Genomic DNA, 72,089 nt, shown 5'->3' with positions numbered 1-72,089 from the left:
CCCTTCCCAGAAAGGCTTACCCATATCACTCATCTAGCCCTTGATGCAACGCACCCAGGACTGATGTTCCAAACTAACAAACCAGCATGAGAAAGAGGGTTATACCTGAAGGCACGTTACTGCCTTTCCTCTCTCTCGACATTGGCTGCCAATCTCTCTTAAATGTGATAAAAGGTCAAGCTACACTGATAAAAGTACTCAAATTTTTTACAAGAAAAAAGATAACAAATTCGAAACATAGTAAGGGAAATAGGCAGAGGAAATAGGGTGGCCTCTAGCTTTCATCCTTTTGAAACCATGTGTTAGGAAGACATCTGCTCAGGCAGATGATAAACAAACAAATCAAAAAGATATATACTGGTGGATACCTTTTTTTAAAAGTGTCTGGCACATAGTAGGTATTATTTGTTGAATAAATAAAATGAATGATTCCTTGGTAACCTTTTCTATTATGGGTTAGTGGCCAGTTTTAGATGCTCTAAGAACACTCTGTGCTTAGCCTTACATGGTACACTTTATACAAGTATCAAAGGTTCCCATTTATTTGTCTCTCTCCATGGAGATTCACCTTTGATTTTTCTCAATACAGAGTAGGATGACTAGAACACAATAATAACTAAATAAATAGTTTTCAACTAAATAATGAGGATTGGCCCCTGGGTCCAATGTTTTGTGGATCTTTGTTCCTCCAGCACTTCATCTGTGCCAGGTACTCTTCAGGACACTGGAGTTAAACAGACAAATAAATATCCCTGACCTTTTCCACTTCCCATTCTAGCCAAAAGAGAGGATATATGTGGAGGTAAGCAGTGCACTGGAAACTTTTAAAATGAAAAATCAAATCAAAGATCAGTGGTAGCTGAGATGGGGAGGCAGAAACAGCTGTAGAACTACGATGAGTATAAAAGGCTTCATTAGAAAGATGACATCTGACCAACAACTTAAAGCTAATGTAAAGGTTATCCAGGGCTATTCCAAGCAGAAGAAATAGCCACCAGTAAAGTCACAACTAAAGGGGATGTCCTGGTTAAGGTGAAAATGGGCATGCCAAGTTCAGCCAGGAGGCCAGTGTGGCTAGAGATAACTGAGAATTACAGATGCTGACACAAGACACATCAGAGATAAATCTTGTCATGCCAGGCTCCACTTACCATATGAGCATTATGGTTTATGCTTTAGGCAAGATGGAGAGGCTATCCAATGTGTTTTTCATTGTCTGCTAGCACAATGAAAATACAAAGAAATTATGCATTGGGAACTGGTTTGAAGAAGCCTGTATTGTTTGGAGTGTTGAATTTACATTCAAACATACTAACAACTCAAAAACATACCTCTTTTGATTTTGAAAATAATTTTGTTTTTCCACTAAACTCTACTTCCTATGGGATAGAGAACAATTTTGATTGCCCTTTATATATGACCCTACAACAGCCAATCCTCATTCTTACCTGCTAACATCACATAAAATGTTCATTTAAAGGAAATACACTTTGCTTGTAAACTACCTAAAGAATTTTCCATTTATTAGTAAATGGAGATATTGAGCCTTTAGTCACCCTAAACTTCCAAATATTAACTGATACATTTTGTTTTATCTTTTCATTTCACAGAGGAAAGCTATGAATAACAATTACATTTTCATAATTAAATCAAGAAGCCAGACTCTATGTGTCAAGAGGTCAATGGAGTGAACAGAGCAGAAAGAGGAAGGAAAGGAAGGAAGAGGGCTACAAGAAGCTCAGGAGTAACACTGCAAGACTTTCAGCAGAAAATACATTTTTAAAGGTAAAAGAAAGAAACTGAGTGATGTTTCCTATTTTGAAATTGTCTCCCCGACCCCACACCACCGATTACATCTCAACTGCCAGCAACAGTTAGGAGAGCTGGCCCTAATGACAGAATGGGAGAGGTGGCCCAGCTCCTCACTGCCCTCCACATAGCCTGGGCAGGACAGTAGAGCTGCCCCCTGATGGCCAAGATGCAGGTGAGCTAGCAGGGGCCCTGAGAGCAGAAGAGCTGAACCTGCCACTTGCCAGATTCACCATTTGGTGAGCTTCCTAGTGCAGTGCTACTGAGCTTGCTCTGGTTGTGCCAGCTCAGGTGAGCTAGCATGAAGATCAACTCGTCTACCTCCTAAGGCCAGACCCAGGGCTTGAAGTTGGGCCATACCCTATCTATGATCTGCTGGAGTTCGTGAAAGAGCTGGTCCTACAAATTCAAAGCTTCAAAATCTCCATGACTCAGGGCAGCAACAGGATATCCAAGAGAACTCTCAGTGAGGATCCAGTGTTGAGAGTGCAAAAGAAGCCAGGGGCCTCTAAACAGAGCAATGATACACATCAACTAACTGCGATTTCTTACATAAAAGCAGAAAGTCACTTCAAATGACAGTTGATAGTTGCTAAGGAAAAAAAGTCACTTTCCTTTGGGAATGAAGCCACGGGGGGGGTTATCATACCATAGTGGATGGCTACTCACCCATGTGTATGTGGGAAGTGCTACTTATACTCAGGGGATTGTTAATAACAAAAAAACAGAGAGGTCATAAAGTTGGGAGGGACATAGAGTAGGGTAACTCAAGAAGAGTTGAAAGTGGGAGGTATGATCAGTAAACATTGTAAAATAGAAGAAATTTTCTATGTACAAAATATTACTTAAATGTTTGTATATATCACATCATCTATATCCTATTTAATAGCCTTTGTGATTTAATTATAAAACTCTTATAGATTAAAGTTGAACGGGTCTTATCGTTTATGATACAGCCTCCATTCTGTGAGGGCTTTCCATTTTCTTAGGAATCCCTTGGAGCTCCATAGTGAGCACTGAAATCTGTGCAAATGTCCTTCATAGAGACTGTGGATGTTCTCAGCATCACAGTTGCTGTCAGTCCTCTTGCTTTCCTGTGTCCAACCTTCCCTTGTAATTTGGTACAAGCATATCTAACCTCCTTACTCTGTGCTATACGGAAGAGAGTATGACTCAATCTTACTGAAGAGAGTGTGAGATAAGAAGCCAGAGGTTGGGCTGAAGAGATGGCTCAGTGGTTGAAGCTCTTCCAGAGGTCCTGAGTTCAATTCCCAGCAACAACATGGTGGCTCACAACCATCTATAATGGGATCTGATACCTTTTTTTTGGTATGTCTGAAGATAGCTATGGTGTACTCATATAAATAATATAAATAAATAAATCTTTAAAAAAAGAAGCCAGAGGTTAATAGAGTAACAAATTCTCACATAAGCCCTTCTTCTTTTGATATTTCTATACACTGCTTCTGATAAAATAAAATGTTACTGTTTCAGCCAAGAACCCTGTCAAAGCAAAACCAACAATGAGGAAAGACACAACACCACACACACACACACACACACACACACACACACATATGTGTGTGTGTGTATATATATATAAATATATATACACATATGTATATATATACATATGTGTGTGTATAAATATATATATATATATATATCCTGAAATAAACTTGCAATCTTATAAAATGAGAAAGGAAAATATTCTCAAATTAACATCACCAGATTTTCAAAAACTAAAAATCAATTTCTAACAGCTTAGGAATTTACATCTCTTGATCTTTCATAACATCTGAGGAAAATTATAAAACAAGGTTGAGGATTTTTTTTTCTTAGTCCACTCTGAATTCTCATTAAATGTATTCTACCATCCAATAATCATAAGACAAGACTCAGCACAGAGGAAAATAGGGAGAAAACACAATTATTTACACTTGAGTAGTTCCTGCCTTTGGAGATGTGATATATAAACTTTACAAGCTGCTGAGATCTGTTTTCTGAATTTATCTCAGGTTCTGGACTGAGCACATTCATAATTTACAAGGATTCTGAGAACTCTTAAGCTGTGACTAAGCTGACTTTGACAGATCACTTTATTCAGCATTCTGTTGATTCTTCAAAATACTTGTAGGCTTCGGGACTTTGCATTATTTACTACCTGGTGCTTATAACAACAAAACTCCTCTACAGGCAACTCAGCAGTGCTCCACAACTGAAACTTTTCACCCCTCCTAATTAAACTGAAGTCATTTACATTATTTTTTGTTTTAAAGACTTTCTTGCAATTATCAGTGTACAACCCCAAGGTTTTTCTTGTTTGTTTTTGTTTTGTTTTGTTTTGCTTTTTTAAGATGGCTCAGAGATACATATCGACTATATACCAATCCATGCAGTCATTTCTCACCTTCCACGCTATGCCCTTTCCTCCTTGGCAATCAGTTATATTCTCTCTCTCTCTCTCTCTCTCTCTCTCTCTCTCTCTCTCTCTCTCTCTCTGTGTGTGTGTGTGTGTGTGTTTCTCTGTTACTGGCAGCATTAAAAACCCCTCCCCAAGCACTAAGGCCTAGTAGCTACCATACTTTACTCTTGTTATGAGGGCCGGATTGCTCAAGCCTCTTATAGTTAGATGTCAGTGTCTATATACTGAAAACATGGTTATCTATCTCAGTCTTTGCAGCATGGCTTTTCCTGTGGCTATCCCTGTACAGCAAGAATGTCTAGACACTTGATATGTCAGCATCCACTGCAGCCCTTGCAGAGCTCAATGGCATTCCCACTTCTCTGACAGTGAGCTCTTAGCATTCACACTTTGCTTCCTGTGAGATGCATCCCACTGTTAATTTTTTTCCTCTATTTCTCTCTCATAGAAAATATTTCTTTTTCCTATGATATATTCTGATTACAGTCTCCCCTCCTTCAATTGCTCCAAGATCTTCCTTATTTCCCATTCTATCCGAATCCACACTCTTCCCGCCTCTCATTAGAAAACAAGCATCTAAAAAAATAATAATAAAATAGAATAAAATAAGATAAAACAAACAAAAAAAAACAGAATATGGTAAACAAAATGAGCCAATGAAGACACCATTGAATTGGTTCTGTGTTGGTGAACTACTGCTTGATCATGAGGTTTGCCCTAAGAGTTGTCTGTATCCCCAGTGACTCTGTTGAAGAGAACGAATTTCCCATTTACAAGTGGGTATCAACTGGAGATAGCTCTGGGTATGTGATGGGGGCCATGTGTCTACTTTTTTCAGTGTTGGGACCCCATCTGGCACAGTCCTATGCAGGCCCTATGTATTCTGCCTCAGTCTCTGTGAGTTCATAGGTGCATGGATCATGCTGGGTTTAGAAGGCCTTGTTTCCTTGGTATTCTCCATCTCCTCTTTCTCTTATGATCTTTTTGCTTCCCCTTCCACAGCTTTCCTTGTGCCTTTAGCAAAGAATTTATTGGAGACATCCCATTTAGGACTGGATGTTCCATGATCTCTTACTCTCTGCATATTATCTAGCTGTCAGATTCTGTATTTGTTCCCATCTACTACAGAAGGAAGCTTCTCTGATAATGGCTGAGAAGGACACTAATGTCATTTGGAGGTCATTTTATGACTATATTCCTTTAGAAGAACAATAGTGTTTAGTTTTCCCCTATGCCCCTGGCCTATTTGCTATCAGGATTTTGGCTAGCAGAGTAGCATCAGGCATCTCATGCAGTGGGATTTAAATCCAATCAGATATTGGTTGTATATTCCCACAGGTTTACGCTGTTAATGCAGTAGTGAATCTTGCAAGCAGTTAATCACTGTAGACTGAAGAGTTTACAGCTGGATTGGTGTTTTCCAATTCTCCTTTTGTAGCATGCAGAATGCCTCCCTGTACAATGAACTTTAGTCCGTAAGGGTAAATGCTCTAACAGGAACCAGCTCTATACAAGTAGCATAAAGTAAGTGTTACAACACACAAGTGCAAAAACATTATGAAGGATACAAAGGACAAGCAGTTACTGTGTTTGCAAGCACTAAGTGGCATGGTTGTGGAACAACTGGAACAATCAAGCCTCTTAATAGATTTTTTTTTTCTAAGAAATCAGATCCTATAATCATGGTATGGGAAACAGAGCAATAAGTTGTGGATATCATTGCTTCAATGTATAATAGCAGCAAACCACTAGACTTCTGCATTAGAACCTTTAAAGCTTTACAGGGTCACTGACTTCCTGCTATTTAAAATTGGCTTCTCTTTTCTAAAGAGAAACTGTAGAACACTGGAGCTGAGGATGGGGAGGAGGGGAGGAAAACTGGGAGGAATAGAGGGAAAGAAGGCTGAGGTCCAGATGTAGTGTATGAGAAAAGAACATTTTTTAATTTTTTTTTTTTACCTTATATCCTGCTTACTTCCCGCCCCCCAGTCACTCTATCCCACAATCCTTCCCCCTCTGCTTCCCCTTCCCTTCTTGGCAGTTGGGGCACCCCTTGAGTATCCCCCACCCCACCCTGGCACTTCAAGTCTCTGCAAGGCAAGGTGCTTCCTCTCCTACTGCAGCCAGACAAAACAGCCAGGTTTTAAAACATATCCCACATACAGGCAACAGCTTTTGGGATAGCCCCCGTTCCAATTGTTCAGGACCCTCATGAAGGCTAAACTGCCCATCTGCTACATATGTGTAGGTAATCCTAGGTCCAGCTCATATATTTTCTTTGGTTGGTAGTTCAAATGCTGAGAGGCCCACGGGTCCAGCTTTGAAGACTATTGGTCTTTTCATGGAGTTCCTATCCCCTTCAGGGCCCTCAATTCTTCTTCCTATTCTTTCATAAGAGTCCCCAAACACCATCCACTGTTTGGCTGTAGGTGTCTGTATCTGTCTGAGTCAGCTGCTGTGTGGAGCCTCTCAGAGAACAACATGCTCCTGTCTGCAAGCATAACAGAGTATCATTAATATTGTTAGGGACTGGTGCCTGCCCATGGTATAGGTCTCAAGTTGCACGAGCTCTTGATTGTCCATTCCCTCAGTCTTTTCTCCCTACCCCACCCCCCAGTACCTGCATTACTTATAGACAGAATAAATTTTAGGTTGAAAGTTTCTGGGTGGATTGGTGTCTCTATCACTCCACTGAGGCTCCGGTCTGGATACAGAAGGTATCCTCTTCAGGATACCCCCAATGTAGTGAGCCATAGATAAGATCACCCCCATTGATTCTTGGGCACCTCCCTTGTCCCAGGCCATGCCTCCTCCTGGAGATGCCTCCCACCTCCTCCCCCTGGTCAGCTGCAGATTTCCATTCATTTTCATGACCATCAAGCCATCTCTCCTGTCCTTCCTCATGCCTGATCTTGAACCCCTCATTCTCTGACCCCTTCCCTCCCTTCCTTCCTCCCTCCAAGTTTCCTCTTTCCATCTGCCTCTTATGACTATTTCACTACCCCTTCTAAGTGAGATTCAAGCTTCCTCTCCTATGCCTTCCTTCTTGTTTAGCTTCTTTAGGTCTGTGAAGTATAACAGAGTACCTGTATTTTACGGCTCATATCTACTTATAAGTGAGTACATGCCAAGCATGTCCTTTAGGGACTGGATTACCTCACTTAGGATGATATTCTCAAGTTTCATCCATTTGCCTGCAAAATTCACGATGTCTTGGTTTTTAATAGCTGCATAGTATTCCAATGTGTAAATGTACCACACTTTCTTTATTCATTCTTCAGTTGAGGTTGTTTACAGTATCTGGCTATTATGAATACTTTTTTTTAAAAAAGAAGAAAAATAAAAAACACTGCCTTTCAAATTGCTTCTGTGTGCTGACCTGTGAATTCCTCTGCTTTTCTACTCGTGTCATGTGCTGGGAAACATGATATCTCATCAAAACTCCAAATAATTGCTAGTGTTTTCCTAGCAAAATTTTCTATTCACTAAGACTATAGTGATACTATGCTGGCTTCATGACTACCTGAATTTTATTTGCCAAACACATTTAGATTGATTCAAATATTACTCTCCAGTGTTGAAAAGCTCACAAAAATAAGGGGAAAATAAAATTAATCCAGGGTGAGGAAAGCATGTCAGAAATGATATTAGCCAAAGATTGATTTGGTGTTTTAGAGAGCGACTTGGAAAATAGTGTTAGTGCAAAAGGCTTGGTAGGTAAGAAGTGTTCAGATAAGACAAGTAAGGGTTTATAGAATCATGTGAGTCTGAGAACCTAACAGTCTCATGATCTGTTTTCCAATAAAGTGGCAGGTTATAGAAACAAGAAATTCAGTCTTGACTAGAAGTTAATCAGAGCAGAGTAAGAAAACGAAACTAGATTCTTATCTTGCTCAGTTGCAGTTTACTGAGCTCAGTCAAGTTCACCATCTTGCAGACATCTGAGTTTGAAAAATAAGAAATCTACCAGCAGAGTTCCTCATTTAGAAGATAATTTTTTTAAAAAAAAGCAAGTCTAAATGTTCAGTCTTTTCATTCATAAATGATACAAAATGGACAGGAATATCCTTGCCAGCTTGCCCACAATAAATTATTGCAGTTTTGTTAACACTGTTGCAAATAAACTCTTCGAAATATTATTGGTAGCACTGAAGATGCTGGAGGATTCTTCTGATGTCCAGGACCCAGACAATGAGTGGAAATAGTTAGTCAGGTCAAAAGGAGCCATAAAAGACGATCATTTTAACCGAGTGACTATTCTAAACAAAAAGTATATGTCAGGGTTCATTTAACTTCCTGTGTTTACATCCAGGATCCATTCTTTCACAATCATGATATGTGTAATAGGTATCTACTTACTGAAGGCTGTCTCTGTCTAGGACTATCTTCTGTACTTTCCTATGAGTGACAAACACAGCAAAAGAGGCAAAGAGTGAATGTGGGGTTTGTAGCCAGTGCAATCCTGTGCGGCTTTATTCCCCATGCTTTCAAAGCCAATCATTCCTATGTGGGTTCGTTTTGTGCAATCCTTTCTGATGTTGCTTCCCAAGGTGATCACTTGCTTAAATATCAGTCTCCTCTACTACACACACTTTAAATACTTGGGGACAGAGATGGTCTTGCTTTTTGTTTGTAGTACCTTGCATGCATTCCATTGTAAAAATGCAATTAAATGGGTTGTTTAAAATGATCAAAATTTCTGTGTCCAACTCTTCCAGTACAGATTTTATTTTTAATACAACCTCATACTCAATATTGTCCTTTGTCCCATTAATTCCTAATTCCTACAAGATTTGTACTAGAATACAAAGATGTAGCACCAGTATATTCCATGTCATGATTGCCAGTATCATTCAACAAAGTTCCTGCTAATATTATAGAGTTAGTTGGAATTCCTTGAACAAAACTATAAAATCGGTTAAGGAAAGATGAAAATTTTCCTCACTTTTTTCGTCGAGAATTATAGCCATTCTTAAACTTCTGACAGTGTGCTGGAAGAGCAGCTCATTTGTATTTTTTTTTTTTTGAATGCTTGCCTTGCTTGCCAAAAGCCCTGTGTTCTCTGGAACATCAGCACTACCTAAAACTCCATGTGGATCCAGGCTTCCAGGATTATGGTACCAGGGGCAGGAGTATCAGAAGTTCAAAATTATCCTCAGATACACAGCAAACTCAAAGTCAACCTTGTCTGCTGCTAAATAGAAATGTTCATAAACTTAGTATTTGGAGAGAAAAGAAGCCATGACAGCAAATGTACAGCACCATATACGCTAAAGCCCATAATATCTGCTGCATCCACAGTGAGCACTACTGTCAACTATGTACTCTGAGTGACAATAAATAACATGTCAATGCAGGTCTATTGCTTATTTAAGGACAATTTCCCAGAGAAAACGGTTACCATAAGATAGCTTCAGAGAGCTAAGGCTCTTTGATTTGACGGAAATCTCTATGTCAAACTCACTGATTGATTCAGTGAAGTTATGTGGAGGTTTTCTATTTTGGATGAATTTTAGAAAGAAAGGCCTGACGGTGACAGAGAACCTCCAGGCCCTGTCTGCATGCTTCAGCCATTTCTGATACACCTGAACCAAGTCTGCCTGGCTTTGACAGGGATAGATGTTATATAGGCTGTTTAGGGGCCTTTAAAAGAGTGGTTTCACCTAAGCAGTTTTGACTCAGGAGCCTGAAAACACCAGCCCCCTCCCCTTTTAGGAACTTTTTTTTTTTTTGTATCTGAGCTTAAGAAAGCCAATATAATTATAAATAATTCTACTGTAGTAACAATATGCTTAAAGTGTTATAGCAGTGCCTTAATACATAAGAGATAAATATTTTTTTCTTGGAACACAGCATCTTCATCACCCGGTGTTAAGAGGGCACTTTTTATAAAAAAAAACTATTTTGCACAACTTCCTGTGCCATGAAAAAAAAATGTGAATTAAAATTACTTTGAGATTCATCTTACCACAATCAGTGTAGCTATTATCAAGAAACAGTATGATAAAAAAATTACTAGAGAGGATGTGGGGGAAAGACAACTTCTTATTGTTGATGGGAGAATAAATGGGCGCACTCATTATTGGAATAAATGGGCACACTCATTATTTATTAAAATAAATAAAATAAAATAAACCTACCATAAGGCAGATCTGTCTCATTCCTAGCCATATACCTAAAGGATTTTAAGTCAGCACACAACAGAAAGACTTGCATATACATTTATTGACACACTATTCAAAATAGCTAAGAAATGGAAGCAATTGAGGTGACGAAAAATAGGTGAATGAAACATTACACACACACACACACACACACACACACACACACACACACACACATGGAACTTTAATGAGACATAAAGAAAACAAAACATGGAGTGTGAAAGAAAAATGGCCAGAAAAACATAGGTAAATAAAAATGTATCAACTCAGGAAGACAAAGAATGGATGTTTTCTTTCACATGCTGAGGTGGAGCAGGGCTGGGTGGGGGCAGGGTTGGGGGAGGAAGGGTCAGGAAGGTAGAAAAAAAAGCCTAAATGAGATCTCAATGTGGAGGGAGAAAAAGCAATAGAATGCACTTGATGTAAGAGAAGAAGCAAGGTTCTTGGGAGAAAGCATGTGATGCAAGAAAGGAAGGAGAAACAGTGGGAACAATGTATGTGTGCAATGACATAATGAGATCTGTTAATTTTATATTATTTTAGTAAAAATTAACCAAATAAAAACCCATGTTTCTTATCTAAAAAAAGGCTATGGTTCTGCAAAATACTAAAAATCTCACATATCCCAAACATATCTGGTGCTATATCGTCTGCTGCTTCTACTGACTCTTCTGATGCTTGTAACATCCAAAGGAATAGTTCTTGCACAGTCTTTGGAAATTGCCAGGGTGTATTGATAACAGGTAACCATGGTTCATTAAAATGACCTTTAAATTGTGTTTCTCAAGCACTTAACTTACACATATTATCCACAGGAGTGGAAGTTTATCAATAAACAAACATGAGAAACGGTGAAAGATTTTAACAGGAAAGTAAGTCTGGGCTGGACCACAGGAAGTAAACAAACACTCATCTTTACGTCAACTGTCACAGCCCATTGGTTTTGTTTGGGTCACTTTCAAAGTGGCCAGCTCATCTCACTACTTCTCTTTCTTAAATGAATCATGTTATCTGGTAAACATCAGATGATAGCAATGTATGAAACAGTCATTCATAACCATAGTGAATGTTGTAATACTACAAATATTTACTGCAGACTTTATGTATCATACTGATTTTTTTAAAAAAGGACGAAGAAAAATTAATATGCCTCTCTTTTTTTTTTTTAAATCAACTTTACCTAATTCCACCAAAAGTCTCTCTGATAAAGGCTACCATCTACTGAGAGGCAAAATTCAATCTGCCCAAAGTAAAGTTGGCCATCCTATAAAGTGCCATAGTATACATCTTGTATCAACTCTATAAGATGTTATATTGCATTAATATCTCTGCTCTGATACATGATTTTTATCAATGAGTAATGATTTTTGTAATGTAATCATCTCAATTAAAGCTAGATTTTTTTTTCCTCTCTGGAGATATTTCCAAAAAATTCAATTATTATATCCTAACTAGTACAAATGATTGACTTATTCAAACAAATTCTGAGTTTACTTTGAATTTTCCCTCAGATACTGTATTTTTAAAGATTGGTATCTTTATCATTATGTAAGGTCTGTATGTTAGGTACACTTTTATTCATAGGTTTTCTTTAATTTTACCATGCCATCTTAATTATTGAACACAATTACAGTGTGACACATCATTTATAGTCTAATTATAAAAGTAACATTAAAAACAGAATGCTCTTTAAGGTCATCTTATGTGTCACTGGTAGAATATTTTGTACACACCTTGGAAAATTCTAACAAGAATGTTCCTTGTGATGGAAATGATGGGCAAGATTCCAGACACCACAGTGGTGTAGACAACTTCCCATAGGTCTCCATCTTACCAGATAGATACAGAGTAGTCAGTATAAAAAAAACATTAATCTTATACTGCTTCATATGGGTGGCAGTGGTGAAGAACTCTTAAAATATTGTGAAGAAACCAGAAGGAACTAAAGGAGGGGAACTGTAATCAGAGTATACTGTATGTCAAGGAAATCTATTTTTAATTTTTAAGAAATGAGAAAGAAACATTGTGATCAGATGATTTTATACTCCAGAACTACCCCCAAGCATCAAGGTGAAGGGAGGGATAGGACTCTACTGTTGAATTTCTGTGTGATACAGAAAATGTAGCAAATGTAACATTGATCAGAACATATAGTTTTCAAGGAAAAAAAAACAAGCATTAACTCAAACTAAAGGCTGATACTGCCTTTGCTCCAGAGATGAGTATGGCCCCCCTCTCTCTATCTGTGTGTGTGTGTGTGTGTGTGTGTGTGTGTGTGTGTGTGTGTATGTTCGTGCATGTGTGTGCATAATTTTGTTCCTGCCTTCCTAATCAAATGACCTGCTCTCATTCAGTTGAGTTTCAACCACAAGACATCACTGTACACTTTTTTTTCTTCAAGATACACGTCACGACACACCAAGAAAGGAGGAACTTCCGTGCCTGTGGTAACATCACTTGATAAACAGACTCCCTGAACAGCAAGTGCCTGTCTGCCTTACGCTATATAAAGCAGCAGTCGTAGACTAACAGACACTCACTCGTTTTGAGAAGACCATGAGAGCGGCAGCCATCTCCATGCCAAGGTTGGACAAAATGCCAGGAATGTTCTTCTCTGCTAGCCCAAAGGATTCGAAAGAACACAGCCATTCTCTTCTAGATGACAAAAAGCAGAAAAAAAGGCCAAAGACTTTGTAAGTTCCTTCAGTGTGTCTCTTTGATTATCTTTTACGGCCAAAGGAATAGGAGTAAGTGGACGTGAGTGCTGGCATTTGGTTTATGGAGAGCGGAGCAATTACCTCCTGTGACTTATAACTGAGAGTCAGTTTTATTGGAAAATAAATCATGTTTTGGGAAAGTCTGGGGAAATCTTTCTAGACTTTGTTCATAAAAATGAGTTCTATTTTAACATAATAAGATATTGTGTTAGCTAGTCTTATTATTACCTTCCTCCTCAGATATGTTTGCTTCATGTTCTTTTCATAGATAAGGGGAACTCTTCCTGAGAATTATGAATTTTTGGTGTCTTTTGTAGTGGAATGGACATGAAAACATACCTGAGATCGATGATCCCACATCTGGAATCTGGGATGAAATCGGCCAAGTCCAAAGACATGTATGTACTGAATATATTGAAATATTCTAAGTGTCTAAGCATCCTAGAAGCTAGCTGTTGTCTTCGCATGATACTGATACTGCATGTGTCTAGGCATGCCAGCTTATTCTTGTAATTCCAGTACTTGGAGGTTGAGACAGGGGGATGGGCAGGGGACTTGAGTGAAGCCTTGGTCTTTAAAAAGGCATATAAAAATACTGCATGCAATGGAGTTAATTTCTTTTAGGTAACAAGCCAAACAAGATTAGACCACATTAGAGCCAATGAACATTAATTATTAATATGTCCACATCAGTTTTCTATTTGTGTTTTTCTATTTTATCCACTTAGATTTTTAACTGTCTTGACAGATTTTTTCATAACTATGGCGATTAAAAGGAACTTTACGCATAAAAGTAATAATAGAAGTCATAACAAAAAATCTTAGTTATCAATATGTAGTAGCCATTATTAAATCAAGTGGGATTTCCAAAACTAGTTTATTAATTTAGATAATTTTTGTTAACTGTAGACTTTCTGCTGAAGAAGTAATGCAGTGGTCTCAGTCTCTGGAAAAACTTCTTGCCAACCAGAGTAAGTATTCCTATCTATCCATTGTTTTGGGGTCAGCTTGATAATTTACTAAGTTGGATGGATGATTAATGTATGTTATCAAAGGAAGAAAAGCAAGTATGCAAAAATGAAGTATTTTAGTTCTTGAATCATTCATAATTTCATCACAATATGACCCAGTAATATAGCACTAGATTTTATCACTGTCCTTTAGACAAATCTGCCAAAACAGTTACATGTGTTCTTGCATTCAAGAACAAAACTGAAATTAGGCTGTGTTGCTGGAGAGATGGCTGGTTGGCTGATTGCTTGTTACTCTTAAAGATGACTGTTTCCCTGCACTCAAGGGACTTGTCTCACAGAAATCCACTTGTAACTCCTGTGCCCTCCTCTGGCCTCTGTGGGCACCTGTCCACAGGCGTTTCTGCATGGAGAGGGGCAAGGAGAAGAAGACACACATATACACATCAAATAATAATAAGCATTCAAAAATCAAAATAAAGGTGAATAAAAGTACATTGTAGCTTCAAAGTTCTAAAAGCCAAGAAAATATCACATCATTGGAATTGCTATTTTGAAAGGTACTTAAAATGTACTTTGTACCATTCAGTGTAAAGAGTAGGATTCGTTTATTTAATTAGTCGTCTATCATCCACATACTTATTAACTCTCATTTGTCCACCTTACATGGGAGGTATTTTAAAAGCAGCAAGGATTCAAATGCAAATACACAGTCTATTACTTCGTTAAAGACACTTAGATATTCCAAGTAAACACTGAAAGTACTCAGCATGATACATATTTTAATATAAGCTCAAGAGAGGCTTGTGGGGGTTTTCTGATGGAAGGAAATAAAAAAAAAGAATGAAACCAGTCTCCATTCCCCATGGTGGGCTTGCAACACTATTGGGATTAGAATCTTATTCAGAAGTGAAGACAATCAGCTTGGTCTCAGGAATAAACTTACCCTCTTTGTAGAAAGACACTATGAAACTTACTTGGGAAGTCGAAGAAATTCAGCTTAGTTTGATCCTATGATTACAACAAGACTTACTCTACAATTAAGCTGAGTAAGTGGTATATAACGCTCAATGGCACTAGCAAATAAAATCAGTGTGCCAAACATACAGGTGACAAGCTATCTAACATTATCTAACTACCATGGTTTGGATGAGGAAATTATATTTTTAACTATCAAACGATGTTAATACCCTAAATCATTAACATTTCCTTGCAGAAAGGACTCTACACTCTTGCTCACATGTTGGTGCCTATAAGTAATGACATTGTTCTACAGTCAGCAGAGCTCAGTGTCACTTTAAATACAAAGTGACAAAGCAAAGTACATTTATGTGAATACACAAAACATTATATGACTGTGGACAGTTTGTTTGGTGACAGATTCCACATGTAACAATCTCTATGTCTGCTTCTCTAGAAATCATGGCACAGCTGTTTTAGCAGTAGCCAACTTGTACCTTTGTGCATATATTAATGCTATAAGATTGCTTATAAATCTCTTCTACAGCATATTCCTTTACTGACTCAATTTTCTCAATCCCTCTTATTTTAGCAGGTCAAAATGTCTTTGGAAAATTTCTAAAGTCTGAATTCAGTGAGGAAAATATTGAATTCTGGTTGGCTTGTGAGGACTATAAGAAAACAGAGACTGATCTTTTGCATAACAAAGCAGAGAATATATACAAAGCATTTGTGCATTCAGATGCTGTGAAACAAGTGAGTATTAAAGTCATTGTCATTAGTATCAGAGTGTGTAAATTTTCCCTACATACAGAAATAGGTTACGATGAAATCCGTGGTATCATAGTTTTGCATATAGACAAATATATTCATTTATCCATTCACTTCAGTGGAGCCATTCCCTGGATTTGTAAAGATATCTAGTAGAGAGACTGAAAAGATTTTGCAAAACTGTCCAACCTAGTAGGATGGAGAATGGAATGTGGTATTGCAGGCCAGATTGTATGTTAAGGAACCCTTCGTGAGCTATTGTAACTCAGATAAGGATAAAATGCAGACCCCAATAACACACACAATCAAAGTAACAAAAACATGTACAGCTACTTAAAAGTGCTGCTCTTCCAGGAAAATATTCCCATTCAGTAAACCTAAAATGCCTATGACATTCTATTGTGATATATGGACTATGTTCTGGGGATATTTAATTTTTCATATCTATTTATTTTCTTTCTCCCAATTACACCATAAGCAGATGCAGAAAGAAAAAATCCCTTTTGTTGCATTTCTCTGTAGCCCATATACCTAGTATAGGACTGGCTTAGAACACCAATTCAGAATATAATTGAACTAATCTAAATAAGAATGTAAACCATTTTAAGATGATTCTGGAACACTAACAGTATAATAAAATTTAGGATAAACTGCAAATGCACATTAATTAAGAAATTGTTCTTTTCAGATCAATATTGACTTTCATACTCGAGAATCGACAGCCAAGAAGATTAAAACACCAACTCCCACATCTTTTGATGAAGCACAAAAAGTCATATATTCCCTCATGGAAAAGGATTCTTATCCCAGGTTCCTGAAATCAAATATTTACTTAAATCTTCTAAATGACCTTCAGGCGAATACTTTAAAGTGAGTGGTTCCTGGCTGACAGGAATTAAAAGATGGTATCAAGGACAGAAAGAACATGCCAATGAGAATGCCTGCCAGACCAACCTGGCCTACTTGGGTGGCTCAGCAGGCTCAGTGGAAGTACAGATGACTCAGAACGGATTAACACAAGGTATCCAGGTAGAGACTTGAGGAAGCATGAACAAGAAGAACACGGCAAGGCCAATGGAAGGAGATACTATGGTACTTTCATGAAAAACAGTGGGACTCTATTCAAACAACCCTCCAAAATGGGAAGGTCAGCTGACTCTGGCAACACAGAAACTGTGAATAATGTGTATGAGACTGATTACTCTGTGCTGTAAGCTTCAAGGGCAGCAGATGTGTATGCTGCATGCTGTTGTGTAGAATGTGTTGAACTCTTGCAATCGCCTTCCCTTGGATAACCAGTCCAAAAGTATATAGCTTAAATAACAGTTGCTATTATGGACATGAAGAGTTTTTTAGTTGTTTATTTAATTATATTTGGCTTGGAGTAGAGGAAGACATTTATATATTTAACCTAAGTATTTTTTTAATCTAAGAAGCTGTCACACATTTGTAAATTAATTTACCACTGTATAAATAATAAATGTGGACACTATATTAAAATATTTAGAGAAATGTCTCCTATTTTATTGCTATTTTGATTCTGGCATTTTTTTACTCTGATTAAAAAAAATGAATGTGGTTACTACACATGTTAAAGTGGATGAGGAAAAACCCATCATGTCTCAACCCAACACAAAGAACTACAGGTACCTAAGGAAAGCTAAAAGTGAGAGAAATACTCTTATCCAGAGAAGAGCACACCAATTGTTTATCCAATACCAAATAATCAGCCCTGAAAACATACATAAAAGCACCATTATACAGACTGAACATGTTGTGTTGACCTAAGTTTGGAATGTGTATACATATACATTTATGTGTGTAACAATAATTAATGAAAAAAAGATGCCATTGGTTTGAGGTAGAACAAGGATACTATATCAGAATTTTGAGGGAGGGAAGGCAGACATTTTTATTTCTATTATAATCTCAAAAAGGATAAAAAAAATTTGAAGGAAGAGACTTACTTTCTACTGTCTATTCAGAATATAATGGTATTATCAAATTAATACTATATTTTCTCTATTATGTTGGACAAAATTCACTAGTTTTCTTTCTGCTATATGAGCTCTTTAATTCAAGTTTCAAATTGATGAGAAATGGTGGCATCTTTGAAAGGGGAAAGAAAAGCTATTTTAGATTCAGGTTTATTTTCTCATGTAATATTCACAACAATGTGATGAAAACTAAAACTTAGAAAGACTAAATTTTCTCAAAGTTACCATAAATGCTGAAACACACCCTTATCTATCCGGCCCTATCCCAGACTGATCGCATGAGAATCTGCAACTACTACAGTATGGGAATCTGTATTTCTAAGGATACATCAAGTATTTCTGAAGATAATTTAATTGCCTGAGGCTGGGAACCTAGAGATTAATGAGCAGTCATGGTTCTAAGGATGGATCATGATTAGGCCCATATAGTCTATGCACCTTATACAGTGAAACACTGCCACCCACTGACCAGAGGAGTTCCCTAAGCCACTGAATCCTCTAAGAAATTGAGACCCTTCTGAAAAGAAGGTGCCTACAAGAGCAACTTCCCCCCATAGGGTGGAAGGAATGGGTCAGCTATTTTCTGGAACCTGTACAGTTGTATATCCTCATACACCTGTCCTATATATAATTTTCAACAGTCAGTTGAAAGAATCCACAGACAAGAAGGAATTGCTGTACATGTTTTCACTTCAAGCTCTCAGGCACCAGGGAGCAGCAATGGTGAGGAACAACATGTATAACAGGTTTGAAAAGATTTTCAGTTTCCATGGGACTGAATCCAAATTAATTCTTCATATGGCTGTGTTCTGTCCTGTTGCTGGCCACGGGGTAAGAAAAACTTGGTAAATCCATGTTATTCATTATCTCTAGTCACACCAATACAAATTCTATCCATCTTCCTTCTACTGTCTGTGGTTGACATAGCACATTTCATTTAAAAATTTTAAATTTTTATTATTTATTATTTGAAGATTTCACATGAGCACTATATTTACATCATCCCTCCATTTCTCCCTCAAATCCCTTCTGTATCCACTTTCTCAAATTCATGACATTTTAGGTGCACTTACCACAGGTCTCATTGCTTTCCAGTTCACAGAATTCTTACTATTTAAAGTCTATTATCTCTCATTTTCTAAGTAGACACACACACACACATCCCCTTTTAAAGTATAAACTTGCACATTTCATTTCCTATAATGTCAGATAGGAAAATTCAATAGTTAAAATCCCTCCCATGGTGACCTTCACTGTACAACTCCCATTGTCCCTTCATGTATCCTTCCTAGCTTAATATCTCACTGGATCATCCACCTAATTTTGCACAAGTCTTGGTATGTGCATGACTAAAACTTCACTTCGCTATCTCCAAGAACTTGTTAACTTCTACTTTTATCTAATATAACTTTTCCTGCTTTCTGCACAACCTAATCAAATTTTCCAGGCCCAGATTGAGTAACTTCCCATAAAGCCTTTCTATAATGCTCTACAAGGCAGTCATCTTCAAATCTGATGAGGATGAACTACAGGCCATATAAACACAGGGTACTGTGCTCCTATTTTAAGTGCTACTGTCATGTTAAATAGAATCCATACCCTTACAAGTGAACAGTACAACAATCCAATGACACACAGGACATCAAGCGAATGCTGCTGGTATTTGTCTAAGTAGGTTGTAAAGTTAAAGAACTACCCAAATTTGGAAATATTTCAAAACCAAATATGAAGCACACATATCCATTATAGAGAAAAGCATCATCCTGGATGCATGGATCCCAGGTAATATGAAATGCAAGATATGATCTACATAAACATGTGATAACGTGTGAAGTAGAGCCAATTTTCATTCATTCCAGTAAAAACTCAAAAATGGTTTTTATTTTTTATTTTTTTGGATTTTTTATTTACATTTCATATATTATCCCCTTTCCCGGTCCCCTCCCCCTGAAACCCCCTATCCTGTCTCCCCTCCCCCTGCTTCTATGAGGGTACTACCCTACCCACCTACCCACTCACACCTCCCCACCCTCGAATTTCCCTACACTGGGACATCCATTGAGCATTCAGGGACCAAGGGCCTCTCCTCCCATTGATGCCTGACAAGGACATCCTCTGCTACAAGTGTGGCTGGGTCCATGGGTCCCTCCATGTGTACTCCTTGGTTGGTGCCTTAGTCCCTAGGAGCTCTGGGGGGGGGAGGGTCTGGTTAGTTGATATTGTTGCAAATTCCTTGAGCTCCTTCATTCCTTTCTCTAACTCCTCCATTTGGGACCTGGTGCTCAGTCCAATGGTTGGCTGAGAGCATACACATACATACACATACATATTTGTCACACTCTGGCAGAGACTCTCAGGAGACAACTATATCAGACTCCTTTCAGCAAGCACTTCTTGGCATCCACAATAGGGTCTAGGTTTGGTGACTGTATATGAGACAGATCCCCAGGTGGAGTCGTCTCTGTATGGCCTTTCCTTTTGTTTTAAACCTGATTAATCTACACACTGTTTCTTAGCATTACTTTTAGTTTGCAATGACTTTTTTATTATGATGTGACTGTTTTATAATATCACTTCAGTGGTGTGGTCTATACTTATAACATCTATGATGTTCCAATTGGTCAGTCTTGGGGTTGCTCACCTTAGGCTGTGCTATATAGGTAAAATTCATTTTTCTCAGATTTGTTTTATTATGCTTCCTATATAATTCTGCTCTGAAGCTAGAGATTTATGAAGAAAAATATATGCATAGTCATAAAATTAAGAATTCTCAACTTAAAAGTACATATTTAATCATTAGGTTCACATGGGATAAAATACTGCTCAAATTTTCTTTGTTTCTGTAGGCAAATGTGGGTCATATTAGTCAAAGAGAAATCTTTAATAATGTTATTGAACATAATTATAAAACAGAGTCAAACATTCTAAATGCTTAAATTTAAATATAAATTACTACACCAAATTGTAACATTTCTCCAAAGTAGATTAAACAATATCTATGAAATAAGAATTACTAATCAAAGACAGGCGTCATTCTATCCGTTTTGTTAAATACCTTTAAGGCTGAACATGGATAATACAAATGGGAAAATGTGTCATTTCCCATACTCAATGTTAATGAAACTGCTTACAAATTAAGGCAGCAACAAATACAGAACTTTCTGTGCAGAATGTTTCTGTTTACTCAGTATGTGACTAGGTATTTCACAGTAGCTCCTTAACTTAAAAGTATGAACAGAAAGAACCAAAACAAAAAGTGAAATCAGGAGACAATCACATTCATAGTAGCCTTGAAAATTGATCAGAATAAATAAGAAATAAAAATATTGTGCAGTAGAAATTAAGATACTGGGTGTCTTAGTCAGCGCTTCTATTCCTGCACAAACATCATGACCAAGAAGCAAGTTGGGGAGAAAAAGGGTTTATTCAGCTTACAGTTCCATGTTGCTGTTCATCACTAAAGGAAGTCAGAACTGGAACTCAAGCAGGTCAGGAAGCAGGAGCTGATGTAGAGGCCATGAGGGGTGTTACTTACTGGCTTGCTTCCCCTGGCTTGCTCAGTTTGCTTTCTTATAGAACCCAAGACTACCAGCCCAGAGATGGTACCACCCACAAGGGGCCCTCACCCCCTTGATCACTTATTGAGAGAATGCCCCACAGCTGGATCTCATGGAGGCACTTCCCCAACTGAAGCTCCTTTCTCTGAGATAACTCCAGACTTTGTGACACACAAAACCAGCCAGTACAGTGGGTGTGGGAGATACTGAAAATACCAGAAGGGGGGGTCACAAACTGGTAGGAGTAATATTGTGAAAATGGTCATTCTACCAATTCAAACAATCTATAGATTCGACACAAAATTCCAGCACAATTCTTCACAGAAATTGAAAAACATACAGAAACACAAAACACTCAAGAAAACAAAACAAAACTTGAGAATGAAAAAAAGTGTTGTAGCTACTACCATCTAGTGACACTACAGAGCTAGAATAGTAAAAACAGCATGGCACTGTCATCAAAACAGACACGTTAGTCGGTGGAGTAAAGTTAAACACCTATATATGAATCCATACTCTTACAGGTGACTGATTTTTTTCAAAGAGGCTAACAATAAGCATTGTAGAAAAAAGAGCATCTTTGACAAATCATGCTGGTCAAAATAGATAGCTGTGTGTAAAAGAATGAAACTAAATTCTTTACTCTCAGCCTGCACAAAACTCAACGCCTGGATAAAGGATCTTAACGTAAGACTTTATTTCCTAAAACAAAATTGTTATTCAGCAGCTAAGAAAAAATAAATTATTAAATTCATAGGTAAATGGATGGAGATAGACACAACTATTTGGAGTAAGGTAACCTAGACACAGAAAGAAAAACATCACATTTTTTTTCCTCAATTCTGAATGTTAGACTTGAATCTTTAGATATGTAGGTCTCATTTGGAATACCAAGAGGCATCTCTGGAAACTAACAAGGGGCATGAAGGGGCATAGCTTCGAGAAAATGGATGTAGAATTCAATGGTATACAGAGGAAGGGGGAAATTGTGCAATATGAACATGAATGGGGACAGGCATGGGTGGGTAGATAAGGGAATATGGGTAGTGATAAATAACAGTAAAGACCTTTTAGAAATGTCACATGACAACCTACTACTGTAAAAGCTACAGAAATAATGAGTTTAACTGAAATTATCTCATAATGCCCCTACTAGACACCACAACCTAACAATAATCCCAGGAGTGGAGCTAGAAACACTTCAGCAGTGAAAAGCACGGGCTGCTCTTAGTAGAGAACCTGGAATCAATTTTCAGCTCCTACATGGCAACCCACAGCCATGGGTTCAAGTCTAGAAATTAAATGCCCTCTTCTGGCCTATTCAGGCACAACAGTGCATTTGGTACATATGCAGGGGAAAAAAACATGCAAATAACAAATACATTTTTTAAGACCAGTGCCAGAAATTTATAGGACCACTGTGGTCCCATAAACTCCTAAATATTATAGGCTATTGTTATTATTTAGCCTCCAGAACCTGAAGTGAAAGCCTATTTTTAAGATTCCATATACCTGAGTCATAGAACATGGATAAATCTAAGGCTACTGGCCTGAAGTTTCATCCCTACTGGCTAGCTTCTATAGTGTTAGATGTTGTCTACGCTATCAGAGGAGAAGAGTAATCACAAATGTTACTGAGCTGTGAACCCTGCCAGTTTTTACAATTAGCTTGGCAAGATACACCCACTGATATTATAGGACTACAAATGTTAGAGGTGTAACAATCAATTTCTGCTTGAACATAAGGCCCAGTCTACATGAGGGCATTGCGATTTGAGTGAAAACCCTTTGGCTAGACAGGTCGTAGGTTCTGCGGAAGAGCCTATGACCGTTTTTCTGTAAAATGCCCACAGTGTTGCACGAACTCCTAATGACTCAACTCTCATCAGAGAAGAATCTTTATTCAGTAAATGGTGACTAACACATATTCCACAAGTGGGCATGGTCCACAAAAGACGTCCCTAAATGGGACATCTGTGTCACACACCTTCATCCAAAGGCTCAAGGATCATGGTGGAAAATGGGGCAAAGAGAATGTATGAGTCAGAGGCAATGGTTGACTATATGAAAACAGTGTTTTCAGAAACAGCAGTTATGACAACATGCACAAGACCTGAGCAATTTCAAGCCAGACAAAATCCAAGAATGGAATGGAAGGTAGACAGGAAGTCCTACTTCTAAGTGAGGTGCTGTTGACAAGTGATAATTGCTGGGAGATGAAGAGTCAGTTTTCTTTAAGGGTGTGACCTCTTAAAGACAACCATGCCAGTGGGCCAGATCAACAAACACAGTCATACAGCCAAGAGTACATTTGCAGCACAAGTTGGAAATGATAGGTTGTTTTGAATCTGTTTGGTTGTTATAAAAATACACAAATCCAAATGGACAATGGTGGGAGATGGGGGGAAAAGTGGGTCTGATAGGAGAAGAAGACTAGATATAAAAAAAAAAAAAGTGTGAACGTCTTAAAAATATTTTAAAGGGCTGAAGAATAACACAAAAAATTTGCAAAGCATCTTGCTTTTATATTACTACACAACTTCTATGATAGCTTGAATATATTTCACCTTTTCAAGTTGAATTATTAAACCAAAGGGGATTTTACTATACTTTAAAGTTGTTTATACATATTTACTTTCAAAACGCATCACTGGAGGTAGATTTAGCTAGGAATTTGAATCTAAGTCCCCCAAGATACCTAAAGACACCGTGCCTTAATTTGGATTCTGACTACTTAGGGAAGACCTATGTAGCAACCTAGATGATTAGGAAAAGAGCTAGGCTTGAAAGAATGGAGACTTGATTCACTTAAGTAAACATGCTAAGCTCTATTCTATTTTTGCTTGTTCTTTTATGTGTTATTTCTTTTTTATTAGATATTTTCTTTATTCACATTTCAAATGTTATTCCCTTTCCTGGTTTCCCCTCCAAAAATTCCCTATCCCCTCCCCCCTCCTCCTGCTCCCCATCCCACCCACTACCATTCCTGGTCCTGGCATTCCCCTATATTGGGGCATAGAGCCTTCACAGGACCAAGGGCCTCTCCTCCCATTGATGACTGACTAGGCCATCCTCTGCTACATATACAGCTAGAGTCACAAGTTCCACCATGTGTTTTCTTTGATTGGTGGTATAGTTTCAAGGAGCTCTGGGGGTACTGGTTAGTTCATATTGATGTTCCTCCTATGAGGCTTCAGACTCCTTCAGCTCCCTGGGTACTTTCTCTAGCTCCTTCCTTGGGTGTTATTTCTTAATGTAGAAAAAGTGTTAGCTATAAAGCTCTTCAGAATGTATCTACACATCTTCTCTTTCTCCAACCAAACACAGGTGTCTAGGCTCTACCCTGGACCACAACTTCATATGAATGAATATGAGTGTGTATTTTAGGGTCTTTCACAAATGGACACTTCCTTGTGGAAGCCAAGGGGAACTGGACAATTTCTGTATTCTCAACTATCTTAAATACTTATTTAACTCTAAGATTAAATATTTAAATAAACAGCTGAATTTAGATATCTACATCTGAGGAAAAAACTTTCTTCGGTTCTTTGTTTAGTCAATATATTACTAAGGTGATATTAGTTGGCCGATTCTGATATTTCTCTTTGAAGAGGCTCAACATGCAAAATAAAGTCATTTTTCGGTAGATTACAGTCACTCCCCAATAAACTTTCAGGTTTTACATGTTTTCTTCAATGTTCACCTTTATCTTGGAAAGAGCAAAAACGTAAAAAAGCTTTAAAGTTGTTTACACTTTCAAAAACCCATCACTGGAAGTAGATTTAGCTAGGAATTTGAATCTAAGTCCCCCAAGATTCTTAAAGACACCATGCCTTAATTTGGATTCTTACTATTTAGGGAAGACCAATGCTGCAACCTAGATGGCTCAAACACAATATAAAAATGTCAACAGACTAAAGCAATTTGTAGTACCTGATAGTTCTGAGTTTAAAAGCACAAATCAAAGATATAAAACGAGACTAAAATCTAAGGTACATACCAAGAGACAGGCAATACAGCTACCAAAGACAACTCACAATGATATCAGTACTGGGCAGGAGAGGCATTCTGGTGAATGCAATGGTGTAGCAGAAATTACTTCTACAGTAGGCTCTGTCCCGAGCCTGAGAGTGAGCCTCTGCTACACCTCAGCAGATAATGGAATATTCTAATATGCACAGTTAATAATATTTTTAAATGAAGAATTGTTGTAGTCAATTTCTCTGTTGTCACATCATTTAGTCCAATCATCTTTAACTTCTTTATTTATGCAGAGAGCAAGAGAATCATAATTTCTTAAGATTTGCATATTTTTCTTTCCTCCAAAATGATCTGTTGTTAATCTGGTGAAAGTCAAAAAGTGAAAAGTCTGTGGTTTAAGTTTACACCAATATGACCTCATCACATGCTGTGCCACTCCAGGTCTGAAACACTCTGCTTCAATTGACCAGTATGTGATTACATTCCTAGACCACTATTGTGCTTAAATCCAGCCATCCACTTAAGGTTTACAGTTATTCACTATAAACATATAATAAGTAAAGCATGTTCCCTCATTAATAATTGAAAAATATATTGTTTATTATTTATACATAGCAGAATTATTGGAATAATTAAAATGTTTATGGATGTAGCAAGAAATACCAAGGTACAGTGAAGAACCACAGACTATTCCTTGCTTGAAGACCTGCTAATTCTGTTCAGGAAAATTACTTTCAATAGTTACTCCTAAAAAAGAGCCCAGATCATATCCAGCATAGTCTTGAAAATATCTCATTATTAAAGAATGAATTAAAACATCTACCAACAGTGATTCCTTCTGTGTGGCATAGTCCATGCTTTCAGGCAGAAACACTGAGAATATTAAAGTACACCCCACATTTTTTAATGGTTTTCTGTATTCTGAGATCAGAAGGAAAAAATAAGTTATATTAAAATAGACTAAACACTATAGAAATGTTAAGAGACTAGGTAGGATCTTGTAATGGATGATCTTCCAAGTTATGACTCCAGGTACCTAAAAAGAAGGAGGAGGAGGGAGAAGAGGAAAAGGAAGGAAAAAGGAAGGAAGGGAGGGAGGGAGGGAGGGAGGGAGGGAGGGAGGGAGGAAGGAAGGAAGGAAGGAAGGAAGCAAGGAAGGAAGGAAGGAAGGAAGGAAGGAAGGAAGGAAGGAAGGAAGGAAGGAAGGAAGGAAGGAAGGAAGATCCACCACATGGAACTGACAGCTCTCTCTTCCTCTGATGGGAGAGGCTGCAGCCCACTTTCATTTCAGCACCATATTCAACTGTCTTGAGCATCCAGTCTTATCAAATTTGTTCCTTTTGCACTTTCTCCAATCCCCCATTTTCACAGATTCGGCTGGGTACTGTATGTTCTTCTCCAGACTCCCATCTTGAAAAGATGACTAGGTGTACAACTGACACCCAATCTCACTGTGAAGACTCAAAGCTGAAGAACCAAAGCATTTATCATCATGAAGAGTAAGCTTTAGGGATCCACCTATCTCCTCTCCTAAACACTGGGCTAAAGGCACACACAGACATACTCAGACTTTTACATTGATGCTGGGGAATTGAACATGTGTCCTCAGCACGCAAAGCAAGTGTTCTTGCCCACTGAGCTATCTTCCCAGGTCCTGCTGTGTGCACTTATTGCAGGCAACAAACAATTAGATCTTATTTGTTGTTTTTTTTCCCCACCAGACTGTAGGTTTCGCTTCATCTTTTATGTGCAGTGTTATGATTGACATGCATGACTTTTTCCTGACATTTCTTTGTTTTTCCTACAGTTTGCTGTTCCTAAATTATCAGTTGGCCATCTTTCTTGAGGCGCGTTTATTCCTTCTTTTGCTTGCATGGCATGCTTACCCTTTCTTTCTGCATGTAGAATTCCTTTACGTATCTTCTAAGTGCTCATTAGCTCCTTTGATTTGTGATTTTTCTGGACTATTTTTACTTCTTAGCTTATTTTTTTAGTATAAATTTTCTGGATATAGTAATGTCATTCTTTTCCAGGGCTTGAAATACATTGTTGAGTGTTTCCTGGACTTTGGAGTTTCTTTTGGGAACTGCTTTTACCCTGATGGCTTTGCTGATATAAGTGAATTGGCACTTCTCCCTTGCAGCTTCAATATTCATTCCTCATTCTATACTCTTCAAATTTGAACCACAAAATTGAAAGCAAAGATTATCTTCTGACCTTTTCTGTTTAGCCAATACCTCCAGTAATTGGCTGCCGACATCTTACCAAAGTTTGGGCAATTTTCTATTATTTCACTAATTGATTTTCTATGCTTTTATTCTGTCATATAACTTTCCTCTATACCAAAAAAATCCATCTTTGATCTTATGCATCCCAGAAGTCTTGCATGTTCTGTTCATATTTTTTTCTTGCTCTCTCTAAATGTTCCAATCCTTCAACCTGTCTTCACAACCTCAAGTCTTCTCCCTTAGCTGTCTAGACTGTGAATAAAGTATATGACCTGAGATTTTTCTTTATTTGGCTCATTAAGCCCCGTCCTTACAAGTTTCCTATTTGGTTCTTTTTCACAGTCTCTCTCTGTGGGAGTTGATCTTCATTGGAGGCTTAAGGGAATTTAGAATCACCATGGATACAAATCTCTGTGACTGTGAGAGGTTGCCTGACTTAGGCTAATTAAGTTGAGAAGTCCCACCCTAAATATAGGCTGGGGCCCTGAAGTGAATAAAAAGGAGAAGAAAGCCAAGCACCAGCATCCATCAGTCTGCTTACTAACTCAGTTAAGTTACTAAGTTACTAACTTAGTTACTAACTAAGTTTGGCCAGCTACCTCCTGTTTCTGCCACCAGAACTTCCTGGCCATCATTGATTGCACCCCTTCAAATAATACACAAAATAAACCAATAAATAAATGAGTAATAAAATAAAACTATATCATCTGTCCTTATCACAGTTAGTAATATTTTTATTCATTTTGTCAAATGTATTTGGTTTGTTTTATTTTGTTTTTCACCAATATGAAAACTAATATGCCAACTCTTTGTTGAATTTCTTATCCGTGCCCTTTATTGTCCTCTAACCCTTACTCAATAGATTTTCTACCTTTGGCATTGAGGGAATTTACTGATTTTTTTTTTATCATTTTTCTGAATTGTTTATCCAAAATATTATTCCTTTCAACATTTTTAAGTGGGATGCTGAAGAGCTGCATCTTTTAGAGTTTCGTTGCCTTGTTCTTCCTGTCTGCTCTATGTCTACACGGGATTGGTAGAGATGGGTATCACTGCCACTTTCTCATGAGACCCTTCAGAGGGAACAATCATCTCCTGATGGTGCTTCTGGGGTATTGCACTGTTCTGAAGTGCTGAATGAATTTCCAGTTGGATCCTAGAAAAGTTTTCTTATTACTTCTCTTGATGGTTATTAGTATATTATGACAAAACACATACTGTATCAGGATATGAGATCCGTTTCTTCTTCATTGTTACAAAAGGAGAGAACTGAGAGCAAATATCTGTCTGATGTGTTATAAACAACAGAATATAAGGAGTAATTCACTGGTAACTTCTCTTCTAGTCTTATCAACAATTACCAAAAGATTACGTGAGTGATCTATGCTGCAGCCTCTCATAGGAACATGTAACACAGGCTCTGCTGTTGGTGTAGATAGAATGTCCAGAGTGTGTGTGTCTTTAGGCTTCCCTGGATAGTCCTAAATTTTAGACCTTGGCCACTGAGATTTTTTTCTTTCTTTTTTTTTAATTAGGTATTTTCTTCATTTACATTTCCAATGCTATCCCAAAAGTACCCCATGCCCTCCCCCCTCCCCTACCCAGACACTCCCACTTCTTGGCCCTGGCATTCCCCTGTACTGAGGCAGATAAAGTTTGCAAGACCAATGGGCCTCTCTTTCCACTGATGGCCAACTAGGCCATCGTCTGATACATATGCAGCTAGAGACACCAGCTCCAGGGGGTACTGGTTAGTTCATATTGTTGTTCCACCTATAGGGTTGTCTGTCTTTTTCCCTGAGATGTGTTTCCTGTAAGCAGCAAAATGTTGGGTCCGGTTTGTGTAGCCAGTCTGTTAGTCTATGTCTTTTTATTGGGGAATTGAGTCCATTGATATTAAGAGATATTAAGGAAAAGTAATTGTTGCTTCCTATTATTTTTGTTGTTAGAGTTGGCATTCTGTTCTTGTAGCTATCTTCTTTTAGGTCTGTTGAAGGATTACTTTCTTGCTTTTTCTAGGACTTGGTTTCCATCCTTGTATTGTTTTTTTCTGTTATTATCCTTTGAAGGGCTGGATTCCTCGAAAGATAATGTGTGAGTTTGGTTTTGTCGTGGAATACTTGGTTTCTCCATCTATGGTAATTGAAAGTTTTGCTGGGTAATAGTCTGGGCTGACATTTGTGTTCTCTTAGTGTCTGTATAACAGCTGCCCAGGATCTTCTGGCTTTCATAGTCTCTGGTGAATAATCTGGTGTAATTCTGATAGGCCTGCCTTTATATGTTACTTGACCTTTCTCCCTTACTGCTTTTAATATTCTATCTTTATTTAGTGCATTTGCTGTTCTGATTATTATGTGTCGGGAGAAATTTCTTTTCTGGTCCAGTCTATTTGGAGTTCTGTAGGCTTCTTGTATGTTCATGGGCATCTCTTTCTTTGGGTTTGGGAAGTTTTCTTCTATAATTTTGTTGAAGATATTTACTGGCCCTTTAAGTTGAAAATCTTCATTCTCATCTACTCCTACTATCTGTAGGTTTGGTCTTCTCATTGTGTCCTGTATTTCCTTGATGTTTTGAGTTAGGATCCTTTTGCGTTTTGCATTTTCTTTGATTGTTGTGCAGATGTTCTCTATGGAATCTTCTGCACCTGAGATTCTCTCTTCCATCTCTTGTATTCTGTTGCTGATGCTCATATCTATGGTTCCAGATTTCTTTCCTAGGGTTTCTATCTCCAGTGTTACCTCACTTTGGGTTTTCTTTATTGTGTCTACTTCCCTCTTTAGGTCTAGTATGGTTTTGTTCATTTCCATCACCTGTTTGGATGTGTTTTCCTGTTTTTCTTTAAGGACCTCTACCTATTTGGTTGTGTTTTCCTGCTTTTCTTTAAGGGCTTGTAACTCTTTAGCAGTGTACACCTGTATTTCTTTAAGTGAGTTATTAAAGTCCTTCTTGATATCCTCTACCATCATCATGAGATATGCTTTTAAATCCGGGTCTAGCTTTTCGAGTGTGTTGGGGTGCCCAGGACTGGGTGAGGTGGGAGTGGCTCGGTTCTGATGATGGTGAGTGGTCTTGGTTTCTGTTAGTAAGATTCTTACGTTTGCCTTTCGCCATCTGGTAATCTCTGGAGTTAGTTGTTATAGTTGTCTCTGGTTAGAGCTTGTTCCTCTCGTGATTCTGTTAGCCTCTATCAGCAGACCTGGGAGACTAGCTCTCTCCTGAGTTTCAGTGGTTAAAGCACTCTCTGCAGGCAAGTTTTCCTCTTTCAGGGAAGGTGCACAGATATCTGTCATTCAGACCTGCCTCCTGGCAGAAGATGAAGGCCCAAAACAGGGCCTGTTCCAGAAGCTGTTAGCTTCTGTAGTCCACACTCTCACCTGCGCAAACTAGTCACAGAGGGACCTGGGAACCAAGATGGCTCCCCCGGATGCTCAGGCAAAGCCCTCCAGGGCAGGGCAGACAGCTCTCCTCTGGCAGTGAAGGTGCCAGATATCTTGGTCACTGAGATTTTTTAATCTTTAGTTTTTGTATTTTGCGTGGAGGAAGAATGTGTGTTTGGCAAGATGCACTAACTCTTAGCTCTTCTGAGAGTATAACTCATCTACAGGACATCTGCACAACATGCTCAAAATCTCGTGCTTACTGTCAGAATTGTATAGAAAGGGAAACACAACAGAAATGGCAAGAAATAGCAATGAACCAGATACATAAATAAACTAAAAGCCAAGTAATGATTGCAACATCCACTAATCTAACAATAACAACATACATGACACAGACAGAAATAACACAATCCAAAACCATAAAGATATATTTTTATGCTTTCGAAAAAATAAGTAAAAGACAAAAGTGGAAAAATGGGTCACAGAAATAAATTACAATAATCAAGAGTTAAAAGGAAGAAAGTGAACAGTGAAAGTTATATTTTAAGAGAGAGTAAAAAAAGAATCTGTGCCAGCCCTTCCTGGTGGCACATGTCTTTAATTCCAGCACTCCTGGAGGCAGAGCCAGGCGGATTTCTGAGTTCAAGGCCAGCCTGGTCTACAAAGTGAGTTCCAGGACAGCCAGGGCTATACAGAGGAACCCTGTCTGGAAAAACCAAAAAAAAGAAAGAAAAGAATCTGTGGCTGATGTGCTGTCTCAGCAGGAAATGGAACTTTCCTAGAAATCTGGGTTTAATCTCAGAGCCCACATGAAAGTGCAGGGAGAGAACTAATTCTACAAAGTAGTCCTTTGGTCTCCACACATATGCCATGGCACACATGGACACAGATGTACAAACAGACACACACATAGACACACTCAGAAAGATACAAACACACACACATGCATATACTTTTACAATTATGAAAACAGGGTAAAAAGTAACACTCAACAGAGGAATGGATACAAAAAAATGTGGCACATTTACACAACGGAGTACTACTCAGCTATTAAAAAGAATGAATTTATGAAATTCCTAGGCAAATGGATGGACCTGGAGTGCATCATCCTGAGTGAGGTAACACAATCACAAAAGAACTCAAATGATATGTACTCACTGATAAGTAGATATTAGCCCAGAAACTTAGTATATGTGAGATATAAGATACAATTTGCAAAACACATGAAACTCAAGAAGAACAAAGACCAAAGTTTGGACACTTTGCCCTTTCTTAGAATTGGGAACAAAATACCCATGGAAGGAGTTACAGAGACAAAGTTTGGAGCTGAGACAAAAGGATGGACCATCTAGAGACTGCCATATCCAGGAATCCATCCCATAAACAGCCTCCAAACGATGACACCATTGCATTCACTAGCAAGAGTTTGCTGAAAGGACCCTGATATAGCTGTCTCTTGTGAGACTATGCCGGGGCCTAGCAAACACATAAGTGGATGCTCACAGTCAGATATTGGATGGATCACAGGGCCCCCAGTGGAGAACCTAGAGAAAGTATCCAAGGAGCTAAAGGGATCTGCAACCCTATAGGTGCAACAACATTATGAACTAACCAGTACCCCGGAGCTCTTTACTCTATCTGCATATTGATCAAAAGATAGCCTAATCGGCCATCACTAGAAAGAGAGGCCCATTGGACATGCAAACTTTATATGCCCCAGTACAGGGGAACGCCAGGGCCAAAAAGTGGGAGTGGGTGGGTAGGTGAGTGGGGGTGGGGAGAGGGTATGGGGGACTTTTGGGATAGCATTGGAAATGTAATTGAGGAAAAAACTAATAAAAAGTATTTTTTTAAAAAAAGAAAATGAAGAAATACATCTATCTGCATACATAAAGGCGTATTTAAATTAGCAAAAATTTTAAATAAACCAAAGCTTCAGTTGAAATCTTTCCCTTCCTTCCTTCCTTCCTTCCTTCCTTCCTTCCTTCCTTCCTTCCTCCCTCCCTCCCTCCCTCCCTCCCTCCCTCCCTCCCTCTCTCTCTCTCTCTCTCTCTCTCTCTCTCTCTCTCTCTCTCTCTCTTTTGTTTTAAACTGTCAGTAAATATGAACTTCTTCCTGTGTCTTTCTAGGTTATGCGCCCCAAGAAGAACAAAGCCTGAGAGATTAACCGATTTTGTGTTTTTTTGCTGAGTCCTGGTGAGTGGTTCAGACCTCAGCAGAGTGAAAGACTCTGAATCTGGTTTGAGCAAGGCGCTATGCTGCGTACGTTTTTTCATGACTGTGGCCAGGTACCTGACAGAGGCAACTTAAGGAAGACCAGGTTATTGTGCTTCAGAGGTTAAAAGTGCTTCATCAGTCATTCACAAATCTCATTGCATACATGATGGCAGAGTTTATGTGCTGTAGAGACAGCTCAGATCTTGGCAGATGAGAATGTAGGCCACATCACAGAATGCTATTGATTCTTTCTAGCCTTTCATGGCAAAAGTTCTCAATCTTTGGGTTTCAATGCCATTGGGGGTCAAATTCATCTAAGACAATAGAAAAAATGCAAATATTTACATTATAATTCACAACATAGCAAAATTATATTTATGAATTACCAAGAAAATTATTTTATGGTTCAGACTCACCATACTATGAGGAACTGTATTAACAGTTCACAGCATCAGGAAGGTCAAAAACCACTATTTTATGCAGTCCTGGCTCTAGCACTTCAAATATTGCTGCCCATACCAAAGGAGGGTTTAATTCTCAGTGATCACAGTAAAACTCCACCACAAACATACTCTGTCTTCAATGTGCTTCTAAATCCAAGCAAGTTAACAATGAAGATGAACTAAATCAAGAGTAGCATAGAAACAAAGTTCTCTTGGCTGGAATTTAGCTTAAGTACTCTTCAGGGGATGGCGGATACCAAGCTCAGCTACCTGTTGGGGCAGGTAGGCTTTTGAAGTCAACGCAGAGTGGAGGGTAACATGTTCATAGGTTAGACTGGGTTCTTGACTTTCCATCACCCACCATTGTGGTTTTGTGAGGTTTAATGTCGGGCCATTATATCCAATCTATAAAACCAAGTCAGTGTCCCAATCACTAGCTGGCTATGGGAACTACAAATTTTAAAGAAATAGTATACTCTGACACAAATCCGATTGCATGTGTCTCAGTTAGTTTGCTTCAATGGTTTTGGGTCAAAAGAAACACAGTGGCTGGACCTTTGTGGTACTACTGCCTGTGAGTTCTAGGAAGGAAGCAAATTAGGAACTCAGAGTTTAAGTTCCCAGAACTGAAGATGGATCAACTCTGTGTGAAAGATTCTACTAGGCTGCACCTCAGAATTGTGGAAACTTAGAAAATTGCAGACTGTGATAGCAAAATTACCTTGGTCCATTTTGTTTGTTTGTTTGTTTCCCTCTGTGGCCTCCATTTCCCACCTCTCTGTCTGACGTAATATTTTTTTTCCTATCAGTTAAAACCTTTGAAATGTATTTTTAGCAATCTACAAGCTTATAACAGCCCTAAACTAAGGTTATCATAGATGGTATCTGAAACTATAATGGGGACTCCCTGCTTTCCTCTAACCTCCCAACTTTTGGTCTTTACCACTGTATTTGGAAAATGCCTTGATTTATGACTTCCTTTGTTTTCCATCTATTAACTTACATAAAAGATATGTATATGTGTGTATGTGTATGCATGTGTACATGTGTATGTACATATAGGTATTATATATATATATATATACATAGATATACATATATGTATGTATCATCTTTGATGGTACATCTTTCCAGGGAAAGCAGAGTCTACATATGCAGTCCATGATCACTAATAATGCCTGAAGCACAAACCATTTTATTCCCTTTGAGGTGTGCCTTCACATGGACATTGTCTATCCCCTACTGAACTGCAGTGGACACTCTCCATGCATTAAGTGGTTTTTCTCTAATTGTATGAGTTCTAAGCCACCTAGAACCACAAAGTGCTGCTTTCACTTTATAATAACCCATACTCCCCTATCCTTATGAGAACTTTTATCCCTTTCACTAGAGTGACGACCCCTTGATTCCTCCTAGAAGGAACACTACCAAAGGCTACCTGACAATGCAAAGCCTCATGACATAATTCCAATCTGAAAAATACGCAGGAAATCAACAGTGGCATTTTGGTGACTGACAAATAAAAGCTGCAGAGATCTGGGAATCATTAAGAAAACTAGGAAATTTCATCTTGATAAATACAAGTATAGCAACAAAAATTTAACTTTCTCTTTTAAAAAAAAAATCCCTATTTCATCTTTTAAGATATAGGGAGGCATTCTGGAAATAAACACAGCAACTTCTCCGTCAGAAATAGTCTTGTTTTGTTCCCACATTAGGCAGAGGTTATCTCTCTAACCTTGTGATGTTCTTTGAGATAGAGCTGACCGGAAAAGAGGATGTAAGTTATCAATGAGAACAATAACCAAACAGCTTGCTTCAGCTCCAACTTAGTATAGAAAATGCCAAAAACAACAAAAAAAAGGAGGTGAGGACTAAAAGCAGGAAGAAGATGAGCGATGGGAAAATATGCAATTGATTTTGAAACCTTCTATCAAGGCAAGTTAATCATAAAACATGCATTTTTCACTTACAACATTAATTCAATCCTACATCCCATACTGGTATAAATAGTTTCAGGTTAAAAATGGCCAATCATGAAGACTGAGTCAGAATTCCAAGTTGGTGTCACGGATGTCTGAAAAGTGCACCATGATTAACCTGGGAATTCGGTGAACACAAGGGAAACTCAGACTGTGAAATTACCAGGGCAAGTTTTCCTAAAAGGTCATTAACTACTTATGAAATCATTTGTTCTGTGGGTAAAATATCTTGTGATGTACAAGAACATCCCAAGTACAAATGGACTGAAGAGAACATGAGCTTCTTTAAGAAATCAGCTGCCTGATATTTATGTGGTCCTTGATACAGAGTCAGAATCTGAGGGAGAAAAGAGCACTTACAGACTGATAAATACTAAGGACAACTGCTCTGAACATTTCAAAAAAATTGGAGAATGGAAGAATACTGTCATACTCAAGTCATCGTGGATAACTCTCCTGACTCAGAGTTAGAATTAAAGGCCTGAGCAGATAGAACACATGGATCTCAGAAGCAAACCATTCTACAAAACAAGAATTGAAGAGATGTTTTTGCTTAAATACTTATCACCAGTACTGCTGGCAAACTCTTACAGAATCCCAATTGCTTCTATGGAATGATGTCCTTCCCTGGTAGATTCAAATCATTGAAGAAATAAAATTAAAAGATTATGGTGGAGGTCAAAATAATAATGATTGGGATATGAATGGGAGTCAAAAGAACTTACTAATTTAATCTAGAATTGGATCAACTTGCCATCTAATTACAGGAACTTTGACCATGTGTTGGGTCCTGCTCATGTTTGGAGGAAACAACCTGAGCTTCTAGTCTGTGGACAAGTTTCCTCCCAATAGGGAGGAGGCAAAGATGTCTCTGATGTTGATCAGAATCAAACAATACATGCAGGAGGGGGTCTCAAGACTACAACATTAGTAGAATTCTTCTCTACCAAGGTTCTTTTCTATCCGCCAGAAGCAGGGATCTTTAAGTTCTACTATAACTGTTTCCAAATGCAAGTGGACTCATTCTGAAATAGTTACATCTGGTGATACAAGGAGTAGCAGTAGACATTGTGTACATAGACCACCTGCAGAACTGAGGAGTTTATCCTCTTAGTGAAAAGTTTGTCTGCTGACAGACAACTGATGCGTTCCACTCCAAATATCCTAAGAAAGCTATTTCTCTAGCTGTGGCAACCCTTTTGAGGTAGCAAATTATAGACACTGCCTGGTCACTTCAGGCCAATACCACCTCTGTCTCTACTAAGACAAATGTAAAGAAGCATTTTAATTCCAAATCTCCAGATAGAATAATCTGAGGACTCTTCCTTAAATAATAGAGGTTGCAATGTCATATAATAGAATTCAACTGAAATAAAGCTCTTTGAAGAGAATATTTATTAATTTTTACAACAAATATTTATAGGCAATTAATTAAGTACCATGACCAGCTGGAAACACAATCAGCGGTTGTGAGATTTTAGTTTACTCTGGAAGATGCACCTTCATGGCAAAGTTGAATGGAATGAGGTCTGCAGAGTCACTTGTAACATTTCAAGTTTGAGAAAGGCAAACCAATTAACCCGGCGATCGTCCTTGTTGTTGAGTTCTTTCATGTGTCATTTATTTATTTGTTTGTTTAACAGGATCTTACTATGTGGTCCAGGCTACACTCAGACTTAAGATCCTCCTGTTTAAATTTATGCTATCTCATGTACTGGGATTACAATTATGCACCACTAAACGTGGCTCCAGAATTATGTTTCACTTTAAATGCAAGTGTTATTCAACTATCTTATGACAAATATTGTGGGTCTAGATGATATATCAAACTAGGGTAATTATTTAAGTCATTCTTAAAATGCCTCTCAGGGATGCCTGTTTTCATAATGATTATCTATTCTGAAAATGTTTCATCTCGCTTAAGCTTCTTACTTACCTTTTAAACCCTTTGAAAAATATGCAATGGCCTTGGGGTTTGCTGGCTAACATCTGGTAAATGAATCTGTTGAGCTTCATGGATTAAAATGACTTAGTTACTTGCTGACTCACTCTCCATACATTTCACTGTTATTAATTTGCTACTCTACTAGAGGATGGGTGCTTTATGGTAATCAACAGTAAAATTAAAGAACACTGAATTCCATTTTCAAAATATGAGGTTCTGCGGTCTCCCGGACGCTGGGTCCGTGGCAGCCACTGAGGGGGGGAAGGAGCGGGCCGTGGCGGCTATGCTTCTTTGGTACCACCGTGCTAGAGTTTGGTAGGAAAAAGATCTAGTTATTGAAGCTTTCTTGACATAGAAAGAGATGGGGGTGGGGGGGGATTCTCGATCTGCTAACAGAACAGGATCTTTTCAATCTAGGAACCTGTTGCAGAACTCTGCCCCCCAAAATATGTTTACAGAAGAATATGCTGTGATTAGAGAAGAATATGCTGGTGTGTAGATTTCAAACTCTCTGGACAATATGAATAACCCTGTCTTTGTTTCTACAGTGGGAGCCAAGAAGAAAGGTTTGCTCCTGGGTGGAACAGGGATTATCCTCCTCCTCCCCTTAAGAGTCATGCTCAAGAGAGACACTCTGGCAACTTTCCTGGCAGAGATTCACTTCCCTTTGATTTCCAGGGGCATTCAGGACCTCCCTTTGCAAATGCAGAGGAGCATTCTTTCAGCTATGGAGCTAGAGATGGACCACATCGTGACTATCAAGGAGGGGAGGGACCTGGACACAATTTCAGAGGGGGAGATTTTTCATCTTCAGATTTCCAGAGTAGAGATTCAGCACAGTTGGACTTCAGGAACAGGGACATACATTCTGGGGATTTTCAGGATAGAGGAGGACCACCTATGGACTACAGGGGTGGAGATGGTACTCCTATGGATTATAGAGGTAGGGAGCCACCGCATATAAATTATAGACAGGGATTCTCATACTGTTGACTTCAGAAGTAGAGATGTTCCTCCAACTGACTTTAGGGGATGGGGCACTTATGATTTAGATTTTAGAGGCCAAGAGGGATCCCATTCCGATTTTAGGGGAAGAGATTTATCAGATTTGGATTTTAGATCCAGAGATCAGTCTCATTCTGATTTTAGGAACAGAGATGTATCTGATTTGGACTTCAGGGATAAAGATGGAACACAGGTGGACTATAGAAGCCGAGATTCATCTACTACTGATCTAGACTTTAGGAACAGGGATACACCACATTCGGATTTCAGAGGTAGACATCGTACTAGGACTTACCAAGATTTTCAGGGCAGAGAGGTAGGACCTTGTATGGAATTTAGAAAAAGGGAGATGCCTCCTATGGATCCAAAAGTTTTGTATTACATTCAGCCTTCTTCACAAGAGAGAGAACATTCTGGTATGAATATAAACAAGAGAGAAGAATCCATACATGGCCATGCAGTGGAAAGACCTGCTTTTGGTGTTCAGAAGGGAGAATTTGACCATTCAGAAACAAGAGAAGGAGAAACACAAAGTGGAACTTTTGAACATGAATCTCAATCAGACTTTCAAAACAGCCAAAGTCCAGTTCAAGAACAAGATAAGCCAAAGCTTTATGGAGGCAAACAACAGAGTTCAGATGCTGGTCTGTTTAAAGAAGGAGATTTGGACTTTCTTGGCCAACAAGACACTGATTACAGAAGCATTGAATACTGTGATGTGGATCACAGGTTGCCAGGAAGCCATATTTTTGGCTATGGCCAGAGCAAGTCATTTTCTCAGGGCAAAATGGCCAGAGATGCCCAACAAGACCTTCAGGATCAAGATTATAGGGCTGGCCCAAGTGAGGAAAAACCTAACAGGCTTATTCAATTAAATGGGGTCCCAGGAAATACTACAAAAGAAGAGATTCTTAATGCCTTTCGAACTTCTGATGGCATACCTGTAAAGGAGTTGCAGTTGAAGGAGTATAACACAGGTTACGACTATGGCTATGTCTGCAAGGAATTTTCACTCTTGGAAGATGCCATTGGATGCATGGAGGCCAACCAGGTTGCTTTAAACTTCGGTCAAATGATGCTAAAAGGATATATATTTTTTATATATGGGGAGGGAGGGTTTCAAATAATTTCACTTTGGAAAGGTACAAGAAAACTTCAACTTTAGAGTATACAATACTTCCAAATACAGTTGTGCAAAGAAACATTTTTAAAAGCTGAGAACTAATAGACACAGAGTACATTTTAGAAACTAGGTTCCAGATCCAGTTCTAGATTGACTGAGTTCCAGAGACCGGACATGGAACTATGACAGATCTGGAGTGTTCCCTCAATGTGATAAAGATGTGTGGGCTCCTGATATAAATGATCCTCAATTATCAAGGCTCTCTAGGACAGTTGATGGTAATACACAGACTTAGTTACTTGAAAGCAACTAGTGATGATTTTTGTGGCACTAAGGACCTACCTACCTGTGTTATGTTTGAAAGAATGCCATTGAGGAGGAAAGAGGAATGGATAGTTTGTGCCCATCTCATTCATTCCTGTTCTTTGCCAGTTGTAGTGTTGTCTTCAAGTTGTTGACTGCTTATAGTCAAAGCTGGAGAATCTTGAGTTGAACTTCTTGTTTGGAGTTTTAGGAGTTACTCAACTTCCCACCATTTATTGTCATCTATGTCTAATTGAACCCTGACTAGTAACATGAGAAGAAATTACTAAATAGAATCCTTCTTGTTATGTTTTTTTTACCCTTGGGAAAATCAATTTGCTTTGTCTCAGGTCCTGTATCTTGAGATAGGAGAGCAGCATAGGGATGTAGTTTGTCTTGTGTGTCTGCACACTCACGAGTGCTTACACAAGCATCAGTGCATCACAATAGAAGGCTCTCCCAAAGAAGACTCATTATATGTAATCTTTTCTGTAGCCTAGTGCTTTTTCATCAGCTTTGTTCAACTCAACATGATTCATGCCATTTTCTGTCCCCTACCTCCACCCCACCCCTTTTTTGAGACAGGGCCTCACTATGTAGCCAGGTCTGGCCTGGAACTTACAGAGACAGATCTGTCTCTGCCTCCTGAGAATCAGAGGCCTGCGTTACTATGCCGAGCTTTACTGTTCACTTCTTTTGGGGGAAGGGTTTTCCCGCATTGGAATGGTTGTAGTATTGTGGGTTGTTTGTTTGTTCTGTTTATTTATTTTAAGGCATGATCTCATTCTGCAGCCTAAACTGGCCTAAAATTAACTGTGTAGCCCAGGGTAAATTTGAAATTGTGGTAGTCCTCCTGCCTGTTTAGGCTTCAAAGTGCTGAGATTATAATTTTGAACTGCTGCCTTAGTTTGGTTTTTATTGGTATAACAAAGCACCATGACCATAAGCAACTTCAGGATGAAGGGGTTTATTTTAGGTTAAGGTCATGGCTCATCATGAATTTTGAAGTAGGGTAGGAAGTCAAGCAGGAACTAAAGCAGAGTCCATAAAGGAATGCTACTTACTGACTTGTTGCCCATGCCTGTGACTTGCTCAGCCTGCTTTCTTAGACTGTCTAGAACCAGTTCCCAGGGTGTGGCATTCTTTCCCATAAGCTGGGCCCTCTCAAATCAAATAATTAATAATAACAATAAAGACCTAATAAGTATTAATTATGAAAATAATGTGAGATTCTAAGTGTTTGACAAAGAACCTGGCATTGACAGAATAAGTGTCAAGTGGAGATAGATTGTTTGACTTCTCAAGAAAAAAAAAAGTGAATAATAATAAAACGAATTGGAAAGAAATGGGCGGAATTGTTTATTCTGAAGCTGCGCATAGAAGAAATTTAACCAATGGCCATGATAAGGAGAGCATTAGCAGGGAGAGTGGTTGCCTTTGTACTCATTGATGACAGGGCTACAGGGCCTGCTTTCCTGGAGTACTTGAGGATACTTGCTTCAAAAAGCATGCGGGAGTGTTGAAATTCTGCCTCAAGAAACAAATAAGCAACACACAAAAAAGCCCAGTAACAATGACAATCATTGGGCACACTTGCTTGCTTTGCCCAACCTTGAAATGTTGCAAGTTGGATCTGTGAATGCTAGATTGACACTTGGAGAGTCACTTTCTTTCTTTTTTTTTCTTTCTTTCTTTCTTTTATTTATTTATTTTTTTTTATTTTTTCGAGACAGGGTCTCTGGCTGTCTTGGAACTCACTTTGTAGACCAGGCTGGCCTGGAACCAGAAATCTGCCTGCCTCTGCCTCCCAAGTGCTGGGATTAAAGGTGTGTGCCACCACGGCCCAGCTTGGCCAGTCACTTTCAAGAGGCCAAAAACTAGGAAAAGGATGCTAAAATTACTGGTGTGGAGGTCAAGTAGACAGCTGGCTTGTATGAAAACACTGCAAAGGAAAATGTGTTGAATCAGGAAATGGCAAAGTTGGCACTGGGGAACAATTTGAGAAGCGACTCTGGAGAGAGAGGGCACAGAGCATCCGCATAAAAAGTTTTAAAACTACCTTACCTCCAAGCAAATAGGGAGTCTTCTAGATTCCAAGCTAGAAGAAAGAAAAGATATAAACTGAATCAGGCTTCACAGGTGGGTGAGCTATCATGGCCCCTGGCCTGCTACTGCATGCTTATTGGTGCCAAATAGGAATGGATATCATAAGAGTAATCATCCACTTTCCAATTAGGGTTATGCCCAGTTCCCAAGATGAAACTCATATCTGTCACCATTATCAGGACCAAAGGCTAGACAGACTAGCCTGTGAGCATTGTTCTGCTAAATTAACAGTGTTAAGCCAACTGCTAATGACTTATAATTATTATACCCATAATGCATCCCTTAACCCCTGTCAGATATGCTTTTATTTTTCAGTAGATGGCAATTAACACAGAGATCCATAATTGGTGAAGGTGCAGGAAATAAGAAAATAATGAATGTTCAGTTCTAGAAGGGACATCTATACCATATATCCCCCCTAAGACTAAGAGATTATTGAGAAGAGGGGTAAGAATGATTGTAAGGGCTATAGGTGACAAATGACTACAATAAGTCAGCATTTTCTAACTGTATGAACAGTTGTATATTTGAACTTAAAGTACTGTGACAATGTGTGTAAGACCTGTGCAAGTTCAAGTCAGAGGAAAATCCCAAGCTGGAGAGGGGAGGTGAACAGCTGGGAAGCTGTTGACAACTAATAACTACTGGGAGAGGGAGAATCTATTGTTTTAAGTGTGTGGCCCCAGATGGGTCCTGCACGCTTGAATGGAAGATCACTCATACAATAGTACATGGCAGATACAAACTTTACTTAACTGGTTTTTAAAAATTGGAAATATGTTGAGTGTGTACTGAAAGGGTGGTAGATCTGGGAAGAGATTGGGAAGGAAAGATGAATATGATCAGAGTACATGGTATGAAATATTCAGAGAACTAGACAACTACAAAATGAAAAATAAAAATAAATTTTAAAAATAAAAGAACTGAATCAGGGAGTTAAGAAAGAGAAATAGAGCTTCCAGTCCGCTGCAGCACTGGAGTTCCACAAGATCCCCTACGGGATCCTAAGACCTCTGGTGAGTAGAACACAACTTCTGCCAGGAGGCAGGTTGGAACACCAGATATCTGGGCACCTTCCCTGCAAGAGAAGAACTTGCCTGCACAGAGTACTCTGACCACTGAAACTAAGGAGAGACTAGTCTCCGAGGTCTGCTTATAGAGGCTAACATAATCACCTGAGGAACAAGCTCTAACTAAAGACAACTATAACAACTAGTGCCAGAGATTACCAGATGTCGAAAGGCAAACGTAAAAATCCTACTAACAGAAATCGAGACCATTCACCATCATCAGAATGCAGCACTCCCACCCCACCTAGTCCTGGGAAGCCGAACACAACCGAAAAGCTGGACCAGGATTTAAAAGTATATCTCATGATGATGGTAGAGGACATCAAGAAGGACTTTAATAACTCACTTAAAGAAATACAGGAGAACACTGCTAAAGAGTTACAAGTCCTTAAAGAAAAACAGGAAAACACAACCAAACAGGTAGAGGTCCTTAAAGAAAAACAGGAAAAGACATCCAAACAGGTGATGGAAATGAACAAAACCATACTAGACCTAAAAAGGGAAGTAGACACAAAAAAGAAAACCCAAAGTGAGGCAATGCTGGAGATAGAAACCCTAGGAAAGAAATCTGGAACCATAGATATGAGCATCAGCAACAGAATACAAGAGATGGAAGAGAGAATCTCAGGTGCAGAAGATTCCATAGAGAATATCTGCACAACAATCAAAGAAAATGCAAAACGCAAAAGGATCCTAACTCAAAACATCCAGGAAATCCAGGACACAATGAAAAGACCAAAATACGTATAATAGGAGTTGATGAGAATGAAGATATTAAACTTAAAGGGCCAGCAACTATCTTCAACAAAATTATAAAAGAAAACTTCCCAAACCTAAAGAATGACATGCCCATGAACATATAAGAAGCCTACAGAACCCCAAATAGACTGGACCAGAAAAGAAATTCCTCACAACACATCATAATCAGAACAACAAATGCACTAAATAAAGATAGAATATTAAAAGCATTAAGGGAGAAAGGTCAAGTAACATATAAAGGCAGGCCTATCAGAATTACACCAGACTTTTCACCAGAGATTATGAAAGCCAGAAGAGCCTGGACAGATGTTATACAGACACTAAGAGAACACAAATGCCAGCCCAGGCTACTATACCCGGCCAAACTCTCAATTACCATAGATGGAGAAACCAAAGTATTCCACGACAAAACCAAATTCACACATTATCTTTCCACGAATCCAGCCCTTCAAAAGATAATAACAGAAAAAAAACAATACCAAGGACAGAAATTACACCCTAGAAAAATAAGAAAGTAATGCCTCAACAAACCAAAAAGAAGACAGCCACAAGAACAGAATGCCAACTCTAACAACAAAAATAAAAGGAAGCAAAAATTACTTTTCCTTAATATCTCTTAATATCAATGGACTCAATTCCCCAATAAAAAGACATAGACTAAAAGACTGGCTACACAAACAGGACCCAACATTCTGCTGCTTACAGGAAACCCCTCTCAGGGAAAAAGACAGACACTACCTAAGAGTGAAAGGCTGGAAAACAATTTTCAAAGCAAATGGTCTGAAGAAACAAGCTGGAGTAGCCATTCTAATATCGAATAAAATCGACTTCCAACCCAAAGTTATCAAAAAAGACAAGGAGGGACACTTCATACTCATCAAAGGTAAAATCCTCCAAGAGGAACTCTCAATTCTGAATATCTATGCCCCAAATGCAAGTGCAGCTACATCATTAAAGACAAGTTAGTAAAGCTCAAAGCACACTTGCACCTCACGCAATAATAGTGGGAGACTTCAACACACCACTTTCATCAATGGAAAGATCGTGGAAACAGAAAATAAACAGGGAAACAGTGAAACTAACAGAAGTTATGAAACAAATGGACTTAACAGATATCTACAGAACATTTTATCCTAAAACAAAAGGATATACCTTCTTCTCAGCACCTCACGGGACTTTCTCCAAAATTGACCATATACTTGGTCACAAAACAGGCCTCAACCGATACAAAAATATTGAAATTGTCCCATGCATCCTATCATACCACCATGGACTAAGGCTGATCTTCAATAACAACATAAATAATGGAAAGCCAACATTCACGTGGAAACTGACCAACACTCTTCTCAATGATACCTTGGTCAAGGAAGGAATAAAGAAAGAAATTAAAGACTTTTTAGAGTTTAATGAAAATGAAGCCACAACATATCCAAACCTATGGGACACAATGAAAGCATGTCTAAGAGGGAAACTCATAGCTCTAAGTGCCTTCAAGAAGAAACTGGAGAGAGCACACACTAGCAGCTTGACAACACATCTAAAAGCTCTAGAAAAAAAGGAAGAAAATTCACCCAAGAGGAGTAGACGGCAGGAAATAATCAAACTCAGGGGTGAAATCAACCAAGTGGAAACAAGAACTATTTAAAGAATTAACCAAACGCTGAGTTGGTTCTTTGAGAAAATCAACAAGATAGATAAACCCTTAGCTAGACTCACCAGAGGGCACAGGGACAACATCCTAGTTAACAAAATCAGAAATGAAAAAGGAGACATAAAAACAGATCCTGAAGAAATCCAAAACACCACCAGATCCTTCTACAAAAGGCTATACTCAACAAAACTGGAAAACCTGGACGAAATTGACAAATTTCTAGACAGATACCAGGTACCAAAGTTAAATCAGAATCAAGTTAATGATCTAAACAGTCCCATATCCCCAAAAGAAATAGAAGCAGTCATTAATAGTCTCCCAGCAAAAAAACAGCCCAGGACTAAGCCCATGGGTTTAGTGCAGAGTTCTACCAGACCTTCAAAGAAGATCTAATTCCAGTTCTGCACAAACTATTCCACAAAATAGAAGTAGAGGGAACTCTACACAACTCATTCTATGAAGCCACAATTACTCGGATACCTAAAACACAGAAAGATCCAACAAAGATAGAGAACTTCAGACCAATTTCCCTTATGAATATAGATGAAAAAAATCCTCAATAAAATTCTCTCTAACCGAATCCAAGAACACATTAAAGCAATCATACATCCTTACCAAGTAGGTTTTATTCCAGGGATGCAGGGATGGTTTCATATACGGAAATTCATCAACGTAATCCATTATATAAACAAACTCAAAGACAAAAACCACATGATCATCTCCTTAGATGCGGAGAAAGCAATTGACAAGATCCAACACCCATTCATGATAAAAGTCTTGGAAAGATCAGGAATTCAAGGCCCATACCTAAACATGATAAAAGCAATCTACAGCAAACCAGTAGCCAACATCAAAGTAAATGGTGAGAATCTTGAAGCAATCCCACTAAAATCAGGAACTAGACCAGGCTGTCCACTCTTTCCACACCTATTCAACATTGTACTTGAAGTCCTAACCAGAGCAATCCAACAACAAAAGGAGATCAAGGGGATACAAATTGAAAAAGATAAAGTCAAAATATCACTTTTTGCAGATGATATGATAGTATATATAAGTGACCCTAAAAATTTCACCAGGGAACTCCTAAACCTTGTACAACCACTCTGGAAATCAGTCTGGCGATACCTCAGAAAATTGGACATAGTACTACCGGAGGATCCAGAAATACCTCTCCTGGGCATGTATCCAGAAGATGTCCCAACCGGTAAGAAGGACACATGCTCCACTATGTTCTTAGCAGCCTTATTTATAATAGTCAGAAGCTGGAAAGAACCCAGATAGCCCTCAACAGAGGAATGGATACAGAAAATGTGGTACATTTACACAATGGAGTACTACTCAACTATTAAAAAGAATGAATTTATGAAATTCCTAGGCAAATGCATGGACCTGGAGGGCATCATCCTGAGCGAGGTAACACAATCACAAAGGAACTCACACAATATGTATTCACTGATAAGTGGATATTAGCCCAAAACTTAGGATACCCAAGATATAAGATACAATTTTTCTAAACGCATGAAACTCAAGAAGAATGAAGACCAAAGTATGGACACTGTGCACCTCCTTAGAATTGGGAACAAAACACCCATGGAAGTAGTTACAGAGACAAAGTTTGGAGCTGTGACGAAAGGATGGACCCTCCAAAGACTGCCATATCCAGGGATCCATCCCATAATCAGCTTCCAAACTCTGACACCATTGCATACACAAGCAAGATTTTGCTGAAAGGACCCAGATATAGCTGTCTCTTGAGAAACTAAGCCGGGGCCTAACAAACACAGAAGAGGATGCTCACAGTCAGCTATTGGATGGACCACAGGGCTCCCAATGGAGGAGCTAGAGAAAGTACCTAAGGAGCTAACGGGATCTGCAACCCTATAGGTGGAACAACATTATGAACTAACCAGTACCCCTGAGCTCTTGACTTTAGCTGCATATGTATCAAAAGATGGACTAGTCGGCCATCACTGGAAAGATAGTCCCATTGGACTTGCAAACTTTATATGCCCCAGTACAGGGGAATGCCAGGGTGAAAAGACTGGAAATGGGTCGGTAGGGAAGTGGGGGGGGGTACTTTTGGGATAGCATTGGAAATGTAATTGAGGAAAATACGTAATAAAAAAATATTTAAAAAAAAGAAAGAGAAATAGAGACGCAAAAATGGGCAGAAAAACAAAAAGCCCAGCAAACACCTCTGTATGAGTGCCTAGAGACAAGCCATCAACAAAACAGAATTAGAAGGATTCTTTGTTCTAGAATTAGCTTGACTTTTTTATTTATATATGGTAACAAACTCAACATTCATTAGTTAAAATAGGAAAATGAGAATGAAAAGTCTGAATTTAGAAGTGCCATTTAAATTATAACATAAAATAAAAATATTTTGCTTAGATTTTTGTAGCAATGCATCACTTTTTTGTTACTACTGTGGTTGTTACATTCAAATCTAATGGAAATACTGAATTCCACTTGAAAACTGGTAAAAAAAATTTCCTTCATTCAATACATATAGATGCCTAAATTGTTTCCATAAGTCCATAGAATTGCATCAAAGTTCAGTGGATATAAATAGAGAGTTTCCTAGAATATACAATACCCTAGGTTACATCGCTTGTACATACACACAAACACACACACACACACACACACACACACACACACACACACAAGAATTTTACTGAAAATGAATCTATTTATAAGTAGTTGGTGTGTAAATATGTCCTGTACTTTAGTGGGGTGGAATATGTTTCAAAAAGGAAAGTGTTATATCAACCATGTGATGATTTGTAGCTAAAATTTAGCAACAGGATAGAGGAAGTAGTTCAGTTAGAATCCAGCCTTAATCTATTCCCAGAACAAATTAGAAAGATATTCAGAGGCAGAACAGCTTCAGTACTAGGGAAATTACTGTTCACTGAAGTAAAATGGAGACATGATGAGCTGAATTGTAAAAGTCCAAGGCACAGTAAGTCTAGGGGTGCCCAGTTAAAGAGACTGAACTTGATATTAAAAGAAAATTGAAATGAAGAATTAACATAATAAATTGTTCAGTTGGGTAGTATTTCCCTTACAAAGGTGGGCTTATAAAATTGAAAATTTGGTTTTAAAGGAGATAAGGAAACCACCTAAGGTCTTCCACAATAGCACCTAGAGATAGAATGAACTGCTGGATCTGAGAATGGATGTAAAGAAAGATGGAAAGGAAGAAGTCAAAATATCACTATTTGCAGATGATATGATAGTATATATAAGTGACCCCAAAAATTCCACCAGAGAACTCCTAATCCTGATAAACGATTTCAGCAAAGTAGCTGGATATAAAATTAACTCTAACAAATCAGTGGCCTTTCTCTACACAAAGGATAAACAGGTTGAGAAAGAAATTAGGGAAACAACACCCTTCAAAATAGTCACAAATAATATAAAATATCTTGGTGTGACTCTAATTAAGGAAGTAAAAGATCTGTATGATAAGAACTTCAAATATCTGAAGAAAGAAATCAAAAAAGATCTCATAGGATGGAAAGATTTCCCATGCTCATGGATTAGCAGGATTAATATAGTAAAAATACCCATCTTGCCGAAAGCAATCTACAGATTCAATGCAATCCCCATCAAAATTCCAACGCAATTCTTCACTGAGTTAGAAAGGGCAATTTACAAATTCATCTGGAATAACAAACAACCTAGGATAGCAAAAACTATTCTCAACAATAAAAGAACCTCTGGTGGAATCACCATGTCTGACCTCAAGCTGTACTACAGAGCAATTGTGATAAACACTGCATGATACTGGTACAGCAACAAACAGGTACATCTGATATACTTTGTGGGTTACACCTCCCACACGTTACAATGGTGTCTCCCAATGAATCATTCATAGGATTAATTTTGGCATTTCTGGAATCATGGTTTTAATCATTTGTTTTATATAAAAGTTTTTATGAAGAGGGTACAGTGAGCTGATGATGTCTTTCATCGTGAAAGTGTTCTCCTATATTGCATTTTACATATAAGCAGTTAAAAACTAGTCTCAACCCTGGGAAAAACAAAGATAATACTCTATCTGCCAATGAATTCTGGTTTCATTCTCCCAGGAACCCTATTCAAGAGAACAGGTAGTTTATAGGTTCACAAGTAATTCTTTGACATACAAGTAAACGGAGATGCTCCACCACAGCTTTGAGACATTGTTTGGCTGAGCTGGGGTAGAGTTGATGGTATAGAGGGGTTGTGGACCAGTTTATCTCCTTGATAGTATTTAGTATAGGGCCATTGACAAATTTAAATTTTTGTGTATGACTTTGATGAAGGTACAGACTTATAGCTCAGTAATTAAAACCTTTAATTCCTCAAGCTTCTTGGTTTAAATGGTTTGTTACTTTGGCACTTCATATTTCTTCACCAGCCAGCATCCTCAGTGGCTGACAGTGTCTTCATGTATACTGTAAATATTGATCTAAAGAATCAGTAAAAGTTATCACCCCTACCCTTTAAATACCTTCCTCGTCCTTACTGTGATTTTCTTTTTCATGGGCCTATATAACAAAACAGACTTTGCTTTGGTCTAAAGATAGAGAACAAATGCCTTTTGCCAGTCATTTCTCCAGGAAAGCTCCATGGAAACAGTGCAAAGGGAGATTCCGACGACTCCTCCTGTGGTCAGAATGCAGCCTCTTCCTTTCACATTCTTCCTACTTCTTAGGCTTCAGAGCCTTTTTCTACAGCCCATACTTTCTGTTTCTCTCACTTGAGGTCTTATTTATCCAGCTTTTGAGGCAGTATAGTGATATATTTCCACTAAATTTCTTTCCAAAGATGAATCTCTCTTGCCTAGATTATATACATTTTCCACTTATCAAAAATGATCATAGCATAGAATCATGACAGAAAAAAAGGCTCTAATTAGCCTAGCTTAAATTCATTCCAGGAAAATTTTTGATTATAACCATTTTCTTCACCTTACCTCAAGTTAAGCCTATCCTTCTATTTGTGTCCCTTATACAATGGATATCTCTTTTATTCCCTAGCATCTGAAACTGGGGATGACTTATAAACATCTCTGAGGACTCCTGACCATACAGAAAGAATATTATTCAATCCACAAGGGTCTGTTAACAATGTAGTGTACCACTCTCCTAGCATGTGGGAGGAAACCCTGACCCTTGAAAGCAATGAAAAAGTGCACATTGCTTACTATTAAAGTTATCTCAAATCTACTCTGTGGCAAGAAAACAACCCTGCTTTATTATATTCTGCTGTCTGCAACACAGGTTTGTCAGATCTAGAGGGAGTTAAGAGGGATCTAAACTTCTCTTCCCAATAGAAGATGGAAAATCCACAATACACAGAGATTAAGTGGTTTTATCCAAGGGGCCTCGAGCAATAATGTTTCTAGCTATGAAGCTGTGAGTAAGTACAGTTTTTGTTTGCCTTAGATCCATGAGTTTTATAGACTGTCCCATGCTGTCTTCCTGTCTAAAGATAAGTTACAATTTGGAGATATTTCAAAGATGCTTTGCTAATGCAATGCCTTAGTGAAATAATGTTGCAGGTTGTCCTGCTTTCATTAAATGCATTAGAAATGTCAGTTAATATATACAAAATTACACATCAAAAGCAAAGCTGTAGTTCAAAGTCTCTCAAGTTAAAACAGAAAAGACAGATCATCCTGTATGCATGTTTTGTTAAACAACCCTTGTGTGTGTGCAGCCAGTGACTCTTCAGTGTTAGGTAAATTGCATTCTCCTAACTCTGCAGAACAACTTTAAGTAACCAATTTTCTCATCAGCCACTCATCTGCCCTATTATCTCATACTTTATCTGTGCAATTTGGTGAACTATTATGCCCACACTGGAAATCAGAAAAACTCCACTCAATATTTCAGAGAAAATTGCTTCCAGTAATTTGAATATGTTTTAGTAGACTAGGAAAATTGAAATAAATGTCCTTGGTCTTTCACTTTTCCTTTATCTTTGATTATTTCAGTCGTTCTTTTCCTCTTCGACAGTCTATCCTTATCTGAAACTGACATTAAGTCATTGAAAACAGTTGCCACTTAATTGGTGTCCAACAGCCTACTTTTAGTTGCTTTTCAAAACAACTTGTGTCATTTCACCCACATTTACATACTTAGTGAAACACTCTGGGCCCTTCTGTCTCATCTCTGTCAAAACCACGTCTATCATAGCACTATTGCAGACCTGTGTAGTTTACTAAATGGTAAAAATTATACTGTAATATAGGAAGGCAAAGTGACTTGCTCCTTTTGCATCACTTCTGATATACTTGAATATCTGTTAAAAAGAAAAGAAAATATCATTCAGCCTATCAAATTCAAACAACAGTGTTTTCTGTAATCTGGTCAGGGGATGTGAAATTAGGAATTTCCAACTGTCCAATCCCTCAGGAAGCTAAACAGCCAGGAAATCAAGAATTTCTTCCCTCCACTCAGCAGCAACTGTCCAGAGAACAGGAAGACTACAAAAATGCTGATTTTTTTTTCTAAATGAAAACTGCATTTTGGTTATAGTTTATCATGGCAACTATCTGCATCTTTGATGTGGCATCCTTTGTGTCTAGCTAGGTATACTTTACTGGGGTGCTGGGTATCTGATGGAAGGTCTGTATGTTCTTCAGATTAGATTACAATCTACAGTCACAGGTGACAGATGAATGCAAGATGGGGCAATAAGAGGCAGGTAAGAGATTAGCAAGTCACTCTGGGGAAAGCTTTACTTACAGAAGAAAATAAAGAGAACACACAGAACAAATAGAGGCAGGGAAAAATCCATGGGATTCTGGTGTTAGCATCTCATTTGAACCTGCTTGATTTGTTGTGATATAAAAACACCTTTAGTTCATTAGCTTTGCCAGTATACACACACAGATTTTTATTTCTCTTGTAACATCTGCTTGCCTACTGAATGCCTTGTTTGAATGAAAACAAGTTTCCATTGTTATTACTAATTGAGGAGTAATATAAGATCTTTTGTGTTGAGGTACAGGAGATGAAGTAGATTAGGAAGCCGGAACTCAAGAAGAGAGAAATCCTTCCAACCCATTTTTATCCCCAGAATCCACAGGACGTAGGGATGGCAGCTGGAAAACGCAGTACAGGACAAGAAACACGTTTCAGAGACATGCCTAAAACTTAGGGGAAGACATGGCTTCAAGAGAAACATAAGCCACTCATGGACTCTGAGAATAAATGCTGTGAAGTGAAATGAAATTATCAAAGGATAGTTTCAGCGACAGATGGGTTAACACATAGAAAGTTTGCTAGAATGAACATGGAACGAGCTTTGACTTTTGCTATCAAGATTGCTCATCCTCACATTGAAAAGAGATCAGGAAATGAATTTAAGAAGTTAAAGATATCTTTGCTTGCTTTAGAGAACCCCCTTTCAAATGATAAATGGAAGCAGTTAAACTTGAGCCCCATTAAGAGTTCCTTCACTTTTGAGGAAGCAGGAAATTGTGGGACTAAAATCTCAACAGAAGTTATTTTCCCAGTTGTGTTTTATGAAGTAGAAAATTTCTAGAAGTGTTTACTGTAATACTCTCTGGAAAAGCAGTTCTTTTAAACTTCTCTTGTCTAACTGAAATCATTTGTTTAGCTCCTGGTACCTCATAGAGATGTGAGACACTACAAAATTATCCTAAGTGCTCAACCTAATAACCCATGAAAAGCACTTTTATGGAGGGGTGTGCAAGGAGGAGAGAGAAGAAGAGATGGGGAAGAAGGAAGTACATGATTCTACCATGTTGGCAACTTTCAAAAGATGTAACTCTTCTGTTTGTCAAGTTGGCTAGTCTAAAGTACACAATTATTCAGTTAAACACTAATCAAGACCCTGGGATGAAAATGCATGTGTAGCTATGATCACCATTATAAGATGGTGCCGGCTTCCGCTGTGCCTAACTAGTAAACAAGCCTTGTACGCAGGTGCGAGAGTGAACTCACGCCTAGTCACTGCCCATATCGGGGCGTAATAATGGGGTGATGGGCGAGCAACAAATCAGGAGCTGACACGCCACATCAGGTGCTGAAATGCCATGGCTGAGGGCTATATAAGCAACGCCATTTTCCGGGGTCTGGGTCTTCCCTCTTAAAGAAGCAATAAAGCTTTTTGCTGCAGAAGAATCTGGTTGTCCAAGTTTGTTCTTGCCGGCGAGAACCATAGCTCGGGACAATTTGTAGTTTAAATAAAGGATATTGTCCTCAGGAATGCAGATGCCCTTCATCTGATCAGCTGACAGGCCTTAAGAACAAAATCAATTTATACTGATAAAAGAAGAAATTTACCTCAGGACTTCTTAATCAGCTCCTCCCTGAGACTTCCAGCTTGCCAGCCTAGCCCAAGGCTTTGAACTCTCCAGCTCCACACAAACTAACAGGATATGAGCCCCTAGAAATATATTTGCTATATACATAATTGTTCACAGATCTGTTTTTTACTAGATGGATTCTATGGATGACTGACTGAAACCATGGAAACAAAAAGATTATGCCATGCTATTGGTAACAAGTTTGTTTAACACTGACCAAGTACAAGCATGAGAAAGAAGCAAAGGGATTCAATTACTTGATTCATTTTGATAACAGACATAAGAATCTGTCCATCATCTAAGAAATTAGGTAATTTAAGAATGGAGTCAGGCACTGTGAAGACATGCCAAGGACAATCTGATTATTACTCTGTCTTCATTTTAGGCTTGAACAGGAAAGTAATCATCTTAAAGAAGAATACACTCCTTCATATAATATTAAAATGTATATTCCCCCTCCTCTAAATTATGAACACCTGGAAGCAATAGAAATTTTTTCTTGTCATAATAAATGACTTCTACATTTTAAAATTTGAGTAACTTTGCATCTCAAATGTTAGCAATTTCATGCATGTTGACTGCCCACCATTTATATTCCAGCTCTGTACTAAGCTTTGGAGACACAGCCATAAATACACATAAAAATTCCCTTGTAGCAAATTGGGCAACAATTTACCTGAACCAAGCTTAAATGCTTGATAATGCTGCCAAGGGATACACTGGAAAGAAGATTATCCTGGTTAAGCCAAAATCAGAAAGTTAGCTATTTATTTGCTACAGCATTCAGTTTGCCTTCCTAAACATAGCATACTTAGAATTTTTGTGGGGACGTCGTGGATAGAAAGCCCCATCAGAGCTGACAAAACCAGACTGTGTCCTGGCATTACAACCAGGTACAAGATGTTGGGCACATTGCTTAACATCTCTGACACCCCAGGCTTCCCAACAGTGACAGAAGAATACTTCCTAGCTGGCAGGATGTGTCAAATAAATGATGGCAAGGAAATCTTGTTGCTTAGTGCCCAGTCTGTGGAACGTTAACAACAGACATTGTATTGCAAAACTCCACAGTTACTGGGGTAACAAAGGCCTTTAGCAAAAAACTATCCGGCTCAAAGGATCTTCCCGGCTTTATGACTTTTAAAATATGCTCAGACATTCTTTAATCCAAGGGGAAATCCCAACACTATAAAGAGAAAGTCACAAGAAAGATAACGTAAACAAAGATGCTAGTTACCGGTTCCTATAGACTCACAAGAATTACAGCTTTGGAAGTAACACTGGAGATCACTCAGAACTCATTTCATCTAAGCTAAAAAAGCAAACCAACTTCTGCTGGAGCACAAAGTATGTATCACAGGGAGCACACACACACACACACACACACACACACACACACACACACACACAGTTCAGAAATGCACATTATTCTTCTTTTACCTGTAGTTGATAATTCGTACCTCATGGTTACCACACAGGAGACAGGAGCGAGCTGTCCAGTCTCTCTACTGTGTGCCATATTTTGGGCACCAATTAGAAGGCTTTCCCTGGGGTCTCTCCCCTCACTCAAAAACTTTTTGGTTCAGATTTCTTTAATAAAACATCATCCAAGTGGACTAATGATCGGCAAGTAAGCATGTTGTCCAAGTTCACCCTGTTATCAAATGAGAACAGGATTTGAAATCATTCAATCTGTCTCTGGAAGACATGATTTTCTGATTCCAGATATCTTCTTATCTGTTTCATTGACTGGTGTTCAACCCCTGTGCTGCCCAGTTCCAGAAAAATTACTGAATGTTTAACTGGATCCATAGGGAGATGATTAGAATCATACAGATCAGGAGAGTAAATAAATAAAATTTTAAAACACACAAAGGGAATCAGCAAAACAAGGATGGGTGATGAGCAAGGTGGCCCATAGAAGAGGGAGACAGAGCCAAGTAATTAACATATATGCATGACTGTGTCATAATGACCCATGACTTTAGTGCTAACCTAAAAATTAAGAAAATAGGGGGAAAGTAATATATTCTCAAAAAATGTGGATGAGGAAGAGGTGGCAGGAAACCATCCAGTTTCATGATGCTGCAATTGAGGGGCACCATGCTTAGGTCTACTTTGACCCCTATGCTCTTACAGATAATAACACAGGAATGCAGCCTGGCTGGGGGTGTGAGCAAGACACAGCTTCAAAGGAAGGCACAGCTCTAGTGCATCTGTGACACACACTTCCTGTCAGTAGCTTATTTTTCTTATTTCATTTTGGGGAATTGTGACGATCAGAGTTGTTATACAACCTGTCCGTGGATATTTCACATCACTAAAGAAGTGGTATTGAGCATCATATGGTCTGTGAATTGTATCCTGGTTATTTGGAGCTTTTTTGACTAATATCCAGTTATCAGTGAGTGCATACCTTGTGTGTTCTTTTTCAATTGGGTTACCTCACACAGGATGATGTTTTCTAGTTTTATCCATTTGTCTAAGAATTTCATGAATTCATCATTTTTTAAGAGCTGAGTAGTACTCCATTTTGTAAATGTATCACATTTTCTATATCCATTCCTCTGTTGAAGGACATCTGGGTTCTTTCCAGCTCTTGGCTATTATAAATAATGCTGCTCTGAACATAGGAGAGCATGTGTTCTTATTACATGATGGAGCATCTTCTGGGTATATGCCCAGGAGTGGTATAGCTGGGTCCTCAGGTAGTACTATGTCCAATTTTCTGAGGAACCACCAAACTGATTTCCAGAATGGTTATAACAGCTTGCAATCCCATCAGCAATGTAGAGTGTTCCTCTTTCTCCACATTCTCTCCAGCATCTGCTGTCACCGAGTTTTTGATCTTAGCCATTCTGACTAGTGTGAGGTAGAATATCAGGGGTATTTTGATTTGCATTTCCCTGGTGACTAAGGATGTTGAACATTTCTTTAGGTGCTTCTCAGCCATTCAATATTCCTCAGTTGAAAATTCTTTACCTCTGTACTCCATTTTTTAATAGGGTTATTTGATTCTCTGGAGTCTAACTTCTTGAGTTTCTTGGATATTAGCCCTATATCAGAAGTAAGATTGGTAAAGATCTTTTCCCAATCTGTTGAATGCCTTTTTGTCCTATTGACAGTGTTCTTTGCCTTACAGAAGCTTTGCAATTTTATGAGTTCCCATTTGTTGATTCTTGATCTTACAACATAAGCCATCGGTGTTCTGTTCAGGAATTTTTCCTCTGTGCCCATGTTTGAGGCTCTTCTCCACCTTCTTCTCTATAAGTTTCAGTGTCTCTGGATTTATGTGGAGTTCCTTGATGCACTTGGACTTGAGCTTTATACAAGGAGATAAGAATGAGTTGATTTGCATTTTTCTACAAACTAACCTCCAGTTGAGCCAGCACCATTTGTTGAAAATGCTGTCTTTTTTCCACTGGCTGGTTTTAGCGCCTTTGTCAAAGATCAAGTGACCATAAGCTCCAAATAACCAGAATACAATTCACAGAACACATGAAACTCAATAATAAGGAAGACCAAAGTGCGGGTGCTTTGGTCCTTCTTAGAAGGAGAACAAAATACTCACAGTAGCAAATATGGAGATAAAGTGTTGAGCAGAGACTGAAGTAAAGGCCACCCAGAGACTGTCACACATGGGAATTCATCTCATATACAGTTACCAAACCCAGACACTATTGTAGATGCCAATAAGTGCTTACTGAAAGGAGCCTGATATGGCTGTCTCCTGAGAGGCCCTGCCAGAGCCTTACAAATACAGAGGTGGATGTTCGCAACCACCCATTGGACTGAGCATGGGGTCCCCAATAGAGGAGTTAGAGAAAGGACGGAAAGAGTTGAAGGGGTTTACAACTCCATAGGAAGAACAACAATATCCACCAACCAGACCCACCAGAACTCTCAGGGGACAAAGCCATCACAAAGGAGAACACATAGCTCCAGCTGCATATGTAGCAGAGGATGGCCTTGTCATGCATCAGTGGAAGGAGAGGTCCTTGGTCCTATGAAGGCTCAATAGATGCCCCAGTGTAGGGGAATCGAGGGTGGGGAGGTGGCAGTGTGTGCGTGGGTGGAGGAACACCCTCATAGAACGGAAATACTTTTGAAATGTAAATAAAGAAAATACCCAATTTAAATTAAAAAAAAAAGTGATATATGTTTGGTTGTGAGCCTAGCCTCTAATGGCTAGGACTGAAGGAACTGAAGGGGCTTGCAAACCCATAGGAAGAACAACAATACTAACCAACAAGAACCCCGCAAGAGCTCCCAGGGACTAAACAACCAACCAAAGAGTATTCATGGAGTGACCCATGGTTCTAGCTGCATATGTAGCAGAAGTTGACCTTGTTAGGTATAAATGGAAGGAGAGGCCCTTGGTCCTGTGAAGGCTGGATGTTCCAGCGAAGGGGAATGCCAGGGTGGGAAGGCGGGAGTGGGTTGGTGGATGAGTGAGGGAACACCCTCATAGAAGCAGGGGGAGGAGGATGAGATAGGGGGGTTCTGTAGGGGATAATATTTGAAATGTAAATAAAGAAAATATCGAAAGGAAGGAAGGAAGGAAGGAAAGAAGGAAGGGAGGGAGGGAGGGAGGGAGGGAGGGAGGGAGGGAGGGAGGGAGGGAGGGAGGGAGGGAGGGAGGGAGGGAGGGAGGGAGAGACAGAGAGACAGAGAGAGACAGAGAGAGACAGAGAGAGAAAGGATATTACCCAACTGTCTCTAAAAGGCCACCACTGTCATTTATTTCTCTTTGCTAATCAGGTATTAAATTATAAAAGAAGAAGGGTAGAGGATATGAGGAGGTCATCTTTTCTCCATTAAGAGTACTCTGAAGGACCCTGCTGTGGGAGTCAAGAAGCATAGAGAATCTGAGTAGCTGCCCCTTGTGAACAGACAGTGTAACTCTTATGATAATTAACAGTTTGCCACAAGGGATCATTTCAGAAAGAGTTCAGAAATGGAAACTTTTAAAACTTAGGACTTGCTATAGGTTCTGGGCAAACCAGTTTAGGGCATAAGTGGCTTTATTTAATTATGCATACTTTTTTCTACTATAGTTAACAAATAGTTAAAAATATTTTAGGATATTTTTAAAATCTGTTATTTTTACTAAAAACTAGAAGTATTTGAAGACATACTTTTTGTGAAATGTTTGTAGGTTATTGTATGATATTGACAGCAACCACTGGAGGGCATTGTTATAACCCAAAATGAGACAAAGAGGGACATTGGGAAACTCTGTTACTATATACAGGAAATAAAATAAAGACTTTGAGAGATGGGGATGGAGGTGGGAGCTTCTATGATTCACCCACCATATGCTAAATAAACCAGGACTAGAATACAGGTTTTGGGGGGCAGGGGTGTCTTTACTTCTTTTAATGTTGTTTGACTTTTTCTATAGCTTAATTACTCAAAACAGTCTTTCTTTTCACATAACCTACAAAAGGTTTTTCAATTGAATGTATTCAGTGGCCAGACAGCCTCCTGAGCCATCAGTAGATGAGAGACATGAAGTCACATGTAACTACCCCAATACCCCAAATGACCACAATCGCCATCACTCTCATCTCCACAGGATGTAACCATAGGCTGCATGACTCCTTCCCTGCCTCTGTGGTTATTCAAAAGGTAAGAAAGCACCAGCCATTGAGAAACTTCTGGAAAGAGTAAAGGACGGGTGATGAGGCATCATTTCCCCTTGAGTTCATTATAAACCAAAGGAAGGCGATGATCTTTCAGGGGTGTTAACCACCCTTCTTTCCCTCTCAGATTCCTTTTTTACTGCCACCCACGGAACACATTTTATAAATAAGACTATTTAGTCACTGGCTAAAAGGAAGTACCTAAGGCTATTGGTTGCTTAATTATTTCATGTGTTAAAAAGAAATTAATTGCAAAGTCTTATGTAATTCCAATAGATCATAAATTGACAATAAAGAATATTAATGTCATGCATAAACTTATAAACCTATAAGAAAACACTTTAAGAGATTCTGATACTCTGCCTGTGAGCATTTATAGCCACCAGAACATATATTAAACACAAAGTATGTTTTCCTCAGACTAGGGATGAGAAAGTCCACTTCAAATACACACAATAATAATGGTTGTAAATGATGTGCCCACCCCCACAACTTATACTAGTTCTTGCTCTGTTACATGAATCCTTCCCAGAGCATATTAGCCCCCTTCTGGCATTCATTTAAATGTCACAGCCTCACCTGGTCAGGAGGGGAACTGTGCTTTGTCCTCCTTCTCCCCCTTTAACCAGCACCTACAATTCTACACTGACACTGGTTCCTAAGAACTCCTTCTGTTTTTAATGCCCATTGATTCTGGTATACTCCCCCAGAATTTTGCAAAATACCTAAAATTATTCTTCCACATAATACAACAGATGTATGTGAAGGTATTTTATAGATTTGTTCTTTATTGGATTCACAACCCAAACTCGTGTGCCCCCTCTGTTCCCAAAGCCTGGTCCCCTGGTGTCACTGTCTCTAGAAAGTGTCTCCTTAGTCAGATCCCAATAAGAGTGTGACAAGGATCGAGAGCAGAAGAGTATAGCAAAATGCAATGACCTTCTCGGCACTCATCACGTCTCTCCTGACCACGTTGTTTGTGTATATTCCTTTCTGGCTTAGTCACATAATTTCATCATTATATGATAAAACAACCTTATTCATTTTCATACCACTTTTTAAAAGAAGATATTTCTCCATGATCTGAACATGAATACAAGATTTTAATATACTACTGCCTGTCATTTTCAGTTTAGATTCCACGTTAATAAAATCATTGCCCTTTTTTTGTTTTTACTTCAATTAAAGCTTTAGCTGATGCAGAGCATAACTGTACTGATTTATGAGGTACCATGTTTTGTGTCGATTGTGTACGTATTTTGCGATTTAAACAGATTTGAATCAGCAGAAGCTCATCAACCTTACAGAAAACGAAAAGGTACTGGGTAGCCCCAAAAGCTTGGTGAGAGGTCTCATTTCTTACCACTTTTTCATGCTTGACTCTCATTTCACCCAAGGTACCCCTGCCTACACATGTACTGTCCAAAATATCAGTATTGATACATGCCTTAAAAAAGGCTAGAGTTAAAGGAAGTGGTCATGATGGAAAACAGAACTGAAAAATCTAACGTTTATTTTTAGAGAAAGAAGTCTAGCTTGCTCCAGCCTGGATATGAGCAACCACCCCCCCACACACACCCATAGAGGAATCTCTAAAGTAATACTGTCGTTATGAATGAGGGAAACCCTCCCCTTACTGTCTGAAACACAGCCCCTTGCACATAAACTCAAGCACAATAGACTCAAGGAGCAGCTCTCTGATTCAAAGTTGAAGACTTTTATTATTATTATTATTTAATTAGGTATTTTCTTCATATACATTTCCAATGCTTTTATCTATGATAGACAATTAGAAAGTCTGCTTTCCCACAAACCTGCATTATTTCCAGTTCTGGTTTTTGTTTTGGTTCTTTCCACCTGATAGTGGTTAGAATCAAAACATGCCTTCTTCTATTTTCTGTCCTTATTGAATTTACCTAATTGCTAAACCATATCATATCACCCAAGACAGGGTAAAGTTCTTCTTTCTCATTGTAACCTAAGCTTGGTCCATCTACCTAACAGATGCCAATTTTATCCTAAAGCAGGCAATGCACTTAGAATTAGTGTATTCTTATCCAGATCTCAGTCTAGAAAGGATTATAAATGAAATATAAAGTTATAAAAGGGAAGAAAGGGAAAAAAGTGGAAAGGTGGGGTACTGAGGCATCAGAACGAAGGCAAAATGGAGAGAAAAACTGGGAAGTAGAACAAAGAAAGACTTAGAAATGTGTACCATAAGAAGCCATAAACTCCCTAAGTTTTGATCAAAGTTAGCTTTAAATTTGTTCAGGAAGAGCAAAGCTTGGATGGGGAGGACTCATTGTCCCAGTTAGTTTCAGCTGTCAACTTGACATGACATGGGGTTATCTGAGAAGACATCCTTGATTGAGGACAGACCCATCTGCTTACCTCAGTGTATCTGTGAAGGGTTTTCTTAATCGTGAACTGGTATAGGACAACCCAGCCCACTGTGGGTGGTACTAGTCCCAGGCAGTTGAACCTAGGACTGCCTAAGAGAGAAGACTGAGCATGAACCAGCAAGCAGGGCTGCTCCATGGTTTCTGCTTCAAGTTCCTAGCTGAGTGCTTGCATTGATTTTCCTCACCGAAGGACTGTGATTTAGAAGTGGAAGCATAAGCCAAATGCACCCCGCCTCATAGCTGCTTTTGGTCAGAGTGTTTTTAACCACAAAACCAGAAAAGAGATAAAAACACTCATTGATCCCTAAATCAAATGTGTCCCTAACCTACAAAAGACAAAAATCGTTCAGAAGTGCTCCTCTACCTGGTCCTAAAAGCACAGAAGTGTTTCCACCTGAACTTATTCATGGAAATAAAAATGATCAAGTGGCTCTCTTTTTAAATAAAAATGATACCTTAAGTGTCTCTCTCTGATGAAGTATCTTTCCTTTCATCCACGCACTCTCTTAAAAAGGGGTGTTCTACCCTTCTAACTCACTTTACTCCCCTCTTACAGTTCTGCCTGTGACACTAAAACCTCCATTCCCACAGCCTTTCTGAATCTGACCCACAAATGATGTCACTGTGTCAATGATTTCACACTGAACAACAGTTTCACCGTATTATCTGCCTCAGCTGGGCGTGGATTCTCTCTCTTCTTCAAGTTAATCTAGCACATCACAGCCAGAGAAGTTTTCACCAACAGCTGTCCTGATGTGATTGCCTCTCTGCTCAAGTACCCATTGACATCAATCACACCAAGACTGAATGTGTCTTCCCGTTTCTAAGTGTTCATGGCCGGCATTTCTTTCTTCTCATATTTGCTCTCAAGTTCTGGCCTGATGAATGGCGGGTTTGATTTCCGTGACATCTTCGTTGCTCTAGTACCCACATTCACATACTGAGCTCAGCCTTCTGGCTCTGACTCACACTGTGCAGAGTAACTCGTACACCGGATACAATAGAGATGTACTCCTTTATGGCTATGTACTGATAAGACATTGCAGTCTGCTTTGACCTTAAAACTAAATAACTGTTCTTATATCACTAGCAACCTTATACTGATTTAATTTACATTTTATTAACCCTAGGTGCCCTACCTAATTCTAGCTCTCCAAAACTGACTTCACTAATTTTCTTCCTAGTTCTTTTTTTTTTTTTGTCTACTGTGTGGACTTCTGTTGGCAACCTCTCTGCAATATCACTTGCACTTATCTCAGAACCTAATTAGTGTGATACTTTGCTTCCAGCAGTCAAACATCCTGGTTTCACATACTAACCATGTTCAGTTCTCAGATGACTATAAGTCCATGTTATAAAGGTTATGGGGACTCAAGCCTACCGATCTTATCCCCTTGAAGTCTGTATCTTGCACCACACAGCAGTCAGAATCTCAGCCTCTTGCTATGGGTTCCATATTATTCATTGCACTCTCTTCTCATGTGGCTTCCTGTTGCTCAATTTTAGTAGCTGCACCTCTCACATTCAAAGCCAAATGGAACATCATGTCTGAGTTTAAGATCTAGTTCACCAAGAACAGTCTAGGCTTCCCAGTGTTTCATCTTTGCACAACAGCAGATATAGCAACTATAACATGTACGAGATGAACTATAGCATCAATATATAACATCATTATGTCTTGCCCTTCTCTATTCCCCAAAGTGTGTGACAATTTATGTGTGTGTGTGTCCAATTAAAATATATTTTAATGGATATTTTCTTTATTTATATTTCAAATTTTATCCCCATTCCTGGTTTCCCCTCCGAAGAAAAACACCCTCCCCCTAACCCCTGCTCACCAACCTACCCACTCCTGTTTCCCGGCCCTAGCATTCCCCCACACTGGGGCATAGAGCCTTCACAGGACCAAGGGCCTCTCCTCCTATTGATGTCCAACTAGGCCATCCTCTGTTCTTAACAACTTTGCAGTTATACAACAAATATTTGACTTCAACATGAATTGATACCTTAACATTCTAAACATCAAAATAGGAAAACTTGGAAATGTTTTCATATGACAAATTATAAAATTTTAGACCATAAATTTAACCCAACTAGGTATAGATTAATGGAGGGGTAGAAGACAGACAGAATCAAATGCATTTACTTAATGACAAAAAAAATGCAGAAAAACGTTGGTCTCCAAAGTTTTTGGTCTTCTACTTGCAATCATGTTTTCAACAGACATTCTATTCTGCTTTTGATATATTTTAGAAAATGGACAATAAATAGACTAAAGATAGATTGTAAAGAGTCAGGCGAATAGTGTGTGATGGTAACAGATCTGGGGTGATTTTTACTTCTCCTTCAACTGGATATAATGCTTATTTTAACACATGATGTTATAGTTTTTGTATACATTATAAATAACATAGTTTCAAAATGATCAATTTTCTACAAACAATTTTAGCTATTATTTTTATTGAAGATGTAGAAAGTTATGTTTTTAGTTTATCAAGTTAATAGAAAGTAACTATCATCAGAATACAGAAGAAAATAAGATGGGCAAGTTTTATTTCCACAATAAACAGCTTTATCATAGTACGGTTTTCTGAGATAATCCACCACATATAATTAATTTTGAGATTTGTTTCATTTCTATAACATACAGACCACAAAGAAAGAGACCTAGATAAGGTTTTTTGATGGTTACCATCTTTATTCCAGAACACTGTTCCAAGCCTTTGTGACTAAAATATTAAATTGACTCTGAATTCCACCAATAGCTATGTGACCTAAGATCAATCATTTAACCACTCTGAGTTTATTTCATCATATAATATATAATAATAAGTATACTTTCCTCTTCAATATATTCTGAAAATGTATTAAGTAATACATCTTACAAATAATGAAATTGTTTATAAAATTTAGCCATTATTTTATGAATCAATATGACCAACTAAGAATAAAGTCATTCAAGAATACATTGATTCAATTTGAAAAGTGTCATTAATATCAGATGATTTCCTCCAGCCTTGGTTACTAATGAATGGCTAAGCTTGTTGCTGTAAATAAATGGGCACTAGGACATTTCTTTAAATATATATATATATAACACACATGTGGATCAAGATTAGACTTCTTCCGCTTTGTGGTCTCACATGTCTGACCACAACAACTATTTTTAATCAGTGTCTGCTTTTTAGTGACACTCAGCTCCACACGTCAGTCATCATCCTTATGATGATGTAGAGTCGTGTGACAATCTTGTCATATCCTTTATGTCCAATTCTTTATGATTCCAACATGAACTTCTACTATGGCAGTGTTGAAAGCAGCAGAGTGAGATGGGCATAGACTATTCACTCCTTAACTCTACAAAAATAAAAAGGAGGCAGTCAGCTGTCTTGACATAACTTACTTAGCTAATAAACATGGGGTGGTTCCAAAGAGGGCTTCTGTAATGATAACACATTGACATTGTTTTTACTCTAATTCAATTAAAGGGTTAAGAATGAACAGGACTTTAAATAGCCATCTAACTCTGTCTCTGATAACACTGCACAGTGGGTTTGTGCTATCTGCCACTCAGATGCTTATAAAACTGAGGGAAAATCATGTTCAAATTTAGATGAACATGGGTTTGGCTGGAGTGGCTAAAATATCAATATACTGTAGCCATTTGAATGTCATATAATGTCCCCAACCTGAAATCAGACATTTCTACATTCAAATTCCAACCATGCAATTTCAAAGCATATGACCCTGAACAGCTTAATAAATTTGTATTACTGGAATAAACAGGCCTTAATAAGACTGAAGATAAAATGCGGGAATGATGAGAGAATCATAAATTAGCAAAAAGTACTAAATTGAAAAGCAACAAAGGTTAAAGGCAAAGACTATGAAAGGTAGAGAGGTTTACAAAGTGTTGAAAAAAAGTCTCTCTGGTGGCATAAGGAACATGGTAGTACCTATGATCTATACTACATAAGACAGTGCCTTACCTGTCTCCAAAGAATATGGAAAAATTGTTGCTAGAAACTGTGCAGCTACACATGAAATATGTGATCTCAGCATGAACTAATTTTTCAATTTTAAGTACTTTAAAATAGAACTGGGAGATGACATAAAGGGTCAAGATGTTTCCTGCTAAACTTGATAACTTAAGCTGAAGAGAGTGCAAACTTCCTCAAGATGTCCTCTGGCCTCTGAACACAGACCGTGATAAATAAGCCTTTATGCATGCACACATATACACATACAAATACATAATACATGCATATATATATATATATATATATATATATATATATATATACACTACTTTAAATAAAAAAAGCCATCTGGTACCTTTTTTTCTAAGTCCAATTAACTATAACCTCAAAAAGGGAAGAGATGAGATTTCAATCCTTTAACCAGCCAGAGCTGGTAGCACAAGATGAATATTAGAAAGTCAATAGCTTTTTGGGAACCCAGGTGCTGAAGATGAGTCTAAAGGTATACCGAGCCTCATCTATCTCCTTCTTTCTTTTTTACTTTTCAAAAAGTAAACAGTTTGCATATCACATTTGTGTAAGAAAAAATTCATCTTTGTATTTAAGCAACTCATACACAAAGTCACATGATAAACCAATGGCAACAGTGGAACTTTATCTCAGGTTGGCCTCAGGTTGGTTAAGTATTCTTAACCAAAATACTACAGGAAACAATTTTAAACAATAAAAGAATATGTAAATATATCAAAGGAAAATTTGAAATAAGATTTAAAATTTAGAGCTCAGCCTTAGATGCTACACCAACAGATCTACTAGTAGGATCCTAACTACTGCTGAAGGCCCAATACCCGTATCGCTCCTACTATCCATTCCTTAGGTTTCAAGTGTTTTTGACATATGTGTGATCTCTGGGAGAGGTCAGAAATGATCCACAGCTGTATGATACAATATATGCACCTGTGTACACACAGGCAAGCATATGCACATGTGCTCATGCACACACATGGATAAACATGTGCACACATGCCCACACATATGTTCATGCACACATGCATACACATATGCACTCAACCACACAGACATCACACACACACACACACACACACACACACTGCCAACACTACAACCACCACAGGGCCTGCCACTATTTCTGTACATTCTTACTGGAAACAAAGAGAAAGCCTGAGAGAGCTTTCAGAGAAAGCTGAGAAAGTGGCAAGTGAGAAAGAGGAGTAAGTCATATTTATCACAGCAGAGGAGTCATTGTTTTCTGCATTGAAAAGTAGAAACATGTAAGTCATAATACTTCAACATTAAAGCAATGATGATACAAAACAAAACTCTAAATGACTGTAATTGTTGCATTAGAAACCGGTGGTAGTAACCTCTGATTTACCCTCCATCCTCTGGTAAATCTAGAGAGATGGAAACTCCTTCCAGACCTTGTGGCAAGAGCATCCACTCACTTTCTACCATCACTAACCTTGGGTACAAGGACCACAATTGTAAGGCTCATACATAAGCCCCTGGCTGCCACCTGCTATAACAAGATCACACAGGGCCAGATGTTTCCCTTGGAAACAGGTGCAGCTGTTGCCCACACCCTCCTCCCAGTACTACTCCCACTGGAGGGAATTTGTAGTTCCTCATTTTCATGTGACTGACTTCTGACAGACAAACGACTGGCACACAAGCATTTGTTCATATATTAGCAAAAAGGGAGTAAAGAACATATTTAATTTTTAACATAATCACATATACTTGATCACATATTGAGAGAATCCAAAAATGCCTTTTTCTGTCATTTTCTCTGTTCTACTCCTGGTAAGAATTGAAGCCAATAATAGGTCATTCTGGAAGCTTCTAAACACTCACAGTTAATGTTAAAATGTGAAACACACCTTCATGTAAGTCCAGCCACAGTGCTGCAGAAGACACTTGAGAAAAGGAGCGGGGAGCTGGGTCACTTCATCTCTCTTTTAAGCAGGAAGCTTGCCGCTCACCTCTCCACTCTCAAACTGTAGGCCTCATCTCTGCTCAGCTTTCCCTCTGTGTATAAACCGCACGGCCAGTGGAATCTGCAGATATGCATGAGGAGTGTCATTACTTAACATTGACCAGCTTGCTTCTCGGCATGTTACTGTCACAGCACAGGATTATAGTTCCTACTTCATGGAATATTGCAATAGCTATACAGGGTTAATTCCTAGCTACTTTCCCCACAGTGTAGCTATAGAAACTCAGGGATGGAACTACTTTCTCCCAAGAGTATGCTGGCCATCAATTACAGTGGCACACAGCGACACCTAGTGGATAACAGTATATTTTGACCTCTCAAGTTGACATAAGCAATTTTCAGTTCTCCCCCTTCCCCTATGAATATTCAGGATTTTTTTTTAATGTAAATTCTGGGTGTTTTTGAAACAAAAGAAAATGTATGCAATTTCCTCTTACGACTACAAACTGTAAATGCTCAGAAAAACATTCTCCAAGAAAAGTCACCTCTTAAGACTTTTATGAAAAGAAATCTTCAAGTAATATATTAGCTAGCAATCAAACAGTTTTAAGAGAAAGACATAGAACTGGAAACACAGCTCAGTTAGTAGAATGATTGCCTAGCATGCATAAAACCCTGGATTCCACATACTGCATCACACACCTATCGTGGTGGATCATGCTTGTGACTCTGATACTGGGGAGGTGGAGTTTTCAGGATGCACTGTTCCAGGCTATCCTTTAAAACATTGCAAATTTGAGGCCAGCTTGTAATTACATGATATCCTGTTAAAAAGAAATTAAGGCAAAAATTTTTCATATTCAAAATAAACTTGTGAACTGAAACACACCGACCCTCTAAGAATATAGGAATATGAAGAGAATCCCTTACCAAAATTGCTCTTAGAAGAAGCCACAGATTTATGGCCTCTACCTATGCTACTCATTCAATGACTGTGTGACCTTAATCAAATGATGTGACCTCTCTGTGCCTTTGTTTCATATCTGATATCATAAGAAGGTTTCAATTTAGATGATCTTCCAGAGACTACTCACAAAAGATGACAGATTTCTGTGCCAGTCGTTAAACATAGAGATGGTCAATTCGCCACTGATAGTAAAATACAATCCATGTTTTCCCACACACAGACTTTTTTCTTTTAAAAAAAATAATATAAATTGAGATTTTATTGATTAATTCATAGGCCTATTAGCTAAAAAGCAGTGAAAGGATACATAATCATGTTGTTAAGTAAAACATTTCCTTTCAATAATAACATTCCTGTATATATTTTTTCTGTTTCTACAATAGCCTTTGTTATGACATTACCTTCTTTTTTTCTTCCTTTTCTTTACTGGATATTTTCTTTATTTACATTTCAAATGTTCTTCCCTTTCCAGGTGTCCCCTTCAGAAACTCCCTATCCCATTTCCTGTTCCCCTGCCTCTATGAGGGTGCTGCCCCACCTACCCACCCCCTCCAGTCTTCCCACCCTGGCATTCCTCTACACTGGGGCATCAAACACCCCAAGGGCCTCTCCTCCCACTGATGTCCAACAAGGCCATCCTCTGCCACGTATGCGGACAGCACCACAGGTCCCCACATGGGCTTTTGTCATAACGTAAATTCATATTTGTACCTAATATTTAATCATAATTTTAATTGTAAATATGTCATAATCTCATTAGTTGTTGAATAAAATGTTTGTATTAGCTTTAAACATTCTACACATTTGCTTCAGTACAATGAAAAGGAAACTGGGCCAGAAGCTCACGCTACTAAGGCAGAACTGACACAAGTTCAAACCTGTCCTTGGATAGAACTGGAAACAATCATGCTAACTGAGGTAACCTACATCCAGAAAGACAAACAACACATTTTCTCTCATAAGTGGATGTTAGCTTTAAACCTTTAGATGCTTGTGTTTTATTATTCATAAACATAGAGGTTTGGAAACTATTAAAGATTCATGCATGTGAGGGATATCTTTCAAGGAAAAAGAGATTAAAATACAGTATTATAAGAAGGGAAAAGAGAATAATGGGACAGGAAAAACTAAGTAGTATGGGAGTAACAGAACAGAGAAGAGGGGAAAAAATGATGCGGGGTAACTAACACTAAAGACATTTAGAAAAGCCATGGTAAATTACTAATGTATAAGCATCCTAAAATATTTCCTAACTGTACATATAATGAGTTTAAATGGAGTTTTCCTATAACAGGACCAAAAATTTCCCAACTAGACACCACATGCTAGCAGTTAAAAAAGCCTACTGTAATGGATAAGAGCACTGGCTGCTCTACCAGAAGACCCTGGTTCAACTCCCAGTTCTTCCATATCACAGGTAATAGTATTAGATAATTACAGTTCCAGGGGATCTGATGCCCTCTTCTGGCCTCTGTAGTCACTGCATACCTGAAGTACACAAATACAAGCAACCAAACACCCACAGATATAAAATAAATAAATCAAAAATGAAGAGGAAAGAAAGAGAGAGAGAGAAAGAAAAAAAGAAAGAGAGAGAGAGAGAAAGAAAGAGAGAGAGAGAAGAAAGGAAGGAAGGGAGAAAGAAAGGAAGAGAAAGAAAGAAAGAAAGAAAGAAAGAAAGAAAGAAAGAAAGAAAGAAGAAAGAAAGAAAGAAAGAAAGAAAGAAAGAAAGAAAGAAAGAAAGAAAGAAAGAAAGAAAGAAAGAAAGAAAGGAAGGAAGAAAGGAAGGAAGGAAGAAAGAGAGAGAAAGAGGAAGGAAGGAAGGAAGGAAGGAAGGAAGGAAGGAAGGAAGGAAGGAAAGAAGGAAGGAAGGAAGGAAGGGAGAGAGAGAGAGAGAGGAAGGAAGGAAGGAAGGAAGGAAGGAAGGAAGGAAGGAAGGAAGGAAGGAAGGAAGGAAGGAAGGAAGGAAGGAAGGAAGGAAGGAAGGAAAGGAAAGGAAAAATAGGACAATCTATTTGCACTGTTTTTTTACTTATGTTTGGCAGACTTCATGTCATCCAAGGCTAGAATTGTGTGTTCTGTAAGTGCAAATGAAGTTGAGAGAAGGAGGCAGATTCTGGGAGAGATAAATATTTTCAACTTTCCATCAATTCCCCATAATACTTTTTTTTTTTTCCTGAGACTGCGTTTCTCTGTATAGCCCTGGCTGTCCTGTAACTCACTGTGTAGACCAGGCTGGTCTTAAACTCAGAAATCCGCCTGCCTCTTCCCCATAATACTTTCTATTTAAATTTTCTAGTTATATTGAGTCAGTCTGAAAGTTATACTTTCATAGAAATGTGATTCTTTACTTCGTGCATTCAAAATGTTATCCTGTGATTATATTTATTGTCATATATATATATATATATATATATATATATCCATGATTTTTCTCTACTTAATATTAAGAGCCATCTGTTATTTTTGTGTATAATTTTTCAAAGCGATTCTTTATTAGCTTTACATAGACATATGTGAATTTCTTCTTCTAATTCTGTTCACTTTCTATTAAAACCTATAAATGTTTTTTTGTTGCTGTAGTTGATTAATCCACTCTCGTCTCCCTGGCAGCAGCGACACAAGTTCCTCACTACCTGCCCCAATGCACTGGATTCTTGAATGAAACACACCACACACACACACACACACACACACACACACACACGCAAAGACTTATATTTAATATGCCTTAATCAGCTCAATGAGTGGGTCACTTCCAAACTTCCAGATTGCTAATGCCTCCTCTCCTGTACTCCTGAATTATTACTTATTAAATTTATATTCCATCTTTGCTACCCTAAACCCAGTTACATGTGAATTCTCATGTAATTTTCAGAACCCAATTAACATAATACAAGCAATAAGCCAAGTCCACAATAGTTTTTCTTTCTGTTGTTTTGTTTTTTGCCTTGATTCTGTGATACACAGTCTCATGTAGCCTTCTCTTCTGATCCACTTGCACTTCACAAGTAGTTTGATTTCAGGTGTGCACAATCATATTTATTTGGTGCTTCAGGTAAAACCCTGGACTTTTTGTTAGACAAAGCAAGCATGCCACCACCTCAGCTCCATCCCCAGGTCCCATTTCGTGGTTTGGTTTTATTGTGCTTTTACATCCACTAATTCTTTATTTCTTTCTATGGCTCTTACTTGCCATTATATCCTTCTTGTTCGGGGCATAGAGATAATCATTTTGC

At 38.4% G+C, this 72,089-nt stretch overlaps 2 protein-coding genes across 2 annotated transcripts; both read left to right on the top strand.

The window, feature by feature from the left end:
• Positions 1 to 12,954: 12,954 nt before the first annotated feature.
• Rgs1 (regulator of G protein signaling 1) lies at positions 12,955 to 17,244 on the top strand. The gene is made up of 5 exons (XM_021171809.2): positions 12,955 to 13,091; positions 13,433 to 13,513; positions 14,025 to 14,086; positions 15,639 to 15,802; positions 16,506 to 17,244. The coding sequence occupies exons 1-5, from the start codon at positions 12,955 to 12,957 to the stop codon at positions 16,689 to 16,691; spliced, it is 630 nt and encodes a 209-aa protein (XP_021027468.1). The 3' UTR covers positions 16,692 to 17,244.
• A 20,664-nt stretch (positions 17,245 to 37,908) lies between these two features.
• Positions 37,909 to 71,511, top strand: LOC110296138 (RNA-binding protein 6-like). The gene is given in 4 exon segments (XM_021164692.1): positions 37,909 to 37,970; positions 38,096 to 38,515; positions 38,517 to 39,603; positions 71,434 to 71,511. Coding segments are annotated over 4 exon segments (1,647 nt in total).
• The last annotated feature ends 578 nt before the right edge of the window (positions 71,512 to 72,089 follow it).

The sequence above is a fragment of the Mus caroli genome, unplaced genomic scaffold, assembly GCF_978045245.1.
Source record: "Mus caroli unplaced genomic scaffold, Mus_caroli_1 scaffold_1, whole genome shotgun sequence".
NCBI classification, from domain to species: domain Eukaryota; kingdom Metazoa; phylum Chordata; class Mammalia; order Rodentia; family Muridae; genus Mus; species Mus caroli.
Note: the sequence above shows the minus strand (reverse complement) of the source record. Positions and strands in the feature narration are given on the sequence as shown.

Bases quoted from the DNA above. Each gene is read 5' to 3' on its own strand.
- Rgs1 (XM_021171809.2), top strand. From the start codon at position 12,955: ATGAGAGCGGCAGCCATCTCCATGCCAAGGTTGGACAAAATGCCAGGA. The intron at 13,514-14,024 runs GTATGTACTGAA...TGTTAACTGTAG, and splicing joins TCGGCCAAGTCCAAAGACAT to ACTTTCTGCTGAAGAAGTAA. The intron at 14,087-15,638 runs GTAAGTATTCCT...CTCTTATTTTAG, and splicing joins AAAACTTCTTGCCAACCAGA to CAGGTCAAAATGTCTTTGGA.